At 39.2% G+C, this 59,530-nt stretch overlaps 5 protein-coding genes and 1 long non-coding RNA gene across 8 annotated transcripts; 2 read left to right on the forward strand and 4 right to left on the reverse strand.

The window, feature by feature from the left end:
- Window positions 1-1,874: 1,874 nt before the first annotated feature.
- unc119a2 (unc-119 lipid binding chaperone a2) lies at window positions 1,875-13,661 on the reverse strand. 2 transcript variants are annotated; one of them, XM_074611004.1, is made up of 5 exons: window positions 13,264-13,661; window positions 4,874-4,987; window positions 4,159-4,258; window positions 3,860-4,032; window positions 1,875-2,530 (listed from the first exon to the last, which is right to left on the reverse strand). In XM_074611004.1, the coding sequence occupies exons 1-5, from the start codon at window positions 13,511-13,513 to the stop codon at window positions 2,418-2,420; spliced, it is 750 nt and encodes a 249-aa protein (XP_074467105.1). In that variant the 5' UTR covers window positions 13,514-13,661; the 3' UTR covers window positions 1,875-2,417. The 2 variants fall into 2 exon arrangements, with proteins under 2 accessions (XP_074467105.1, XP_074467106.1); XM_074611005.1 differs by having other exon boundaries at window positions 1,966-2,530; window positions 4,159-4,249.
- A 6,598-nt stretch (window positions 13,662-20,259) lies between these two features.
- Window positions 20,260-22,614, forward strand: LOC141752620 (beta-crystallin A1-like). The gene is made up of 6 exons (XM_074610671.1): window positions 20,260-20,309; window positions 20,616-20,678; window positions 20,832-20,950; window positions 21,394-21,535; window positions 21,624-21,766; window positions 21,954-22,614. The coding sequence occupies exons 2-6, from the start codon at window positions 20,640-20,642 to the stop codon at window positions 22,099-22,101; spliced, it is 591 nt and encodes a 196-aa protein (XP_074466772.1). The 5' UTR covers window positions 20,260-20,309; window positions 20,616-20,639; the 3' UTR covers window positions 22,102-22,614.
- Window positions 22,615-25,392: 2,778 nt separating this feature from the next.
- On the forward strand, window positions 25,393-56,733 carry LOC141753402 (Golgi SNAP receptor complex member 1-like). 2 transcript variants are annotated; one of them, XM_074612036.1, is made up of 9 exons: window positions 25,393-25,487; window positions 27,638-27,758; window positions 28,319-28,394; window positions 28,848-28,955; window positions 29,135-29,226; window positions 32,169-32,243; window positions 55,116-55,145; window positions 55,953-56,035; window positions 56,272-56,733. In XM_074612036.1, the coding sequence occupies exons 1-9, from the start codon at window positions 25,400-25,402 to the stop codon at window positions 56,394-56,396; spliced, it is 798 nt and encodes a 265-aa protein (XP_074468137.1). In that variant the 5' UTR covers window positions 25,393-25,399; the 3' UTR covers window positions 56,397-56,733. The 2 variants fall into 2 exon arrangements, with proteins under 2 accessions (XP_074468137.1, XP_074468138.1); XM_074612037.1 differs by lacking the exon at window positions 25,393-25,487 and adding an exon at window positions 27,205-27,241.
- Window positions 39,238-44,831, reverse strand: LOC141753400 (uncharacterized). Its single transcript, XM_074612035.1, has 13 exons — window positions 44,741-44,831; window positions 44,564-44,666; window positions 44,250-44,348; window positions 43,567-43,662; window positions 43,391-43,483; window positions 43,131-43,229; window positions 41,609-41,707; window positions 40,933-41,028; window positions 40,757-40,849; window positions 40,498-40,596; window positions 39,732-39,830; window positions 39,493-39,594; window positions 39,238-39,378 (listed from the first exon to the last, which is right to left on the reverse strand). The coding sequence occupies exons 2-12, from the start codon at window positions 44,649-44,651 to the stop codon at window positions 39,494-39,496; spliced, it is 1,062 nt and encodes a 353-aa protein (XP_074468136.1). The 5' UTR covers window positions 44,652-44,666; window positions 44,741-44,831; the 3' UTR covers window positions 39,238-39,378; window position 39,493.
- Window positions 51,478-52,352, reverse strand: LOC141753404 (uncharacterized). The gene is made up of 4 exons (XR_012590448.1): window positions 52,213-52,352; window positions 52,036-52,137; window positions 51,797-51,898; window positions 51,478-51,606 (listed from the first exon to the last, which is right to left on the reverse strand). It is a non-coding gene; the product is annotated as an uncharacterized LOC141753404 (long non-coding RNA).
- Window positions 56,734-57,481: 748 nt separating the features above from the next.
- On the reverse strand, window positions 57,482-59,246 carry LOC141753403 (trafficking regulator of GLUT4 1-like). Its single transcript, XM_074612038.1, has 3 exons — window positions 58,771-59,246; window positions 57,699-57,825; window positions 57,482-57,602 (listed from the first exon to the last, which is right to left on the reverse strand). The coding sequence occupies exons 1-3, from the start codon at window positions 59,173-59,175 to the stop codon at window positions 57,589-57,591; spliced, it is 546 nt and encodes a 181-aa protein (XP_074468139.1). The 5' UTR covers window positions 59,176-59,246; the 3' UTR covers window positions 57,482-57,588.
- Window positions 59,247-59,530: the final 284 nt, after the last annotated feature.

Below are 59,530 nucleotides of genomic sequence, written 5' to 3' on the forward strand. Positions count from 1 at the left end.
CTCTCAGCAAGAAAGGAAGCGTATTACACAAAATGTTGAACTATTCCCTTAACAGATCCAGTGATTAGGGCGACATGTACACAAAGACATCCATTGAGGAAGTTAAAACAAAGGAAGTGCAGAAATCAACAGCAGGAAGGTGTTACTAATATTGTGTACAGCGAGTAGAGATGAAAAGGCTGGTTGAAGGATAACTTTGAGATAAGAGGCTGCCAACAGGATATGACTGTATGGCGGTCAGAATTGTGGTTATTACAGGTAAATGTAATAAACTGAAAATGTAGAGACAGAACGTCCCGGCAGAGTAATTTTTCCACATTTATGAGCCCTGTATACCGTCATCATGCAAACAAAGTGTGAACTCTCTAATTCCCTTGACAAACACAATACTAAAGGTCAAGATGCAGTGATATTTCAAAAAAGTCCCATAAATCTTTATTTTACTTTTGTTCAGTCAAACCGACGTTTGAATTGTCAAAAATCAGTTAAAAATAATTTGCACACGAGTCACAATCAGTCATGAATAAATCTGCTCTACATATCTCTGTTACATTTTTTGACATAACATTCAAGTAAATTGGATTTATCTCTGATTATTACACGGCTTTGTTGAATACTCAATTCTGATTGGTCAATCAGGGCATTCTACGGCCTGTTATTGCTTTATAACAGACCGTTGCTATGTATAACAGACCGTTGCTATGGGTGCAATTCTGATGTCAGACTCTGGCGGACCGCTTTTGTGTCAAACTATTGATTTCTTAAGTAAGTAGCCGTGTAATAAGCGGAATAATGTACAGCTAGCGGGTCATTGTTGTGGAATAAACCCCTTCAGGGCCGTGTCTTGTCCATTTTAGCACATTTGCTACTTTATTCCCTATAACTCACAATCAGCAACTTGTGCAGATGCAAAAAATCACTTTGAGCAATGGCGATCTGAATCCATTTCCACCCTTTTCTTGTGTTGAGCTGAACACACAAAGAGGTGCATCCAAGTATAAACCAGCTGCACTTGTTCACAGACCTGGCTCAACTAGTATTTGCAAATAATTTGCAGTATTTGTTTGGCTGTAACAGACAGGTGGTGTTTACCGCAGAGTCACTAAAAACATAAAAATTACTCTCAAGTGCTTCAAATCAGACAATATTTGCTGAAAAAAAAGAACTATTTGGATACTATTTGAGACAGGTTGTGCCAAATGTGCATATTACAATTTAGAGGCGTCCCAAGACAGTTCAGTTACTGATTCTCTGTGTGATAGATGCCCTCAAATAACAAGAGATCAACACACTCAGGTCCTAACTAACTGGAATGTGTCTGAAAACAATGAGACAGAAACGTATGAGAGACAGAAATCTGGACATAAGAGACATGAGAAAAACTGCCATAGAAACAGAGATTAGATTGCACACAAACAAAATAACATGAGATTTAAGGGTGATTTCTGCTACATTCCCCCAATCTTCTTCCTTTTTGCAACACAAATCAGAAAAAATAACATTTACAAATGCAAGTTTTCATTTCCTTCTCTTATGAAGAGTTTCCAAACTCTCGGACACACAACTAAAAGTTTTTAACAACTTCTTTATGGCCTAACAAAGCGACACATGGCTGGAAAAGTACAACTAGAACACAGATGACAACGTACGTTTATGGTCATATCTGATCAGCTCATCTTTACAAGCTTCTCATTTGTTGGCTCGGTAGAGATGTTGTGCTTTGAGCAAAGACAATAAACACATATGCCTTGCGGTTAAAACACGTCACACGATTCAAAGAATAAATAAGGAACAAAGGGAGAAGGAAACTGGTCTGATGAACCAACACATTTAAATGAATCTATTTCTACCAGACCAGTAATCATGCTTCAAACGGACACACTTACTCCAGAAAGCTCACTCACTGAAACAGAAATAATTTCCCCAAAAATGTCACTTCAGTCCTAAAAACACCTTTTTTAGATGCAATATTTGTTCCTAATCTCTAACATACAGGAATGAAGAAAATAATTTCTACCAGTATTTGAAGATGCAGAGTTTTTTCCTTTTTTAACTTCACACAAAATGGCAAAAAAACATCTGATATTTCCTAAAAAGTTGCTTACTTTCTGGTTTATCCTGTTAGAAAAACACCTTGTTACAGCAATGCCACACCAAGCTGTGAACTGTGTGTGTTTGTGGTTTTTTTTAGGCTTTGGCCAACTTCTACATGCTTACACACACACAGATTGCATCTGGCACATCTGTATGGGCGTCTTCTGGATGGCGTTCTCTCAGTGGCAGAAGGAGATAGAGAAAGAGAGAAATAAAGAGAGAGAGACTACTGGATTGACAGGATGTTAACCCCACCAGTGTACTCTGATCGTCCCTCAGGTCAGTCCGTACATCCACCTGTCTCTCGTGTCGGCGCGCCGTCTCTACGTCCCGCCGCTGTACGAGTAGTCTGCCTTGTTGTGCATCACCAGCTTATTGTCCACAAAGTAGAAGCTGTCGGACTGCGTCTCATACGGGTGCAGGACCATCTCTCTGACTGTGAGCAGACACAAAAACATCACTGCTGTTAGAGCACTGGTTCTGAACCTAGGGGTCGGGACCCCCCCAAGGGGTTCCAAGATAAATCTGAGGGGGTCCCAAGAGGATTAAAGGGATAATAATAGTTTTTATAGCGGCATGGCTCTAGGGATGGTAGTGTCGGTCCATCACTTTGCTCCAGACTGAAATATCTTGTCAACCATTCATTAGATTGCCATGAAATTTGGTGAAGACATTTATGATCCCCAGACAATAAATCCTACTGACTTTGGTGATCCCCTGACTTTTCCTCTAGCACCACCATGAGGTTGATATTTGAGGTTTTGACTTAAATGTCCCAACAACTTTAGGATGGATTGCCTTGTAATTGGGTAGACCTACAGACATTCATGTCATCTGTACAATGAAGAACTGTAACTGCTTTCTTGATCTTGCAACATTTCATCTATAGCACCAACATCAGGTCAAAGTTTCACTTTGTTCAGTCCTCTGGTCATGGGCACCGGAAGCAGTTGAACTAGTGTTTATTTATGCTTTAAGTCTATTCTTTTTCAACAATACGTGCGTAAACGTGAGGTTGATGCCCAATAAAAAAGCACTGAATAATATATTTATCCACATTTAGCAACCGGCGGAGCAGAGTGTGCTGTGGATTGTTATCCAATCATATCAACCATCGTGTAGCCTAATTCAAATTAAATCAAAGTGATCCGACATCCAGCGCGCTACACTTTCATAATGAACCGAAAATATTTTTACACTTCTCAACTGGTGGGCTGGCCCTCGCCGGGCACATCATCCGGTGCACCGGGACTTAGGTCTGCTTGGAAAGGCCTGACCGTGAATTTTCCCCCACACCCCTCGCTCGAACCTCGCCGCTGCCCGGGGCCATGGAGTTCTCGCTGTGCGGTGCGCCCTCTCTCCCTGTGGGGAAGGACGGGATTCCCGGCACGACTGTCAACCGGTGAGGACTGTCCTCAGTGCGAGGGGTCTGCGGCGATGTCAGCACCCCGTCTTGTTTACCATGCTTATGCTGTGTGACTTTTTGCCGTCATTCATAACCATACAACCTTTATGATTAAATTGTTTACTAGAGTACCAAGTTCTTCATAGATCTAACCTCGTAATTTTGCTCTCATAGTGTTCCAGATTGATGCATCTAACTTTAAAAAATGTCTAATTAGCAAATATGGTAAAATGGTTTATGGAATGGATAATGGTAATGGTAAATGGACTCGCATTTATATAGCGCTTTTCTAGTCTTTCGACCACTCAAAGCGATTTACACTACATGTCGGCATTCAAGTAACAACAAACAGAAACTTACTGATATCCTCAGACAGAGGTGGGAATTCGTAGATGTGTTCACAGGTGTTCTTGCTGCTGGGCATGCAAAAGCCAAACTCAAAGTCAAAACTCTTGAGCAACGTCTCTCTGAAATAATGTCTCTCGATCATCCTGAAGTTTTCTATCGGCATGTCTCCGACCGTGAACTCCACGCTGGAGGGACGAAGACAGACAGAAAAAAGGTGAGTGAGACAGAGAAGTCGTAGACAGCCAAACAAAGAGACAGACAGACAGAGGACACATCCATGTAAATAAAGATTCACACACGTTCTCACTTACGTGGCTCCAACTTGCCGCAGTCTGAGAAAAGCGGGGGTGAACTGGTAACGGACAAATCGGCCGGCGTTTGGGTCAACGTCTCTCTTCTCCCCTGCTTTGTCTAAGTTGAGGATCAGTTTGTGTGAAACGGAAACAGAATAAAATGAAGTTAAATATTTTTAGACATGGACATTTTCCCTCGGCTTGCTTGTGGTTCACTGAAAACAAACATGTTACAACAAACACAATTTTAAAGGAACAGTGTGTAACATTTCGGGGGATCTATTAGCAGAAATGGAATATAATATTCATAACTATGTTTTCATTAGTGTATAATCAACTGAAACTAACAATTGTGTTTTTGTTAGCTTAGAATGAGCCCTTCATATCTACATAGTCGTAGTCTATGTAGTCTTAGAAAGGGAAGAGTGAGTTGAGGGTTACTCAGTTGGTTGCAATCTGCAACCACACCACTAGATGTTGCCAATTCCTACACACTACACCTTTAAACAACCCAGAAATCTAGAATAAGTACAAGGTTTATATTCCAGTTCACGTCTTCTACCAAAAATATGCATGCACTTTGTTTGGTAGAGAACAAGCACCAATGTGTTGGTGGATTTGTTTAGTGGATGTGTACAGCCTACATGTATGAGGCTGCTTTATAATGTTTGTTTACTGCAAACATTTACATGGTAAATAAAGGTTAAGGGAAAGAAATCCATCAGTGACTCGCCTGTGGATGGAGGTTTGGTGATTTCAAACAGCACCGTGGCGGTCTCCATGTCTCTGATCTTGAACCTGGTGAAGTCAATGCTGAAAATGTTCTCGTCCGGGTTGCACAGATAATCTGATTGAGAGAGAAAGATAGAGAGACAGAGAGAGAGAGGATGGAGAGTTACAGATTAGACACAAATACAAAGAATGCACTTTTTTTTTAAAAACACACCAAGTACATTCACTCCCTGATCAATACATTATATAAGCGTATCAAACCTCAGCCAAATGTGATCGTAAGTATCAGAGAGTGTCAATATAAAAAGAAGAGACTTTTTGGATTATATATAATTTAGGCAAAGTTGGTTATTTTAACACTGATGTGGTGAGCAGTTTGGCATATTTCGTTAAATGAAAAAAGGTTTAAAACATGTTTATATATCTAAGGTATCAAAAAAAAGTACTCACTGGGATTAAATACTGGTTATAATGATGGTTTGACACTGAGAAAAGCAACGTAATTCGCTGCAAACAAAGGAAATTAACAAGCACTAGTTGCACCGCAGTCAGGAAGCTGTAATCTCAGGAGCTGCTTTGCATTCAAACAGACAACAACACTGAGAGAACGAGAACATAAATACTTTAAAAGTGGCTATAATGAAACATGCACTCAAACATTCACATAGCCAAAAACGTAAACAGCTCTGCAGCAATGAACAGTATATTCAAATAATAACATCAACTCAATCCTGTTAACTGCATCTTCAAATCATTTTCACCTTTTGACAGCTGGCTAATGTATTAAAAAGCTCCCTGTGAGTATCTGATGTGCATTTCTGACATGAATCTTGATGTAAAACTGTGTTAGAGGAGCCATTTCCTCACAAATAGGACAACGCACACACACATGCACCCAGTAAGAAAGAAAGAGAAGTTATTTTTATTCCTCTAATCCTTCCTGCCCTCACCAGGCAGTGTCACTGCTTATTAGCGTTCCCCAGCAGAGCAGACACTTCCTGCTTCCTGCCTGATCCGATGATACCGCAGGACGGCAGGTGTAACTGCAACATCTCTCCATCATCTCACACCGGCAGCCACAAAGCTCACACAGATGAAAAATAAATTACAAATTCATGAAATACATGAAACGTTTCAGGGATTTGAGAGTGGAGCAGTGCAGGTCTGAGTCAGTAAATGTGCGTGATTACATGTTAACAAAACTGAGGTCGTCACACAGTCACACAGTGTCTGCTGACCACATCTGTCTGCTCAAAGATAACAGTAATAACATTGGAGAGATGGACGTCTAACGGCACACGAGGGATAATTTAACCGCTAATGATGGCAGCTCTGACTGGCCAATCAACTCACCAGCTGTTGTTTATGACAGCTTCCCACTAAAAAACATGACAACATGATATTTCCAGATGTTACTATCAGCTCCCAAATATGAATCTCATGCAGGTCTGTTTTTCCTATTTCAGGTTAAATATCAAGTTTTGGCTAAATTGTTTAAGTCAGTATTTAACTTTTTGAACTAAAATGGAAGGAGTCTCTGTATGTCTGCGTGTATCATCATGTCTGTTTGTCCTTAGATTTTCTCGACAACCGTTCATCCGATTGACTTCACACTTGGCAGGTGTATTACTGAGGACCAAAGAGAGTGCCTAATATGCCAACACCCCAATCAAACAACAATCTGTACTTATCTGTAGCAGCCAAAATGAGGAAAATGATTGAATAATGTGCACCTTTAGTTGTAGATAAGTAGTTCATCAGTGTTGCTAAATGTGAAATGTAAATGAGATAATATGTCGGTCAAGAATGTGTTTTTAGTTACTTACTAACAGGGTTACCAATCTGGAGCTTTTCTGCTTCCTGAATGGGGTTTATTTCTACATTAATTCCCCCTGGAGGATTATTTACAATGCTCCCTGCAGGTTATTTCTCATGCTTATGTATTCACGACGGAGCATAGAGAACCGTAACCAGACATTTCCTTCCTACTTTTACATGCACAAAAAACTATATAACACACTAAAGGAAAGGGAAAAAGCACCAACGCATAATATGTCTTCTTTAATTAATAACAGACTACATCTACAGCTGTAAAAAGTGGGAACATTAATAACAGTTCTGCATTAGCGTGTGTACTTCTGTACATGTGTAACACGGCTGGTGGTGTCCTCATCCTAGTTACTTTGGAGCCTCCTAATGAAGTACGGATAATGAGTATGAATGAGAGAGTCTGTTTGTGTGTGCGTGCTCTCACTCCGTCTCACAAAACCTGAGGTGTTTGTAGCAAATTACATGCAGTCTGTTACCTCAGAACTGAGATTAACTTGCTGCTAGAAGCTAATGAAGCCATGCACAGACTCCAGTTTATCATTGCAGCTCTCCTTCTGGGCTGTGATAGTAAACACATCCAGACTGAACACATCCCAAGCTTTCTGTGTGTGTTTAAAGGACTAAGAAGATAACCTTTGTGGATTCACAGTGTGCAGTGAAGTGTCAAAGTTGAATGATGCAACACACTAAGGTGACTATAAACAGTCAAAAGCTGAGCTGTGAGTGTTACAGTAACTCTGCAGCGGTCAAACGCTGCTGGAAACAGGAAGCTCGTCTGCAAACCACTTCTTCAAAACTTCAACATCAGCAGGTTTTAATAACAACGACTTCAGACTTCATGTATTCATCACAGGACAAATGTATCGACCTCCAGATCCAATATTTCAAACCCTTCACTTATAATTACATCTTGTATGTGCACGTCATGTTTAATGGTGGTAAAATGTATTCTGGGGATGTTTTGGTGTCAAAAACAAACACAATGATATGGCTATTTTTGACTTTTAAGGTTTTTCTTAACGAAATGTTTAAAGTGTCAAAATAAAAAAGTAGAGAGTAAAATGTCTTTGTGCAGGATGTTTTTTTCCTTTCCAAGGGCACATCTATGAAACAACAAAGTTTATGATCAGACGCAACTGGCTAGAAGACTTTCAAGTGTGCAAGAGCTTTGTAGTGGTTTTATTGTGACACAGTCACAGGAAACGCAATGTATTTGTCACCAAGGTTACTGCTGACCACGATTGTTTGTCAAAAATGTGTCTAGAAAACAAGTCATATTTGCTTGTAATTTTGCAGCATGAAATCAGATCGCAGATGCTCATGAGTGGAAAAGACTGATTAAAGACTGGCTTCTTTATTAACATGAGTTTGTTTGGTTACACTGTACACTGATACACCAGTTGCTCTTCTATTGTATGTCTGACAAAGAAGCTGCTCAACGAGTGTTTGCTGCAGTATTAAACTGCCTTATTGCTGTTATCAGCAGTAACCAAATCAACCAGCACTGAAACCTTAAGGATTACAACTTTAACAAAATACATTAACGACAGAGCCAGTGATGCCACCACACTTTGCGACCATAAACATTCCTACAAGGTGAACTATTGGCAGCTTATTTGCCAAAGTGAACTTATAGCGCAGCATACAGAGAGAGAAAGAGACACACTGTGTACCACATTTCAGAAAAGTGAAATGAAGTTTTAAGTCATGCTTTTATCTGTCATCCCTCAGATGACATCCTTCTCGTCCGCTCTCCGCAGATGTGGCAGAAATCACCGGTTTACTGGCTAAACTGACTAGGTCAGCTCCACAGTTCAACACACGCTGTAACACATGACCCAGATTCAGCCAAAATAAACAGTCCTGAGCTCGTTTTAGCAGTTCACCCAGATAGCTCTGGGACAGGACAGATCTTAGGAACCTTCAAGTATGAGGGTTTAAGATCACTGCACATGAAACCATATTAAAGGCTTATAAACACAGCTAGCACACAGGTGAAAATTACAGCTGACTGATAAAGGCATCTAGTTCAGTCTGTCCCACTTGAGCTGCAATTTGGTGGGTCCTTAAAATGGGCTTAAAATAAGTATGTAAACTAAGTCAAACGTATGAAAACAACGTAAAGTCAGCGCTAAAAAGGTTGTCACAACTGTCACTACAAAACACATGACAAACATCATTAACGTAACTTACAAAACAAAACACCGGTCTGGAACACTGGACTCCTGGTTGAAAGTCTGATGTTTGTTTGGACCTATCCATTTACCCATCTGCCCACCATAAGTGGTCTTTCTAACTTTTTACACGTCATCACTAGCTCTGAGCTTTGTACGGAAAGAGACAGGCGCTAAAACGAAGCGTTTCAGAAGGTGAATACAGTTATATTCACACAGACAGTATGAGGAAAATAAAGTGTTTTAAAGCATGTAAACATGCTCTAGTAGAAACCCAAAATACAAGTATGAACCTGGAAATGAACACGATATGTCCCCTTTAATTAAATCTGAGTGATGCTAATTTTATTTATACGTTGGGTTTTTAAAGTGAAATATTTAATATTTTCATTTAGTTTAAAACTATTAGAACTATTACTGTTTTTGTTTCTACATTTGAAATTGTAATTTTAATTTAGTTTTATTTATTTTTAAATCTGAGTGAAAATCAATTAAAATTGAATTCAATCAATTAAAATTGGAAAAAACTGAGAATGATCAGCCCTAAAATGTTCAAGAGCATTACAAATATTTTCCAAACTGAATAAAAATACTGATAAATAATTGTGATCACTCACTGTGAGCATGTTAGCATTCAACTAAACTCAACTTGGCAACTGCCAAGGTGCAGCCTCAAGGAGCCGCTAGCATGGCTGTAGTCATGTTGTTAATGAAACTTGCCCACATATGGAGCGGGACAGTTATCAATCTACATATGCTAAAGATAAAATCTCGTGAGCAGGTGGCATTCATCAGGTTGGAGCAGTTGAGAGAGTTTGGTGAACACTCGTACAAGCAAGCCTCTCGGGAAAAAGTAAGATTTAGGTTAATGTCCTTGCATGAGGTCGATCGCGTGCTTGTGTTTCAGTACAGTGATTAACAGCCATCACTCTCAGCTTTTTTATCCCACATGAGCTTTAAGCTTCCCTTCAGCTCAGCGAGTGCTTCTCCATCATATACAACACAGCCAGCTCCTAATGTATACTGCTGGACCTCGGCCACTCCTCCGGCATGGAGCCCTCTGTCCCGTCGGCATGGAAACCAACCACACATTCGGCCTCCTGACCTCTTGTTGACCTCACAGCGGCGGTCAGATTCAAGAGCATCACATGTGGACAAACACGCAGCTAATTTTCTCTCATTGCGTCTAGATGAGGGTCCTCAAACACACAACACACGTCATTACAACTTGACAATCAGGACGCTGCAGTAAATACAGGTTCAAGACAAGAAAGCAGAAGACCAGCGTACGTGTACTGTGATACAATATATTGATGAATAATACAAACAATCTGGTGTGAGATAGGTGAATCGTCCCAGCTCAACTGAGTTGTAGACAATATCTGCATTGGGCCTTTCCTAATAATGTGACCCATCTGTGTCATCTCATAATGATTTAGACAAGCAAATAAAGTTGACCTGGTTTCATCACCTGCTGCTACCCCCTTAAACTCCACAGCACGGAGCATTTAACTGCATCAGATCTGCACCAGCACACTGCCAAAAGAGTACAAGCTGACAGGACCGCAGGTCTAAGTGGGTTATTTGAGCTCTGGGTGCTTAACAGACCTCATGGGTTGTAAAACAGAATTTATTCTCACTCAGTTGTTTGCTTTCACACCACCAACCTCGCAGGTCCACAGGCCGGTTCACACACAGTCGTGTTTGTAGGAGTATTTCTGTCACTCAGCTGACACAAAAACAATCTCGCCACTGTGAATCCTTTTAAAGATACTCATTTAAAGCTGTGAAACTATCAGTGATGCTCACGAGTATGACTGACAGTGACTTTATTGCATGCTGATTGTTCTCAGAGTACCTGATTGATACTGAAAATAATGTCAGTTGCATCCCTAAAAGAAAGAAGCGCCTGCAGGGGAGCCTTTCCTGCAGCTCTGAGGTTCACTGACTCGACAGATTAAGATTCAGTTAAGAACATAAGTTTGGATCAGAAAGCCTGTTCTGTCTGATTACCAGACAGATGGAGCAGAAAATGATTAGTGGCAACTTTATGCTATTTAAAAGTCACTTTTCTGAGACTTTATCTGACAAAAAAAGTGACGTTTCCTCTCCTGTGAGACATCAATGCTCCAAGCAGCTTCAAACAACAATGTTTATGACTCAGGACTGCTGTCAAGTCTGGCTGAGCTGTGCTGACTTTTGTCAATTGTGTATCAATTTCAGCCACTTGAGAATGTGCAGCAGCAGGGAAAAAAAAGACAGACGAGTCTCAAAACAACAGAAGGGCTGCAGACGGTAGCTGTCTTCAGGTTGTCTCCTTCTTTGTTTGACCGCCACAAACGGTGTCAAGCAAGCGTTGAGTGTGTGCGTGTACATAATGCCCATTTCTGTCTCAACCAAGTGATAACTACACTGTTAAACAGGGGAGCAGAGGAGGAAGTGTGTGGGAGAGCCGAGACGCACGCTCTGCTGGCTGTAACCACGGGGAGATGCTTCAAGTTGCCGTAGTGATTCAAGCATGCGTCCACGTTGCTGTGGTGATTCACACATGCCTCCTCTTGTCTCCAGCGATGACGCTGCGAGACAGGAAAGTGAGAGCTTCCAAGACCATAACCGGGTCCAGCGTGGGAGACAGAATCATTTTATGTTGCCGTCGCTGTGCAGCTGGACGACGATCGCCCTCAAAACTAGCAGACTTTACGGTGACTGTCAGTAAAAAGAGGGAAGGAACAATCTGAGCCAAAGGATGTTCCGAGAGCTCTTCCTCTTCTCAGTAAGCCGTGATTATGTTGGACTGGACGAGCAAGGTCTCATTCCTCATTCCTCAATAAACTTCCTGTATTATCTTGAGCTACTTGACAAAGTGATAAAAAATAAGGATCCGATGATGACAAATATGATTCAAGGAAGGTATCTTCTCTGTAGGAATAGTTTCAAGAGAGACAATCAAACTAAAAGCTACATGACCATCACTGCATGTAGAAATAAAGAAATGAATGTGTGCTGGTGAGTTTAAATGCCCTTTTAAAATAGCTGTGAGAAAATACGACAGTGATTGCATGTTATCACACTCAGTATGTATCTTAACGGCCAATGTAACCGTGTTGTGTAAGTAGTGAGGTATTATACCAGCCTTTAAATAGTCAAATGCCCTGCTGGCCACCTGTTAGCTAACTACTGGTTTAAGACCTGAGTTGGTGATAGATGTAGGTGTTCCTGTGCACATAAGAGCTCCTTGGCTGCTATCACATGTGTTTCCTCTGTAAGAAGCTTGTTTCAGATTTAGAGGTGTGACATAATTAAAAACTGCATTAAGTAAGCTTTTTCACTGTGACATGATGAATAATACGCAATAAAATGAGCCAAGCTTTTTTCAACAGTAAGTATGGGAATCAATATGTGTCAAGTGGCAGAGAAGACCCTTAAAGCCATGAAAATATATATCAAATTGGTTTGTTTATTAGTACCCCACTCTGCACCACTCTGCTCAAAGAAAAGCACCCTAAAGTGAACACATGATGTCATTTAAAGGTCCTATATTATGCTCATTTTCAGGTTCATACTTGTATTTTGTGTTTCTACTAGAACATGTTTACATGCTGTAATGTTAAAAAAAACTTTATTTTCCCATACTGTCAGCCTGAACATGCCTGTATTTACCCCTCTGTCTGAAACGCTCCATTTTAGCGCATTTTGACGGAATTGCAACAGAATTGCGTTGCTAGGCAACAGCTTGGGTCCATGTGTACTTCCTGTCAGCTGATGACATTCACATACACCGCAACCAGGAATAAACTGGGACACATTTAGAATGTTTACGTTTAAAACTGTGTAAAGGGTCTAAATATTGTATATTCGTGACCTCACAAACGGGCAGAAATCCTGACAGCTTGTTGCAGAGTTTCTGAATACGGGCTGTGTGTATTTCCCTGTGGATTGAGTGTTTCGATACTTTCACAGTATTTATATAGGACTTAAGCCTGCTTTATAATAAAAAAACATGAAAATCTCACTTTTTTATAATATGGGACCTTTAAGAGGATTTAAGTCATGAATTTCAATTATGACAATTAGCCTGTCATCTGCATTTCCTTCATAGCTCCATCACGTCTTGTTTTCCAGCCTGGTTGCACTTTACTCAAACTGCACATGGTGTTTTGAAGTGTGCTGAAACAACACTGAGGGCTCACAGGTCAACTGAGCTGCCAACCAGCAGAGGAGGTTTAAAGCTGCAGACAGGTTAACAAACATGTACCAGAGAGAGATGATGATGCATCACCATGTGTTTGAATAGGGCCTTACATAAATAAGGGTGACACGGCAATGACGTGATATACATGACTCATACAGGAGCTGTAACATTTCAACACCTTCTAGTGAAACTTACTCTCTGTGATCTTCTGCAGACCCAGAACATCCTCCGGAGTGATCGACGTGCTGCCGAGCAGGTCCTCCTCCGTGGTCACCGGGACCCCCACCACGTCGGTGGAGTTGCAGCCTTTCTTCACTCTCATCGCCGCTGTTTGCCTCGGGCTGCCGGTACTGCTGCTGTCTCTGGACGGATTATTACCGGCAGGCTGCTTAGCGGTGGATGGGTCCTGCAGGCTGCTGCCTCTGCTGGTACAAGAATAGCTCATTCTGCTCCTCCTCCTCCTCTTCAACCAAGACACTACACAGTTGCCTCCCTCCTCCACTGAAGGATGCACACTTGCTGTCCGTTATCCGGTGCTTAATTCAAATCCGCTTGGTCTTTATATGAGCCCGCAGTTTGTCTCCCCACTCTTCGTGGCTGTGCGCGCAATGTGCGTAAAAGCGTCTTTATCTGCGCAGCTGCTTTTCTGAGACGCTGTTTTATTTATTTTTTTATTTAACCTTTATTTAACCAGGAGTAAAAACTCATTGAAATTAATAGAATAGAATAGAATAGAAAGCTTTATCGTCATTGTATTAAATAAAACGAGATTCACAGTTGCCACTTCTGGTCAGTGCTTTAAAACAAATACTGGACAAGACTAAACGAGGCAGGTAAAACATATAACAGGTAAAATACACACAGTTATAAAGCAAATAAAACAGGTAAAGTAGATGTAATAAATAAATATAAACAGAAGTGTTACACTAGAAGTATAAAATATAAAAATAGATGTAATGTAAACAGAGGTAATTGCACTTGTAAAACAGGTAGGGTATAGATGTAATAAATAAATTGTAAACAAAGTTGCACTTGAGGTGTATATTGCATCAAGGATATACTGCACAGATAAATGTATTCACATTCAGTGTATTAATATTGATTTATTTTTTGTTCAGAAAAAGAAATCTCTTTTCCAAGAGTGTCCTGGCCGAGATAGGCAGCAGCACAGTTACACAGTTGCAGACATAAAACAAACATAACAATTGAAAACGAAGACAAAGAGCAAATTACAGAATAATAAGGTATTACAAAAACATTCAAAACATCTACAGCCAGATGTGCCTGTTTTTTCAAATCTTTTTAGAAGCACTTTAAATACGTTCAGTGAGACCAGCTCTCCAAGTTTCAGGTCATTTTGAAGCTGATTCCAGGAAGATAGAGCAGCATACCTGAACGCCTGTTTGACGATTGTGTCAACTGAAGCTATAAGTCTGTGGGGAAATAATCAGCTGGGTTTAAGATTTGAAAAAGAGCCGGCAGATGGCTGGTGTCAAGGATGGAGGGAGGGGGGTCTCTAGTGGCCCCTGAGCGGCTGAAGAGAGGCGGTTGGTGCGTCTGTGCGCAATCTGCTCTCCAACCGACAAATGCGCGCATCAATTATCCAGATGACACAACCGGGGATGAATTCAAAAGACCCCTAATAATAAGTGCTGTTCTTTTTTTCTCTTGAGGGCCCCTAAACACAGCGAAATCAGTTACATTTGTACCATTAGGTCTGTTTTTAAACCAATAAGGACTTGTGTTTTGTGGGAAATAATCGTCACAAAATGGGGATGGAGCAGACTTATTGAATTGCAGCCTTTGTGCAAACAGACAACAAACAGTCAAAACGGACAAAAGCATGAGGCAAACACATATAGTCAACCCACACACAGTAAATTTTGAAGTGTTAAAGTAACACTTAAAGAGTTAAATTCAACACTGTTCCCAAGTGTATATGGTCCCACTCAGAATTGGCGTTGAATTGACTCTTGCCATAGTGTTAAACATTTTTTCTCCAAATAGAGTAAAAAAATAACACTCGCCAAACCTGGATAGTGTTATTTAAACCTAACACTACAGGTTAAATATCTCTGGAGAGTGTAAATATTATTCTCAATAGTGTTGATAATTTACTCTTCTTTGATAATGAATCAACTCTGATTGAGTTAAATTCCAATGCTCATTAACACTGCATTGAGCTATTAAAGGTTAACACTGTGGATCAAACAAACATTGGAGGGTGTACAATTGTCTTTGAATAATTGGTTGAAGAGGATTTCAAATCTATTGGATAATGGATTCAAGGCTGGGCGTTGCCAATGTCAAAGTGCCACACCCCCTGAATTATAATCACATCAGAAACAAAAGAAGATACAAAGATTACAAAAAGTACTGCACTATCAAGTGTGATCAATTAGAGGAAATCTAACAAATTCAGTTCTTCATTTAGGCCAAAAGGCTCAATAAAGAGTGTGAATCCAAAATGTCTCTCTGCAGAGCAGTGAGTTGATGATGTCACCACCTATAGGAGAGGGAGGGACACTTTTTCTAGTCCCCCGATTTCAGATTTGAATGCGCGACTAGCCGCGTTTCCATTCACATATTTTTATGCACGTTTTGAATCACATTAGAAAAGCTGTATGAAGACGGCAAAATTTGATAAAACTTCACTTGTGAAAAAAGTTTGTATGCTCGCTTGAGGAGTTAAAACTGCAATCAGTAACTTTGAGCAAAATGTATTTATAAAATTGTCACTATATCCTGTGCATGAAACAGACAATTTTTCTGATAAGTTTGGTTTTAAAAAGTTATTTGATGCTATAAAAAGGGGATGAGACATCATGATTGACAGCTGTGAGTCTCTCTCGCTGACAAGCTGTGGCCGTGCTCGGCTTGCGATTGGTTCGGGCGATTGATCTCAATACCGCGGCTCCACTGCCCGATCACTACAGTGCAGACCCTGGCTCCAAATGACGTCAAAACCTCATGATGGAAGCTCCCGTATCTAGGATATGTTGGCTGCACTTCTGTACAGTGGGAGGAAGCAGAGACGCGTCGTCCATCTTTATATACAGTCTATGGACTTTACCTGTTATCTCGTGCTGGAAACAGTCACAACTGCTGTACTGTAGGAAAAAAAGGATAGGCCTATGTTGATATTTTGGCCCTACAAACAGGCAGATCACAGTTGTACAGTAGAAGCGGAGGAGAGAGCAGAATGGAAACAACTCTGTGTGAGGTCTCTCTTTCACTGATGCATGTAAAGTCTCTGCATGTCTCACTGGAGATCTCAGTCACACATGACTATCTATTGCAGCTCTGCAGTGGCACTGTGCATGTGATGATAACAGTGCCAAACCAACTGTAACTGCAGTTAAGAGCAGCCACAACACCAAAGGTCAAGGAGCCATATATAGAAAGTATTTTTCAGCTACATTAACGTTTCACACGTGGCTCTGCACTGACTGACCCCAGAAAGCTCAAGAGGTCATTAAGAGTGAGACGATTCCCTTCATTATTGTGAAAGACAAGTCAGAGTTTATGTGGAAATGTTGCACCCTAGAGGCAGTCTGTGTTTACTGCAAAACCTGTTTCTGACTTTCTTTTAATGATTTTCGACATGCCGCGGCAAAAAAAAGTCATGTCGAAAATCATAAAAAAGTCATGTCAAAAACAAATAAAAAATCATATTGTCGATAATTGACTTTGGTTTGTCCGTTTCTGGGTAGCTAAGGAAGAAATAAGATTGAAAATTTGTTATTAGGGTATGCAATTTTATTCAGTTAAAACAAGAAGTGATAGTTGTTTTAGTTCAAATGCTGACCAAAACTAGACATTCAAGTCTAAAGTTCACTAAGGCCTCGCTTGGGAAAAGCTAATTTATTGATAGCCTTTTCCAAACAGCTTGTTTAGCTTGTTTCTTTGTAATTATTAGTATTTAAGAAAAAGAGCATTGTTCACATTTGACACAGAGCATTTTCACTTTCTCTCACCCCAACCCCCACTGCCTAGACAAAATAATATATAATAACAGGGAATAATGATTCACAATTAAATACAAAAATAAAATAAATATTAAATAATAATAATATTAATAATAATGATAAATAAAAACATAAAAAATAAATAAAAAAATTAAAAAAGCCAGCAAACACAAAATTAATAAAATAAAAGATACATACAGATTAATTCATTAACATGTTGCATAGGAAAAGAGACATGTACATGCTTTGAAATATAAACAAATTTGTGGATGTTTAAGTATACAGGTTTATTTACCATACTTTGTAATTAGTTTTAAATATGCAGGCTGTTTGTGTGGCTGTTGAGTGTGTGTGATAGATAGAGAGAGAGAGAGAGAGAGAGAGAGACTGTATGTAGTACAATGTAGTCTGTTAAACATGTATAGAAGAAACTGAGGTTTTGTTATGTAGATGTGTACACTGAGAGTTACTGTGGTCTCTTCACATTGGCGTGCTGAGTTTGCTCGTCCCTTTGTCACGTCTGAGCTGCTGCTGCTATCATCAGCAGAAAACACACACACACAGACACGCACACACACACACACACACACACACACACACACACACACACACACACACACACATACACTTACATATCCTATCTCGCATCCTGATGTGAAAAAAATCCACTTTGATCAGAAATGTGCTCACAAAAATATTCTTACTGTGATATTATTACTGTGTATCTCTCTCTCTGTTGTAGACACAATCAGGGAATTACATGGACACACACACACACACACACACACACACACACAGTCAGACAGACAGAGAGTCTGGGCAATGTGCTGACCTCAGTAAGCCATTCCTAAATGTTGATTGTCCAGAGCCGCTAGAGGAGAGAGGACTGTGTACCTACCAGCTGCTCTCTCTGTTTCGTCCGCTCCATGCTTTCCTACTTTAATGATATAATGGAGAACACTATAAAATCCTGTAAAACACACCTTCTGATTCAGATGTTTGGAATAAATTAAATAAGCAGTAAAACATGCTTTAAAGTGTGTTTAAAAGATGCTTGTGTTCTTCGCTTGATGGGAGGAATGCATGGTACAGATCAGTCAGAAGTATAAACATTAATAATGAACAGCTCAACTTTGACTCCCTCTTCTTTCATACAACACAACTGCCACAATATTCCCCTCCTCCCCCCCATCCCGGTGTGATAGTAATATATTCACGCTGCCACCTGAAAGTGAAACTCCCAATTACAGCATATCGGTCGGTGCCAAAGCGCTGCCACTCCTGCCAATGAGGCCTTTCAATAGCAACAGGTACTTTCATTCACAACTCACATTTAAACCACAACGTGAAAACATGACAGCACCATGTCCTCTGCGGCTGTTCACCAGCCCGTTCTCATTCCCAGGGCGTCAAATACCGAGGCCTTGTCACGGCCGTTGCCGTTCGGTACCGCCACACAAGGCACCCTTTGACGCTGTTATGAGATGGAAAAGGATGTAGTTTAAAGGGCAAAAGAGACACACAACGGGCTGGCAGGTGTGAGGGGAGGTGGATAGGTCCAACAAACACAGGGCTTTCATCCAGGAGACCGCTGTTCGTATCCCGTGCGTCACGTTACAATCAGCTTTTCATTCATGTCACCATGTTCACAACATTCAGTGTCATTTTCACTGAACAAACATAGTCTTAAGCCCAACCATGTAGTTCTTTCCTAAACCTAGCTATAGTAGTTTTGTTGCCGTAAGTGACGCCAAGGTGAATGACAAAGCGGCGGTATGTGACGAGTTGGGATGAGAACGTGTTGGTGTTCACAGAGAGGGTGGATCAGTTTGGACTAATACAACATTATATCTCTGAACACCCATCAGACTCTCGTGATGGACTACGGCCATTTTAGTTTAAACTCTACTCAGCTGGGGCGACCTCTAGCTCACCCGGTAGAGAGTGTGACCCATGTGGGCTGAGTCCTTGGCAGCAGCCCGGGTTCAACTCCAAACCGTTTCCCTTTGCTGCATGTCATCCTCTCTCTCTCCCCCCTTTCCTGTCATTCTCCAGCTGCACTACTAAAGGTAATAAAAGCCCTAAAGAAAATAATCTTAAACTCTACTCAGCTTTGGTTCTACTGCCAACAAACTTGTCCTTCTTCCCCTCGCACCACGGACTGCTGCATTTGTTGTGATCTATAAAAGAGCCTGATTAGATTTCCAACACGACCACCATCTTCCTATTTCTAATCCGGTGTTAATGTCATTGATCCAGTTTTTCCAGCCGTCATGAAACTTGGTATTCAAGTTTCAGGAAATTAGATCACCGACTGTTGAAATGCATTTTCAAAAGAGTCAACGCAGGGTGGAGACAAACAATTGATCCGAGTCTTGACAAACAAAATGGTGATAGATTGCACATGTATTAAAGAACAGGGACACTGGAAGTCAATTAGAGTTGGGGGTGCTGCGACAAACTCACCCCACACTATGAGGTCATACAATAAAAAACAGATTAAAAACTAAATATCCCGCCGCAAACGTCTGTCTACTACACAGTAAACAATGAGAAAAACAATATATAAGTTCAAATATTTCTATTACAGACTGATGATTTTTTTAAATTACTGATCCAGCAAGTGTGAAGCATGTGATTGGTTGAATACATGTAATTATCCAATAATTTAAAGTAGATATGACTTTGACTAACTGACTAATGATTGATTAGTTTAGTGTTTATGGCTTTATTTGGAGTTTGTCATGCAAAATAAGTGGCTTTTGGAGAATTCACCTCTTTATACTAACATTAATATGATGACAAAAGGCTATAAGTAGTTTCCAAGTGTCATTTTTGCCTTTGATAAATCACGATATTAATTTCAACCATGCTGTGAATGACTATGAAAAAAAAGCTTGGGATTGAATCAAAAATAAATCAAAACAGCAACATGAATTGTTTTAACACTGAACTGCAATTTCACTATTTGATAATAGATCTACATTCTGGTGGAGCTTGTTTTTTCCCAACGTATAGATTCACGACAGAGGTAACGCAGTACAGACGTGAGCCCTCTTTGTGTTTGCATGAATCACTGTGTGTCTGTGTGTTAACCCCTCTGTGGCTCACACAACAAAACAATGGAGTCCAAAGCAAAGTGCTGACATGGGTCCAAGCGTGCCACCCCCCTACCCCCGGCCTCTGTCACCCGTGGGTGTATATATACCCCCATACACACCACCTCTGCAGACCATTCAGTGGAACCTTGCGACACACAGTTCACCAGTTTGGGTAGGTCAAACCAGTTAACAATACAGCACAGCTTCCCAACATGATGTAATGTTCTCTGATGCTACATATCAACTAACAACAGGGAGTCTTAATTGGCTGCAGTGAAGACAGAGTGGCTTGTTTATTACCTTTACTGCAAATAAGGGAGTCATTTTTAAAACAAATCAAGGAAAGGAAATAGCAGGTACAAGCCTTAGAGAAAGCTAAAATGCCACCTAGAGTAGCAGACAGGATGACGCTGGTTATTTATTATACAGGTTTGTTTTTTAGCATTTTTTTCATCAGTGTCTGTGTATTTCCCCACAGGTACTACTAGAAAACAAGACAAAAATGGCTCTGACAAATCCAATGCCCATGGGCCCTTGGAAGGTAAGCATACACACGCTTAACACTACATTACCCATGAGCACAGGGAGCAGCAAGAAGTTCCAATGCATGATGAGGCACAGTTTCAAATATTATGTGTCTTTTTTGTGTGTGGCTAACTCACCTTCATTCATCCTTTTGCGTTGTGTTTTACAGATCACCGTGTACGATCAGGAGTACTTCCAGGGTAGGCGTATGGAGTTCACCGCCTGCTGCCAGAACATCATGGAGTGTGGTATGGAGAACATCCGCTCCCTGAAGATCGAGTGTGGCGCGTACGTACCCAGAGAGCATTTCCCCACTTTTGGAAAAGATAGAGATGATTTAAAGGGGACATATCATGCTCATTTTCAGGTTTATACTTGTATTCTGGGTTTCTATTAGAATATGTTTACATGCTTTAATGTTCAAAAACCCTCTGTCTGAAATGCTCCGTTTTAGCACCTGTCTCTTTAAGACCCCCTCTCGAAAAAAGCCCAGTCTGCTCTGATCACATGTTTTCTGATCCAGGCAGCCCACAAAAAACTGAGTGGGTTGTCTTATTTCACAGTTTATGGGTTGTTAGGCACCCCAGATACTCAAATGTATGAGCACAAGCACTGACATTTTTTTATGATATGTCACCTTTAAAAACAAAAATGGAGCAACTTTTTTAGATTCTGAAATTGTTTATATTTCCTTGGTTTCTGACTTTATTATTTTCACTCTCTGCTTACAGCTGGGTGGGCTACGAGCACTCCAGCTTCGTCGGCCAGCAGTTTGTCCTGGAGAAGGGAGACTACCCTCGCTTTGAGGCCTACAGTGGCAGCAACTCCTACCGCATTGAGAGGATGATCTCCTTCAGGCCCATCTGCTGTGCTGTAGGTTTAACATACAACACAGTAACAGTTCACTTTAGGCTAAACTTCATCTCAGGTTGTGATAAACCTTTTCTCCTCCTTTGTACAGAACCACAAGGAGTCCCGCATGACCATCTTCGAGATGGAGAACATGACCGGTCGTCAGTTCGAGCTGTGTGATGACTATCCCTCTCTGCAGGCCATGGGCTGGATGAACAACGAGGTTGGATCCATGCACATTCAGAGCGGAGCGTAAGTCCATCCTCACGATGTTTGAAGCTTTACACACCTTCAGTTTGTCATGAGCAACAGCTGCAAACATGCACTGGCTGGAGATAATGCACAAGAATCTGCTTTGGGCACCTTCAGCTTCTTACATAACAATTTTTAACTACTTGATTATGTAAGTGTAAATGCATGTTCTTGTTTATTTCTGCAGCTTTGTGTGCTACCAGTACCCTGGCTACCGTGGCTACCAGTACATCATGGAGTGTGACTGTCGCGGAGGAGAGTACAAGTGTTACCGTGAGTTTGGCTCCCACTCCCAGACTCCCCAGATTCAGTCCATCAGGAGGATCCAGCACTGAGAGGGGGACGCTTCCATCACCCTTCCTTATCTCCTCCTCCTCCTCTCCCTCCTCCTGCACTTCCATCCCTCCTTCTCTTCCTCCTCTCCCCCAACCTCCATCTCCCCGGCTCCGTTGGTCCGGCTAGTCAAAGCAGGATCCCGGGCTGGACTTCAGGTGCTTACTGGTGTCAGTTGTTCAACAGCACTTTTGCATTTTTTAAAGAAACATCACAAAAGAAAGGAAAGATGTAAGAAAGACAGAGTTGAGAGAAAAAGCTGAATCAGTGTGAAAGAGAGGCCTCATCTGCTGAGGTTGGCTGCAGAACGGTGAAAACACCTCAACGTTTTTGCTCTTTTTCATCTCTACCATTGATGGCACCATCATCATCATCATCGTCATTGTCTTCTACATCAACATGATCACCAATCTTGCTGTTATACTGTGATTTCTGCCTATGTTCAAGACGATGAATAAAGAGAAAGAGCAAAGAAACAGAGAGATTCACAATACGAGTGACATGTACCTCAATTACATCTTTGTCTTGTCTTTCTATATTGACACTTTGATACCACTGGTGAGCCGCAAAGCTCAAATTATAATAATCAACCTGCAAAACATGAACTTTAGTAGTATTAATTGGACAAAAAAATCACTTTAAACCCCACTGATCTGTCATAGAGTTGTCCAACTCGACAGAACTTAATTTAGTTAAGTCTCAAAGTTTTCAAATATATCAAATATGTGGTATATGAATTTTTGGGAAATAAGTGAAATTGTGTACAAGATATCTGCAATATTTGAATATGATTAAATGGTGCAGCCATAAAAAAAACATGGCGACAGGAGATTGACTATTTCAGTAAAAATCCTAGTGCTTCAACGAAGAGCTGGGATAAATTGATACAGAATAATTAAGACGTCAAACTATTTGGAATTAGATGATTTTATCCATCTTAATGCTAGTTAAGGGGAAATTAAAGGGGAAACCTGACATTAAGAGGTTAAATACCCACAAACACACTGCATTTGAGTAGGTTTGACCTGTCTTGTCACATTGTATGTGTATTGCACACTAAACCACCTAAACTAAAAATTGAAAATCAAACGATTACAGTTTCTGAATCAGAATCAGAAATACTTTATTGATCTCCAGGGGAAATTGGGGCATTATAGTTGCTCCTGTATAAACATAAAGAAATGTAAGAAAATAGAAATAAAGGAGTATGTAATATGTAAATTATGTACATAATGCTACAATATAAAATATATATATATAAAGAAATATAAGTACTAAAATTAAACATAAGAAAATGAGAATATAAAACATGTGAAAAATGAACAAAAATGTGCATCAAGACGTGCGAAATATATAGCATATAACCACAGTGCAAAAAAGTAAATACAAAATTCTTATAAGTAAATACAAAAAGCTGAGAAGTGGGATCTATTAAGTGTGTTAAATATAAATGCCAGAATGAATAAGAAATGAATAAGAATATTTCTTGAAATGTGCAGTATAAAGGCAGTATTATTATAACTACCATAACACAGGCTGTAGATTGTTTCAGAATTATATTACTTCCTTGCGAAATTTAAGTTTTAGATATATACACAAGAAGCAATCACATTTGTTGCCCCTGCATATATAAGCTGAAATGCCTTTTAATTGTCTTGCTATTTTGAAAACTAATTTACTTTGGCGTTAGCTGAAAAATGATGATGAACGGATGCTGTGATAATCTTTAAATGTTACATGTAGGCCTACCAGTATTGGAAAGTGACCAAGTACATTCACTCTTGCACAATTTTGAGACACTTGCTCTTTACTTGAGTATTTCCATATCCTACTTAATACTTCAGTGGGAAATTATTGTCATTTTAACTCCACTAACTTTATCTAAGAGTTACTTCAGATTAAGATTTCACATCAAATAACTTATGATGACTTTATATAATGATTTGATATAGTTTCAACTACAACATAATGCAGTCGAATTAGCTCCAACTAAGCCATCGAAAGCATTAAAATATTCATTACACACTAATGCACCATAATAGCCTGTAATAATAGATATAAGACATGAGCAATTTAAGTGCTGAGTGCTTTAAGTGTTAAAGTAAGTAAGTGTTAAACTAAAGTAGTTTTTTTCTGATAATACTTATGTTCTTTCACAACTGTGAAATTGGTAAGGGTCGATTTATTTTGGTAGTATTTCTAGAGGGGAACAGTCAGGGAAAACACAACCGTTTGTCCAACAATGAGTGTAGATAGATAGATATATAGATAGATAGATAGATAGATAGATAGATAGATAGATAGATAGATAGATAGATAGATAGTAACTTTATTGATCCCGAGGGAAATTCAAGTTTCCAGCATCACAGTTCCATATTGCAAAAACATGTTCGTAAAAAGGAAGTAAAATAGTTAGTAGTGCAAAGTACAAAGTACAAAAAAATATATACCAGATATCAAAATACAAGGAGATGAAGAAAACTGTTAAAAGTGAATATAGTGCAGGGTAACAGCTGTGATACACAACTATTAAAAAAGTGAATATAGTGCAGAAGAGACTGTTAAAAATTAGTATAGTGCAGGGTATTCCAATCATTAAGCAATAAGCTCATTAGGCCTCTGCTATCACGTTTCACATTTTGTCCCTCGGGATAATGATGAGAGTTATTGATTTGGTTCATTTGGTTCAGTAAGTAGAACTACTTGCTCCTCTCACAAGAGAAAATATTGTGTTTGGTATTAACATGAAGGACATTAAGAGTGACTTGATATTGAACAATCTGATACTGCTGGCAAATTTTTTCATCCATGCATCCAAATGGAGGAAAATTAATCCCTTATTTTCCATTTTCAAAAGGGACCTTGTGCAATCATCTCAGTGCTTTAAGACTAATGAAAGGACAACATGCAAAGTCTCTCCTCAGAGCTTATGAAGAACGGAACATATATGATGATGACCCCTAGAGCTACTATGCAAGAGAGCAGTCTTATTATTTATTTATTTATGCATTTATTTATGCATTTATTTATGCATTTATTTATGCATTTATTTTTTGTTCCTTTAATTATTTTCTACCCTCTTTTATTTTTGTTATTATATCATTTTTTTAATAATTTAAGTTATCTCTCCTATACAATTGTGCCTTGTATGTTAGAAGTATTGAGTTTATATGAATTATCTTCAATAAAAAGAAAATATATATATATTTTTTAAAAGTAGTACCCTTGCTGCCGGAAACCACCAGAGGACGCTGTTCTCTTTATACTTCCGTTGGCCAATTCTCATTGGCTGAGGCGCCAATGAGAATTTGCGACAGTTGTTGCTTCTTCACGGCTGATGATGACATGTCAACAACAATCATGGCGACCAGCAGCAACTATTGGGAAGGTAAATTATGTTCCAGCTAAAACAACAAGTACATCTTGGTTTGTTCTTTACCCATACGGGTTAAAACAGTTTAACACATTAGATGTTACATTAATAATCTACATATATCCGCTGGGATATAAAGATATCTTTAACTGGTTATACAAGCAGACTCCTATCTGAAGTCCAGCTACTCTACTAGCTTGAATTGTAAAGTTTGTTTAACTTGAGTTGGTTGTTTGACCCTCTGCTGCCTGTTTGCAGGAACAAGGTTTATACAAACCAAAGTGTAGCAGCTTTAACAATACAAATCAAACACAATGTGAACTTCCTAATTCATTGTTTTGTTTTTACTTCTTAATCCATAACCCAGCAGAGATGTTTGCACCTATTGTCATTCATTGTTGATCATAAAATAGATTAGAATAGAATAGAAAGCTTTATTGTCATTGAATGTACAGTTGCCACTTCTGGTCAGTGCTTTAAAACAAAGACTAAACGAGGCAGATAAAACATATAAAGCAAATAAAACAGGTAAAGTAGTGTTACACTAGAAGTATAAAATATAAAAATAGATGTAATGTAAACAGTGTTAATTGCACTTGTAAAATAGGTAGGGTAGATGTAATAAATAAAATGTAAACAAAGGTAGTTGCACTTGAGGTGTATGTTGCTCAAGGATATATTGCACAGACAAATGTATTTCACATTCAGTGTATTAATATTGCACAGATTTATTGTTTGTTCAGTGTCCGTATGACCCAGGGAAAGAAACTATTTGTGAGTCTGGAGGTGCAGGCTTTCATTGACCTGTAGCGCCTGCCAGAGGGCAGCAGGTCAAACAGGTGATGAGCTGGGTGGGAGGAGTCCCTGAGAATAGTTGTGGACCTACTGAGGTGATTAACTCATTAACAAATGAATGTTCATCACCAGGGTCTGAAATTAACCTTTTTCCGCACCTGCCACTGTGGCAGGTCACTGAACATTTCTACCAGCCACTCGTGTTTTTTGTCTGCCACTTCTGAAATCTAGGTAGAATGCTTTAAAATTGTAAACACTGAGTCAGTGGTACCAGACTGTAGAATTATGGAATATATCATGTAACCTTAATCCATGACTATATTTGGTAACACTTAATTTTACAGCTCCGCAAATTTCATGGTAATTAGGTGATAAATAGCAAGTAACCTATTTGAAATTTCTGTGGAATTACTACCAAATTACCCCCCAATATTTACCTCAAAATGTATCGGAAAATTACTTTATTATAAACATAATTTAATAATTATATGCTAAAATAGTATATAATGATTAAAATAAAACCCGTAGGCTTGAGAAGCGGATGCTCTTCATGGGATGTGGAAAACCAAAACTAATAGAAGACACTTCTGATCAGGCACAAATCTCACCATTGTGAGACTTATTGTCTAAACAAATGTAACCTGGTAGCTAATGTCATGATTCAGGGAGTTTTTTAAAGAAATTTCAAAGAAGTTATTATGCTAATTATTATCTATTTATCAGCAGACATGGAAATAAAGCAAAAGTGTTACCATATATTTAATTTAGGCTTTAGAATTGCTTTTTAAAAATAATATTTCTTAATATGTGGAAAACCTGTCTGCTATGGTGGCAGGTGACCTGAAATTGTCACCTGCCGCAGCCAACATTTACCCTGTATTTGGCAGGTGGCAGGTGCTAATTGCATTCCCTGTTCATCACACATATCTTCTAACTGGAGGACTGTCAAACTATGGCGTTAAACCTCCCACAAGGTAAATAACTGATACGTGCTGGTTCAATCCACAACGACTTTATAGCTTCAAAAATAACATTCAAAACATTTACTCAGTGAGAGTCTCCCTTTGGCTACAGCAATGTGGCCCAAATGGTGTAATTTCATGTCTGGGTCAAATACTAAAGCCCATGTCTTGTTTGCCAGTTTGTACACCTTATGCCATTGCAAACTAAATGCCAACAGTGCCAACGTCAAGCCATATCTGAGCCAGATCAGTCTGCTATGTAGATTGATTATTTTTTTGGTGTCTATATGATGCCTTCTATTTTGTCTGCTTCTTATTGCCTGTTTTGTGTTTGTTTTTTAACAATTTAGTTGGTCTGCTTCCATGTTGAAATGTTCGTCTTGAGTGCTTCTCTGTTTCTTCTCTCAGATTTGCGTAAACAGGCCAGACAGCTGGAGAATGAACTGGACATCAAGCTTGTCTCCTTCAGTAAGCTCTGCACCAGCTACAGCAGCAGCAGCAACAGGGACCAGCGGACAAGAGACAGCAGGTCAGCTGCTCACTCTTCACTTAATACAACTACTATCATTTTTGACTACCATAAACAACAATTGTTTTGACATTTCTACTGAAAAACAGATGTTACACAATGTTTAAAGGTTTCTTTATACGATATCCAGAGCATTATTATAGCATCAAACAACTATTTGCGATGTAAAGATATAGAGGAGTAATGTCTACCTGAACAGAGATTGAAGTCACTCTCCCTCTGTGTGGGTTGTAATCAGAGCTTCTCCGTAATTTGTTGACATAGCCGGGCCGGCCACGTGTGCTTTTAGTGCATGTGAGCGTGCCACACTGGCTAGCTCACAGCCGCCGCTCCACACTGCTCTCATACCGTGGTTAGAGCTGATAACAGTTTTTTTATCCTCTTGCAATTTTAGATGTTGGTGTGAATTATATTTTGTTCCTGTTTAATTGTGCTGCTCTAGACTGTACACTTACATTTTGTTTGTCTGACATACAACTGTATTTTTCATAGTTTGAATGACAAAGAAATTGAGCGTAAACTTGACCTTTAGCATCCTTTCCTTTTCATTCTTAAATCAGGTCTGACTCAGTTGGCTCATCTCAAGACAATATGCTCGTGGCCATGACTACTGAGCTGGAGCAGCTATTGGCCAATGTAAGTCAAATATCACACATATATGGTTGCTAACAGCCATAGTTGAAGGAGTTTTACGGTTCTCTTCAGAAGCAGCTGTTTAAGCCTCGAGCCCAGGGGACAGAGTTGATGTGATGCCAAAAATATCAACAAATTTGATTTATAATCGGTGTTCTCCAATAGAAAAAAAGCGAGAAGCCAGCCATAGCTGATTGTGTCATCCTGTGTTATATATACTGTGAGAGCTACTGTTTATTTTACAGATTGTACAAACTAGATTAGAATTGAGGTTTATGCCTATTTTAATACATTCATGTTTACTTTGAAATAAATTTGACTGTCTATAGCCTGAGAGTCTAAATTATAATCTTGCCAAGTTAATAAAATTCTACTGAGTTATTTTAAGATCACTTACCCCCCAAAAGTAATTGTTTATATGGCTACTTCTTTTCAATATTATCTTGTTTTTTGCAGCTTAGCTCAGTCAATGACAAGATGGCAGAATACACAAACACTCCGGGGGTTTCGTCACATAACGCAGCGTTGATGCACACCTTACAGAGACACAGAGACATCTTACAGGTAGGTACAGTTACTTCACTTTCTTGTATTACTTTCTCACGCTGAAAAGTGGTTCAGCTCCGCATGTGAGTCTTCTTTATTTCTGTATTTTCCATATTTTTAAGTAGAAACATTTGTGAAATTGTACTACATTTTGGCTTTATTTTGGCTTTTACTTTGGCTTTTACTTTATCCCTCAGGACTACACTCATGAGTTCCACAAAACCAAAAGCAACTTCTTCAGCCTGCGGGAGCGAGAGGACCTACTCGGCTCTGTTCACAGAGACATTGAGTAAGCATCTTCATACATCTCTTGACAATAGATTAAAAAAGATACTGTATATTGTTAGCAAATGCAACATAATCCTTGTATGGTTTTCTCCATTCACCGCGACATTGCAGTTTGCCAGTCTTGTGCAGGAAACCAGTGTTATAGATAGGAACTGTTGACGAAAAATGGACTATGCAAAACACAGTTGCCAGAGTCCTCACAATATCTAACACCTGTCCTGATGTCTTTGCATTTGCCACCAATACAAACAAGGGTTTTGGCTCTGTTGAGATTTCCAAATCCAAAACACATATTATCTCTGTATGCTATCGCCTCCTAATTTCACTGGCTGGGAAAACATCAACTGATGTCTTCCTTGACAAGTAGTTACGCCAGTTGCAAATGTGCTCTTGAAATATGAACTTTATTATTAATTTCCTAACCTCAATCTTGTTAACAATATGTTTGGGTTTCTGACATTTTTGTGTGCACGTTTACATGTGAAGTCTCATGCCCTCTTATCGGAGAATGTTACTCTCCGGTAAACTGACCCTTAAAGGTTTAAATCCACCGTAATTCTCAGTGAGTGAATTGGGATGCAGCTGTACGATTGTCAAGTTAAATGCAATTAGGTCTCTCACTAGCGATTTATTTTATTGATTAATGTGTTGATTATTTTCTTGGTTTATAATTTTCACCATAATATGTCAGAAAACAGTGAAAAATGCCTGTTTACAAGTTCTCAGAGTAAAAGTGATGTATTCAAATAGCTTGATTTTATCTGACGAACAGTGCAAAATCAAAAGATATTCAATATCCTTTGGTAGAAAACCAAGAAAACCTACAAATATTCACATTTAAGAAGTTGGAGCCAGTGAATATTTTGGCGATGTTGGTTATAAAATGATTTAAACTATTAATTGATTTTCGAAATTGTTGCAGATTAATTTTCTGTCAACCAACTAATCAACTGATCATTTCAGATCTACATAAGTATGTTGTTTAAAATTATGTTTTGTAATGTAAAGCCTACTGTAGGAGAAGCTCTCAAATACGATTCAGACGTTTCTTTAACATTAATGTCAACATGAAAAAGATAGTTAGATAATAAAAAATATGTTATTTGTATCTTTATCTCTAAATCATTGCATTTTTTTTATCTGTCTCGTAAATCTCCCAACTTTATGGAAGTGCAATACTAAATCACTGGAGTACTCTTTTAAGTCTGCTTTGTGTTGGCAGAGTCAATCTTTCCTTCCTTAAGCCCTTCCAACCCTGGTTTGCCTTCCCTTCTTTTCCTTTCTCTTCCTTCTCTTCCCCTCCTCCTCAGTGTGGACGTTTGTTATGTTATCTTTAACCAGAAGGAGGCAGAAATGTCCAGTTTGTAGCTGAGTTCCCCCACCCTTTGATAATCTCTACTCTTTCTATCATGTTTCATCCTCTAATGAGAGGCACCTCTTCTTATTAGCCTACCTCCTTCCCTCTCTCTGTTTCTCTCTCTCTCTCTTTCTGTCTGTATCTCCTGCATCTCTCTATCTATGTCTGTATCTCTCTCTTTCTCTGGGGATATCTTTCCTAAGTGCCTTCTACAGTAAATCAAACCGCAAGGCTTTCATTCAGCCCAAACTGAGGTAGAGTGGTTACATCTGGCCTGGCTGTTCCAGAGAAATGCTTTATCAGAAGAGGAGAGGGGGAGAGAGACAGTCAGACAGAGGGGCAGAGAGAGAGAGACTTTGTCCTGATCTGATGTTGACTGATTGCAAAAATGATGAGAGTCAATTTTAATTATCCTCATAGAGGCGAGAGATATGGAGGAACAGTGAAGGGGAGGGGGGCAACAGAAGAGATAATGGATGATGAATTGATGATTAGTCCAAATCGGGAGGGGATGGTGTAAATAGGAGATGGAGGACAGAGTTGTGGGTTAAGCAGAGCTAATCACTTGAAAGCCTTTACGCAGGAAGTACATAATCAGCATCCAGGCATCGGTTAATAGGAGGGAGTGGAATACCCCTTTCAGGCTGAAGCAAAGGCTGGGGAAAACTTGTTTTTGGTGCTGACTCCTTCTGTTAGGCAATTGAAAAGCTGCTTAAAGATTCAGTAGGCAGAATGTTTTTGGCATCATTGGAAAAAAATTCCATAATAACCTTTCAGCATATTGTAATTCAAGTGTTCTGAGAGAAAATTAGACTTTTACACCTCCTCATGGCTGTTTTGTGGCTTTAAAAAATCTAGCCTGTGATGGGAGACTTTGGCCAATCACAGGTAATTTCAGATAGACACCATTCCTATTCAGCGTTCCTATTGGCTGTGCTCCGGCTGGTAGGCGGTGCTTGGTATTTCCTCAACTTATTTCAACATGGCTGCCGGGTCACAAACTTTCCCATTTTACAGCTGAACAGTAAACTACAAGATGATTCTGAAAACATTTGTGGAGAGAAATAGGCATTACAGTAGCAGAATATTGATTCATATTTGATCAGCGCTGCCTAGTTTGACCGTTTGGTCGGAGTTCACAAGTGATTGACAGCTGCTCAGAGACGACAGGCTCAAGATCAGCTCTGACTGCTTGTTTTCCTCCGGTCTGTGAAATCTTGTAGATGCCGTTAGGAGCACCGGAGGACACAGAGGCACATGATTTTATTCAGATTACCTGCACGCACAAATACAGCCTAACAGACCTGCCAGCATGGCTGTAGACTCTTAGTCATGTTATATAAATGTTGCTTCATGAGGGCGTCCAGTGGCCTAGTGGGAATGACGTGGACCCTGTTTAATTCTAGCTTGGGATCTTTGTTGCATGCAGTACCCCTCAGCCCACATTTCCTGTGTGGATCTCTACTGTCTCTATCAAATAAAGGCAAAAAATTACAAAACAAAATCATCATTCGCCGTATCCTATTACTAGTTGTCAATCCAATTCTCCATCATTTAATGTTTGTCTCCTCTGTTCTCTTACTCAGGTCCTACAAGAGCAGCACAGGAGTGAATAACAGAAGGACTGAGCTCTTCCTGAAGGAACATGAACATCTCAGAAAGTAAGAGATTTCTTAGAGGCACATTACACCTTTCAAACTAAAATACCACAAATAAAATACATGGCTCCTACACAACATATCATTTAGAAACACTGGAACAGAAGGCCGAGGGCTACATTCGAAATCCCCCCTTATAGACTATATAGTGCACTCTATTTACTCTCCGCCATTTTATTTGATTGTTTTAGGGCTGCATCTAATGATTATTTTCATTGTCCATGATTCTGTTGAGTATTTTCTCGATTAACCGATTAGTTGTTTGGTCTATAGAATGTCCGAAAATGGTGAAAAATCTGCGTTTCCCAAAGCCGCAGATGACATCCACAAATGTCTTGGTTGCCGTGCAGTGGTTAGCACCGTCGCCTCAGAGCAATAGGGTGGCAGGTTCGAATCCAGCTTGGGGCCCTTCTGTGTGGCGTTTGCATGTTCTCCCCGTGTTAGCGTGGGTTTTCTGCGGGTTCTCTGGTTTCCTCCCAAAGACATGCAGGTTGGGTTAATAGTTGACTAGCCCGCAGGTGTGAATGTGAGCATGAATGGTTGTCTGTCTCTATGTGTCAGCCCTGTGATAGTCTGGCGACCTGTACAGGGTGTACTCCACTTGCGCCCAATGTCAGCTGGGATCGGCTCCAGCACCTCTGCGACCCTGAATAGGATAAGCGGTTACAGATAATGGATGAATGACTGTAATGAGAAGAGCAGAGTCTATGGCATGTACACTACTTTTTCTAACAGTTCAGACACAGCCTAAGTAGCGTTGTGGCTTGTATGTAGTATTCTATTCTGTCATTTGGTATCTGAGTCCATTATGACAATCACTGGGATCAGTGCGCCTTATGGAGAGCCAGTACAGTGAAAGTGATTTATATAAAACAGTGTAACTACAACTCCTTAGAAAGCTTGTAATCTATTACTTAATAAAATGAAACCTAAACTAGCGTGTGAAAGTTGTTGGGTTATCTGTGACTGGGCAGTGTGGTGTGACTATGTGATATAGTGTTTGTGTGTAGTCGTATGTACATGCATATATGCATGTATATACGACCACATGTATGCATACAGACGTAGGCAAAGTTGTTGGTAACGTTCCGTTAAAGAGAGAAAAACCCACAATGGTCACTGAAATAACTTGAAACTGACAAAAGTAATAATAAATAAAAATTTACTGAAAATGAACTAATGAAAATCAGATATTGTTTTTGAATTGTGGTTCAACAGAATCATTTTAAAAAACAAACTAATGAAACTGACCTGGACAAAAAATGATGGTACCCCTAGAAAAGATGTAAAATAATGTGACCATAGGGACATGTTAAACTAAGGTGTGTCCTGTAATTAGCATCACAGGTATCTTCAAACTTGTAATCAGTCAGTCTGCCTATTTAAAGGGTGAAAAGTAGTCACTGTGCTGTTTGGCATCATGGTGTGTACCACACTGAACATGGACCACAGAAAGCTAAGGAGAGAGTTGTCTCAGGAGATCAGAAAGAACATTATAGACCTTCATGTTAAAGGTAAAGGCTATAAGACCATCTCCAAGCAGCTTGACGTTCCTGTGACTACAGCTGCTCATATTATTCAGAAGTTTAAGGTCCATGGGACTGTAGCCAACCTCCCTGGACGTGGCCGCAAGAGGAAAATTGATGACATATCGAAGAGACGGATAATACGAATGGTAACCAAAGAGCCCAGAACAACTTCCAAAGAGATTAGAGGTGAACTCCAAGGTCAAGGTACATCAGTGTCAGATCGCACCATCCGTCACTGTTTGAGCCAAAGTGGACTTAATGGAAGACAACCGAGGAGGACACCAAATCATAAAAAAGCGAGACTGGAATTTTCCAAAATGCATATTGACAAGCCACAAAGCTTCTGGCAGAATGTCCTTTGGACAGATGAGACAAAACTGGAGCTTTTTGGCAAGTCACATCAGCTCTATGTTCACAGACGCAAAAATGAAGCATACAAAGAAAAGAACACTGTATCTACTTTGAAACATGGAGGAGGCTCGGTTTTGTTATGGGGCTGCTTTGTTGCATCTGGCACAGGGTGTCTTGAATCTGTGCAGGGTGCAATGAAATCTCAAGACTATCAAGGCATTCTGGAGCGAAATGTGCTGCCCAGTGTCAGAAAGCTTGGTCTCAGTCGCAGGTCATGGGTCCTCAAACAGGATAATGACCCAAAACACAGCTAAAAACACCAAAGAATGGCTAAGAACAAAACATTGGACTATTCTGAAGTGGCCTTCTATGAGCCCGGATCTAAATCCTATTGAACATCTGTGGAAGGAGCTGAAACATGCTGTCTGGAGAAGGCACCCTTCAAACCTGAGACAGCTGGAGCAGTTTGCTCACGAGGAGTGGGCCAACATACCTGTCGACAGGTGCAGAAGTCTCATTGAGAGTTACAGAAATCACTTGATTGCAGTCATTGCCTCAAAAGGTTGTGCAACAAAATATTAAGTTAAGGGTACCATCATTTTTGTCCAGGCCAGTTTCATTAGTTTGTTTTTTTAAATGATTCTGCTGAACCATAATTCAAAAACAATATCTGATTTTCATTAGTTAATTTTCAGTGAATTTTTTATTTATTATTACTTTTGTCAGTTTCAAGTTATTTCAGTGACCATTGTTGGTCTTTCTTTCTTTAACGGAAGGGTACCAACGATTTTGCCTACGTCTGTATATGCATGTACATGGTTTACTGGACACGTTGTTAATCACGTTACCTTGAGGCTGCTGGTAATATACTTCTCTAACACTTTCTCATGACTGCACTAAAATAGAGGAAGATTGACAAAGAATGAAAATGAAAGAGCAGAAGAAAAACGTGATGTGGTGAGGAAAAGATATGCATGTATATACGACCACATGTATGCATATATGCATGTACATGGTTTACTGGACATGTTGTTAATCACGTTACCTTGAGGCTGGTAATATACTTCTCTAACACTTTTTCATGACTGCACTAAAATAGAGGAAGATTGACAAAGAATAAAAATGAAAGAGCAGAAGAAAAACGTGATGTGGTGAGGAAAAGATATGCATGTATATACGACCACATGTATGCATATATGCATGTACATGGTTTACTGGACACGTTGTTAATCACGTTACCTTGAGGCTGGTAATATACTTCTCTAACACTTTTTCATGACTGCACTAAAATAGAGGAAGATTGACAAAGAATAAAAATGAAAGAGCAGAAGAAAAACGTGATGTGGTGAGGAAAAGGTTTCAAAGCAGAAGAAGTCAAGCCGCTTCCAGCAATGTGTTCCCAATGTTTCTCAGAACCGTTGAACAATTTGGTCATCAAAACGAAAAAATAAAATAAAATGTTTGAGTAAGGATTTCCCGATCAAATTAGTTTTTGGCCCCGATCTGAGTCCTTTAATATTGCCAAAACAGAGTCTGACTTATATTGATCTAAATGTTGAATTAATATGTATCTGACGCACTGAAATAACAGCTGTACAACCTACCTAATCTGACCTTCCTTATTTTTCACGAGCTATTTTATTCAAATATTTAGGTCAAAAATATTATGTTTAGAAGCTTAAATTATTGATTGATTGTCTGATGATTGATTGATTTATATGAATGGAGTTTAACTGTGAGAATGCTACTCTTGAAATGCATGTGTCAGCATCAGCTAGAGACGTATCACTCTGATGGAGTTGTTGAAACTACAGAAAGAGGAAGTCTTAATGAAGTATTGGGCCCTGAAGGGATGGACACCACTCTACCAAAATACTGTATATTCCTGCATTTGGTCTTTTGATGATGGTGGTGTCTAAAACACTTGGTTCCAAAATCTCTTATAGGTGTTTAGTTGGGTTCAGATCAACTCGTCAAACCATTCAGTGATTTGTCCTGCCCTGTATGGAAGCATCGGCATTTTTTATGTTTCCCCACTTACACCCACGTGTTCTGTTTGTTTTTTTACCCTTCTTTTTAGCCACAGTAGTGAGCGTAGCGATAGCAATGACAGTCTGTTGGTCGCTTAGTCAGTCATTCAGTATACCACTTTGGTCCAGACTGAATTATCTGAATTATTGGATGGATTAAAAGAAGATTTTGTGCAGACATTAACTGTCCATAGAGGATTTATCCTAATGACTTTGGTGATCCCCTGATTTTTCATCTAGTGCAATCATCAGGTCAAATTGTTAATCGTCCAGATATATCCATTTCACTCCTGAACACCTTTATTTACGCCTCATATAAACAACGTTAAAAAAAGTGCAGCCAATTAATTCATTGACTTCATCACTTACAGTAAAACTGTCTCGGTCACCAGCAGTGAGTTCAGATTTGGTCAGTGTAATGTAATGCAATCAATGAAATTGATTTCCTCTGCATACATGCATGCACACATTCATAAATGATTGTTTCCTATTCAACTCACATGGAATAATTCAATGTGGTGCAAATACGGTGGCATTTAAAGCAATACCAGAGATGTTCTTAGTAAATACAACTACTAGGTATACAGTACCTACGTGTTTACAGATGTTTTTACTATAAAATGTCTCACCATGCTACCTACTAATTATTTAATACTATATTGTTGGTTGTCAGAGGTTAAACTGTCCAAAATAGTTCAATAAAGATAATAAAACAGTCATCTTCAACACAGTTTATTGTGAAACAAAACAGGAAAATGTATAAAGAATGCTGCAGAAACAAGTCTTTTTCTACATCTTGATTTGATTTTCATTTGGAGGTTTTTTATCCTGAGAGATGGAGAAACACAGTTAAAATGCTTGTACAAGCACACCTAAAAACAGAAAATGTATACTTTAATACTCTCTCTAATTAATACTCTAAATCTCTGACTTCTTACCTCAGCTGATGTTGACCGTATTCCCTGAACCAATGGCTCCTGAGTTATTACCTTTAACTGTAACCTTAGTAGTGTTGCCGACAGATGCATGATCTGCCAGTCCTCCTGTTGAAATATGAAGAATGAGAGAAGGAATTAAAAACCACATAACCTCAGATTTTAGTTTAAAAAAATGCTGATATCTGAACATGAGTAATCAATCGGAAATAAACTGTTAATATTGTTCTTGCAATACAATGAATAAATCACCTTTTAGTTCATATTTGTTGTCCGCGCCAATGCATCCAGTCTTTGTATTCTCTCCTCCTACTTCGATGCCAACGGTGTTGCCCAGAGATGCATCTTTTCCGAGACCTCCTGTAAGAGTAGTCATGAGACAAAGAGATTTAATGAAACTGTCAAGACAACCTGACAGAATAGTATAGTCACACTAGGATTTACCTTTAACGTCAAATTCATTTCCAGCACCAACCTGCCCGGCGTTGTCGCCAATGGAAATGTCTTCGGTGTTTGCAACGCTTGCCATTGTTCCTGCTGAAATGTAGACAGTCAGAGAATGACTTAGAGGAAAGTAAAACCGTGATTGTCTTAAAAATGGGTTCAGTCAAAATGTTGTACACTTATTTAGAGCGTATTGGGTATCTCACTTGAATTATTTAACTTTAGCACAGAGTCTGTCAGAGCCTCAATATAAAATGCAAAATATGATATATGACAGACACACACACCGTCTTTATCTTACCACTGGTTTCAGTTGTTGGTCCTGTGCTGTGAGGTGAGCTTGTTGCGTTGAGGAGAGAAGACTCTGCTTTTATAAGTGTGCTGCACATGCACGGTCATGTCTTTGGGGGTTTAGTAGGAGGAACATCCTTAATCTGGTTAACAGGTGTTTTTTGTTTGTTCAGCAAAACTCTTTTGTTCCCACAGAGTCTAAATGGAGAACTGTGACATTTTGTCTCGCAGTGCTGAGGTTCAATTTCAAAAACTTTTTTTTAATTCATACTCAGAAATGTTCACACGTGGCTGGGAAGGAGGCCCATGGATTTGAAGAAGTTATATGTAATAAGCAAGCAATTCAAAGGTTATATCAATTGTAAGTCTAGCTTTAACCATGCATGTACATGGTTTACTGGACACGTTGTAAATCACGTTATCTTGAGGCTGGTAATATACTTCTCTAACACTTTCTCATGACTGCACTCAAATAGAGGAAGATTAACAAAGAAGGAAAATGAAAGAGCAGAAGAAAAACGTGATGTGGTGAGGAAAAGATTTCAAAGCAGAAGAAGTCAAGTGAATTACAGCCGCTTGCAGCAATGTGCACCCAAAGAGAAAGTCTTAATGAAGTATTGGGCCCTGGAGCATCGTCATTTTTTATGTTTCCCCACTTACACCCAAGTGTTCTGTGTTTTTTTTTTTTACCCTTCTTTTTAGCCACAGTAGTGGCTGTAGCGATAGCAATGACAGTCTGTTGGTCGCTCAGTCAGTCATTCAGTATGCCACTTTGGTCCAGACTGAATTATCTGAATTATTGGATGGATTAAAAGAAGATTTTGTGCAGACATTAACTGTCCATAGAGGATTTATCCTAATGACTTTGGTGATCCCCTGACTTTTCATCTAGTGCAATCATCAGGTCAAATTGTTAATTTGCCCAATACTTTAGTTTATTATCAAATACTATGCATTTATCCGTCCAGATATATCCATTTCACTCCTGAACACCTTTATTTACGCCTCATATAAACAACGTTAAAAAAAGTGCAGCCAATTAATTCATTGATTTCATCACTTACAGTAAAACTGTCTCGGTCACCAGCAGTGAGTTCAGATTTGGTCAGTGTAATGTAATGCAATCAATGAAACTGATTTCCTCTGCATACATGCATGCACACATTCATAAATAATTGTTTCCTATTCAACTCACATTGAATAATTAAATGTGGCGTAAATACGGTGGCATTTAAAGCAATACCAGAGATGTTCTTAGTAAATACAACTACTAGGTATAAAGTACCTATGTGTTTACAGATGTTTTTACTGTAAAACTATTTCACACCATGTTTCCTACTAATTATTTAATACTATATTGTTGGTTGTCAGAGGTTAAACTGTCCAAAATAGTTCAATAAAGATAATAAAACAGTTATCTTCAACACAGTTTATTGTGAAACAAAACAGGAAAATGTATAAAGAATGCTGCAGAAACAAGTCTTTTTCTACATCTTGATTTTCATTTGGAGTTTTTTTTTGTTTGTTGGTGTGCCATGGTCTTTTGGACTGGGATTTCCTGAGAGATGGAGAAACACAGTTAAATTGCTTTTACAAGCACACTTACAAACACAAAACGTGTACTTTAATGCATCCAAACTGTGTCCTTGTGACAACTAAAACTCCTCCTTACATTAGTTGATGTTAACATTGTTCCCGGCACCAATGTCTCCTGCGTTGAACCCAATCCCTGTGTTTGCTGAGTTGCCAATATTAATTTCAACTCCTCTTCCGCCTGTCGATTTACAGAGAAAAATAAAAGGAATAAAATCACGAAGACTGTTAATCTCAGATCTGTAGTGTACAGGTTCTAGTCTCATACATCAGTCAGAAATCATGAAAGTGCCCGCTACAAGCATCTGCAGGACTCACCGCTCACATTGCAGTTGTTCCCTACACCAATGCCTCCTGCATTCCCTCCAACTGTCATGTTACTGATGTTGCCCATACCTATTTTGATTCCGTCTCCTCCTGTTGAAATACAAATGGAATATATTGGCCAGCCCAGGCCAATATTAAGTATCTGCAGAAATATTTATTTGTGTTTATGTTGGACAGAGAAAGCAAGACATTGCAGTACAGAAAAGCCAAAGATACATTTTAGGTAATGAGTGATGCCAATACTTTCATTTTCCAACTAAGCTGGCTCAGTACATCTGTGCGTTCCACTACCCATACTACCATATTATTTAGTATGCCAGAAAAAGATTTAGTATGTCAAATGCAGTATGGCAAAAATACCAGGATGTCCTACTACATCCGGTCAAATTTTGCAGTATGCAACCCAGCATGCTTTTCTGACCATTCTGATCCACAATACTCATAACACATATTTATAGCCCAGTTTGTCATTTATTTGGGATGGTAGTCCTCGGAAATTCTTTAACAATCAAAAGTGGGTCTCAAGTTACAAAAGGTTGAGAACCCCTGGTCTACATGATCAGAAACCCCTGTACAGTGTTTTAGCGTATGATAAGCCTTCAGAGTCATTACTCAAACTGGCCTTCCAGTGTCGTCGGTCATCGTTGCACTAGAACTTGAAGCGACATGCCTTCACCAACTCTGCCCCCTTGTATATTTACAACAAAACATAAATCATGACTCCGCCCATTTCTGCCAAACCCCCCAGAGAACTCACCCATCACATTGCAGTTGTTCCCTGAACCAATGTTTCCTGTGTAGGATCCGGCACCCATGTTACTTATGATGCCCATATACACTTTAGTACCTTTTCCTCCTGTTGAAATACAATGAATGATGAATAGACAAAAACACATAAACTGTTAATCTTACTCACAGCTTTAGTGTACAGATTCTAATCTTATTACATGAATAACGAATCAGAAATCATGAAAGATCCCATTTTTATTAACTTCCCAACAATGTGAGACACTCACCGCTCATAATGCAGGTGTTCTTCGCACCGATGTCTCCTGCATTGTCTCCAATTGTCATGTTAGTTAAGTTGCCAACATTGACTGCATTTCCTCCTGTTTCACACAAAAATAATAAATAGATACACTCATCATTAACTGCCCACTCCTACTAAATTGATATGAGACTCAGAACTCACCCCTCGCATTGCCGGTGTTGCCTGAAGCAGAGTTGCCTCCAGTTTCACCTCCTGTGTTACCCGAGTTGCCAGTATTTGACTGGGATCCTGTTCCTCCTTTTAAATTACAGAGAATGACCAAGAAATTAGAAATTAGCTCACTTAGTAGCTATTTAAAGGGGAACTCCACCAATTTTACACACCAAAGTGTGTTTACAGGTCTTGGGAAATACTACTGTATTTAAGAAAAACATTGTATTAAGCCTTTTGTGGCTCCAGAATGAGGGTTATGGCTAGAAAGGATCCGTCTTGTGTAAAACTCTCGCAAGAGTTTGTGTTCATGTGTTTACGCTCTGCAGGCAGCCTTTTTTCCTGAGTCGCTCCGATTACAACAAGAAAGTGACGTCATATTTACACAAGACGGATCCCTTCTAGCCATAACCCAGAGGGAGCTGCGCAAAGTTCGATAAATTGCCTCAAGTGAGGTCCCTTGCCTCTTGCATTGTGGGTAATGTAGGCACCAGGTTTTTGTCAAGGAAGAAGAATTTTGTGGAATTTGTGCTGCATAGATTTTTATACTTCAAAAAAAAAAAAAAAAAAGAAGCTGTCCATCGTGAGTCTGACAATGTTGTAGAAATACAATATTAAATCGATGAAGTCTTTTGGACAATAGGACAATAGGAGAAGTACAACTCACCGCTCGCATTGCCGGTGTTCCCTACACCAATGCCTCCTGCATTCCCTCCAACTGTCATGTTACTGATGTTGCCCATACCTATTTTGACTCCGTCTCCTCCTGTTGAAATACAAATGGAATATATTGGCCAGCCCAGGCCAATATTAAGTATCTGCAGAAATATTTATTTGTGTTTATGTTGGACAGAGAAAGCAAGACATTGCAGTACAGAAAAGCCAAAGATACATTTTAGGTAATGATTGATGCCAATACTTTCATTTTCCAACTAAGCTGGCTCAGTACATCTGTGCGTTCCACTACCCATACTACCATATTATTTAGTATGCCAGAAAAAGGTTTAGTATGTCAAATGCAGTATGGCAAAAATACCAGGATGTCCTACTACATCCGGTCAAATTTTGCAGTATGCAACCCAGCATGCTTTTCTGACTATTCGGATCCACAATCCTCTGCACTGCGGATATATGAGCAAGAGGATCAAAGTGCTAAGGCACGATGTTATGACTACATAGTATGTCCCAATGGTATGCATACTGCATGCAACAGTACATACTTTGTAAGGGCAGCTGCATTACGCACTAAAAGTAAAAAAAAAGTATGCAATTTGGAGCGTAGCCAGTATTTCTTGGTCAGAGTTAAAACAAAAAAAAAAGACTAATTTAAGGGGTATTTATCAATCAATCTTTATCTCAATATCAGTATCAGCCTCAAATCCAGTATCGGTGCGTCTACATCAGCTATTCTCAACCACTGGGCTGGGGCCCACTGGTGGGATGCGGAGATACTGCCAAATGTTTTTTTTCTTCAAAGTCTGACGGCTGCTATTCTGTCTTTCAAAGCTAGAATATACTATCATATGAAGCTAGAAAACCTAAGGAATCCATTGGTCCCAACCATGTCGTGCTAGCTTATCGGGAAGGAAGCTAAATACGCTTCCAATTTACGCTAAATTTTGTTGAGAAAAAACTGGCATGGCAATTTTCAAACGGGTCCTTTGACCTCTGACCTCAAGATATGTGAATGAAATTGGTTCTATGGGTACCCACGAGTCTCCCCTTTACAGACTTATATGTCTCGGATGCAGTGAAACAAAATAGTGTGGTTTTTTAAACGAAAAAGTGATATTGAAGACAACCCTGCACCAATAACAGCTCCAAAGCATGTGGTGAGGAAATTTGACCCTGAATACTATGGATTCATAATGTCAGGCAGTAATGGGTGAAGGTAAGCTGAATATTTATGTGGGTCATTACACCTGACAGTGGCATAACACATATCTATAGCCCAGTTTGTCATTTATTTTGGAAGGTAGTCCTAGGACATTTTTTAACAATCAAAAATGGCGTTTTGACGTCTGATAAGCCTTCAGAGTCATTACTCAAACTGGCCTTACTGTGGCGTCGGTCATCGTTGCACTAGAACTTGAAGCGACATGCCTTCACCAACTCTGCCCCTTGTATTTTTACAACAAAACAGAAATCATGACTCCGCCCATTTCTGCCAAACCCCCCAGAGAACTCACCCATCACATTGCAGTTGTTCCCTGAACCAATGTTTCCTGTGTTGGATCCGGCACCCATGTTACTTATGATGCCCATATCCACTTTAACTCCTTTTCCTCCTGTTGAAATACAATGATTCATGAATAGAACAAAATCACATAAACTGTTAATCTTACTCACAGCTTTAGTGTACAGATTCTAATCTTATTACATGAATAACGAATCACAAATCATGAACGTTCACATTTTTATTAACTGCCCAACAATGTGAGACACTCACCGCTCATATTGCAGGTGTTCTTTGCACCGATGTCTCCTGCATTGTCTCCAATTGTCATGTTAGTTACGTTGCCAACATTGACTGCATTTCCTCCTGTTTCACACAAAAATAATAAATAGATACACTCATCATTAACTGCCCACTCCTACTAAATTGATATGAGACTCAGAACTCACCCCTCGCATTGCCGGTGTTGCCTGAAGCAGAGTTGCCTCCAGTTTCACCTCCTGTGTTACCCGAGTTGCCAGTATTTGACTGGGATCCTGTTCCTCCTTTTAAATTACAGAGAATGACCAAGAAATTAGAAATTAGCTCACTTAGTAGCTTTTTAAAGGGGAACTCCACCAATTTTACACACCAAAGTGTGTTTACAGGTCTTGGGAAATACTACTGTACTTAAGAAAAACGTTGTACTAAGCCTTTTGTGGATCCAGAATGAGGGTTATGGCTAGAAAGGATCCGTCTTGTGTAAAACTCTCGCAAGAGTTTGTGTTCATGTGTTTACGCTCTGCAGGCAGCCTTTTTTTCCTGAGACGCTCCGAATACAACAAGAACGTGACGTTATATTTACACAAGACGGATCCCTTCTAGCCATAACCCAGAGGGAGCTGCGCAAAGTTCGATAAATTGCCTCAAGTAAGGTCCCTTGCCACTTGCATTGTGGGTAATGTAGGCACCAGGTTTTGTCAAGGAAGAAGAATTTTGTGGAATTTGTGCTGCATCGATTTTTATACTTAAAAAAAAAAAAAAAAGAATCTGTCCATCGTGAGTCTGACAATGTTGTAGAAATACAATATTATACAATATTAAATCGATGAAGTCTTTTGGACAATAGGACAATAGGAGAAACACAACTCACCGCTCCCATTGCCGGTGTTCCCAGAATCAGTAGATCCAGAGCTGCTTCCACCTCCTTTGTTACACGAGTTGCCAGTATTTGACTGGGATCCTATTCCTCCTTTTAAATTACAAAAAAATAACACTATATTAAAATATATATATTTACACATTTCCTCTAGCATAGAGCTGTGAAGTGACAGACATGAAATAGCTAAACAGCAGGCTTTTACTTTTTGCAACTATTTGACAAACAGATTATTATTGATACTTACGCCAACTGTAAAAACTGAAAGACTTCATCAACAACAACCAGTGTGCAGAGGTTGAACTCACCGCTAATATTGATGACATTATTAGCACCAATCTTCCCTTTGTTGGTCCCAACAATGATGTCCTTGCTGTTACCGATGCTGTGTTCCATTGTTCCTGCTGAAATCTAGACAGAAAGTAAAACAGTATCTGTCATAAAATGGATTCAGCCCCCCAAAGAACGTGCAATTATTATCTTACCTCTGGTTTCACACTTTTGTCCTGAGCTTGTTGATACGAGGAGAAAAGACTGCTGTTGTGAGTGTCCTGTGCAAGTGTGTCGATGACTTTGGGAAATGAGAACTTCCTTATTGTAGTTTTGTTCACACAGTCTAAAGAGAGGAGGAGTGGTTGAGATACACTACTTGACATTTGAAATATACACAGACACACATACATCAATTTACTGAACAAAAGAAATGGACAGGAGATGTTAAATGACATTTAAGATATAGATTTGAAAGGTTTGTAGGAGTTATTGGAGAATGGTTGACTTTGGGGCTCTGATATAATTCAGTATTATTATCGACCTTCAGTGGAGTCATTTTGTGAAGATCTTAATACATTATATTGTGTTAATATGTTACAAAAATGTGTCCATTTTATCCATTGTCTGAAGTAAAACATAATAGTTATTTACATCAACATCAATTTAAATTTCATGCAAGTTTGCAAATATTTGCCATATTGTGATACATACAGTAATCTGCACTATATTCTTATTGATATGGTGATATTGATTTTGACCATATCACCCAACCCTAGTTGACATTAACATTTTAACTGAACACCGAAATAATGAAATATATTGCAGTTATATATATATTTATATTATATTATATTATATTATATTGGTCCTGTAACTGGCCTCAGTAGTTTGACTGTGTCACTATCTACAATGTTGTCCATTCAAGTAATTTTAACTGCACAGTTCAAAGTTTGAATCCATTTGATATCTTGACTTAATCTCTTATTTCATATCCAAGTTCAAGACTAGAGTACACCTCGCGAAATCTCAACTATTAGAAAAAGGCATATTTGCCAGAGATCATTTCCTTCAATCTTGTATAATCTTTTCTGTATCTTTTTTAAACGTAGAGCACCTCATAGATCCAGAATTTAACCAAGACACATAGAGTATATTAATTTTGACATTCACTCACACTTAGCCCCAAAGTGACTGTTGCTCAGTGACGTCTGCTGACTTTACAGCAAACACAAAGCATTTGCTCATCTCTTCTGCCAAACTGGCAGCCTGGTATAGACAAGTATAGAGCTGAGTGATGGATTCATTATTGATTATTTTTTTCTCTAGATAAACGTAAAATGAAAACCAAACCATTGAAATACATCTAGGTGTTTATTGATTCAAAATAGTATGCTCTGTATTCTCTATCAACTCAGCATCCCTCTGTAGTAATAGGATTTGCTCCCTTTATTATGACACAACTAAATTTGAAGGGAGATTAGTTACAAACCCAACTGCTGGTATTCAGTTACCTGATAAAAACTACATCACAAGGACAAAGCAACATCTGAAACAAATTCATGACCATGTTTGGATGAAGGACGACATAGAAGAACATTTTCAAGGCACTGAATATATATATACAGTAAGTACAGTAAGGTCAGAGATAGTAAAAAAAAAGAGTATCACACAGCAGATGGATTTTAATTTCTCTTTTATTTCTTTTCCATTCATCTGATAAATGACATGTCATTTTTGACGATTTGAAATCAAGAATCTAACGTTTGTTAATACTTTGTTTAGACATTTGAAAGACATTTCAATTATGTGTCTATCATTTTTAGAAGAGTTGTCCTTTATCTGTTGGAGGGTGATTTCCTAAAAGGGAGAAAGACAAAGAGAGTGAGAAAGATGAGAAAATTCACATTATGTAGTTTTACAATGATGCATTCACAGGAAAAAATTACATTAATAATGTACATTGCTGCTCCCTCTTAGTCAATTAGTCGACTTATTGGTCGTTTTGCTGTTAGTCCACTAAGATTTCTTTAGTCGGTTTTTATGCTTTTTTCATGCTGAATGAATTATTTCCAAGAAACTAATGAGCACATCTCTGGTAAATACAAGATTTAAAGTGGTGCTTTGTGTGATTCTTTGTGGAGAAACTCAGTTTTACAGATCTGTCGATTAAATGAACTCATCGAGTAGTCGACAAAATCGTATGAGTGTTAGTCGACTAAGAATTTCTTTGGTCACTTACAGTCCTATTAATATATATGAATTATATAATTAACATAAGCATATTATATGCACACATCTGATGCTATGTCCAATGTGGCAAGTAAATCTCTGACTTCTTACCTCAGCTGATGTTGACCTTATTCCCTGAACCAATGGCTCCTGAGTTATCACCTTTAACTGTAACCACAGCAGTGTTGCCGACAGATCCATGACCTCCTCCTGTTGAAATATGAAGAATGAGAGAAGGAATTAAAAAACACATAAATGCAGATTTTAGCCTAAAAAATGCTGATATCTGAACATGAGTAATGAATCGGAAATAAACTGTTAATATTGTTCTTGCAATACAATGAATAAATCACCTTTTAGTTCATATTTGTTGTCCGCTCCAATGCATCCAGTCTTTGTATTCTCTCCTCCTACTTCGATGCCAACGGTGTTGCCCAGAGATGCATCTTTTCCGAGACCTCCTGTAAGAGTAGTCATGAGACAAAGAGATTTAATGAAACTGTCAAGACAACCTGACAGAATAGTATAGTCACCCTAGGATTTACCTTTAACGTCAAATTCATTTCCAGCACCAACCTGCCCGGCGTTGTCGCCAATGGAAATGTCTTCGGTGTTTGCAACGCTTGCCATTGTTCCTGCTGAAATGTAGACAGTCGGAGAATGACTTAGAGGAAAGTAAAACAGTGATTGTCATAAAACTTGGATTATTTAACTTTAGCACAGAGTCTGTCATAGCCTCAATATAAAATGCAAAATATGATATATGACAGACGCACACAACGTCTTTATCTTACCACTGGTTTCAGTTGTTGGTCCTGTGCTGTGAGGTGAGCTTGTTGCGTTGAGGAGAGAAGACTCTGCTTTTATAAGTGTGCTGCACATGCGCAGTCATGTCTTTGGGGGTTTAGTAGGAGGAACTTCCTTAATCTGGTTAACAGGTGTTTTTTGTTTGTTCAGCAAAACTCGTTTGTTCCCGCAGAGTCTAAATGGAGAACTGTGACATTTTGTCTCGCAGTGCTGAGGTTCAATTTCAAAAACTTTTTTTTTAAATCATACTTGGAAATGTTCTCACGTGGCTGGGAAGGAGGCCCATGGATTTGAAGAAGTTATATGTAATAAGCAAGCAATTCAAAGGTTATATCAAATGTAAGTCTAGCTTTAACACATACAATCTAAACAAAGTTGTTATATCTCATCACTTATCCACATGCTAATTGAGGCACATTACTACTTTTTTTTTTTTTACAGATAATGGATAGATATGAATAATTAAAAGTACAGTGTGTAGGATTTGGTGGCATCTAGTGGTGTGGTTGCAGATTGCAACCAACTGAGTACCCCTCCGCTCACTCCTCCCTTTCCAAGACTGCGGTAACATGAGCCGCCGAGTGCAAAACCGTGGTAACACCGTTCGCCTCGCTCAGAGGCCATCCTTACCATAATAACACTACTTAAGGACCAACGGAAGTCAGACGGCGGCTGGAGGTACCACGGTTTTGCACTCAACGTTACCGGAGAACAACCCTGTCTCCCTACAAAATTACGTTCCCATACAACTTAACTACATTCTTCAAACATACGTTTCAAGGGAAACGTATTTTCTCCCGGATTACAGTCGCAGTTTTAAACATGTGGTTAACGTTGTAAATTGAAACAAAAGAAAACGAAAAACGTTTAGTTAGGTTTCGGCAACGAAACTACTGGTTTAGGTTTAGTAAAGCCACATCATGGTTTGGCTTAAAATTATGTTTCACACTGGACACGAATAGTGGTCTCCTGGGGGAAAGTCCGTTGTTTGTTGGACCCATCTAACCTTTCCCGCTTGTTATACTCGTTATTATTCCATGTACCTTTCAATAAAATATGTTCCCTTACAAACATAATTGAGAATGTAGTTTAGTTGAATGGAAACAACGTTTTTAGGAGACGGCTGCGGGGATTTACGTTGGCCTTCTGGTAACATAAAAACGTGGAAGGCTCTCTTTAGAGCCAGTGTTAGGTTTGTTCGTTCTGGACTACTGTAGAAACATGGCAGACTCTGTGAACAGGACCCTCTCCCTATGTAGATATGAAGGCCTCATTCTAAGCTAATGAAAACACAACGACTCTTAGTTTCAGGTGATTATACACTAATGAAAACATAGTTATGAATATTCTATTCCATTTCTGCTAATAGATCCCCCGAAATGGTACACACTGGCCCTTTAAATTGATTGATGACAGATTTGAACACAAATAGCGGTCTACACCTCCAATATTTAGTATCATCTTTCAGCCAGTGCTGTGACATATGATTTGTTGGACTGTTTTCTAAATCTGCTTATTTATTCAAGTGATATTTCACAGCAGACCCTGATGTTCATTTAGCATTTGACATATCAAAAGCAGTAGTCTTATTATGACAGTAAGTCAAATGTTTAATATGAATTACTTCCAATTTCAGACACACTCATCTTTTTTAAATGTTCCTTTCTGAAACCACAAAATCACCACAAGTCACGAGTTTCAGTTCTGACTTTAACCGGAACTTTTGGTTCCGGTTAAGCGACTGTATGACCCGAAGCTTCACTTTCAGTTCGAGTTTGTCTCAACTAAAACTTGTGAATCAGCAATGTGGTGGCTGGAAACAGCACGGACATCTAATCATAAATCAGAGAAAAAAAAGAAAAAAAAGGATGATAATTATGTTTTCTTTGGTTTTAAATAATAATGTTTTAATCTTAAGAAGAATTTGACATGCTGGCTGACTTGGGATCAGCCAGCTATTTTGCTATTGTCAAAACTTCCTTGAGAGTAAATATGTTGTTTGTGTGTGTTTACGTGAGGAAACATTATGTAACGGAGAAAACACCGGAGGCTTATTTTAAGTTGTTTGAGTCGGCTATCCGAAAGTTCAAGTTTCTTTAATTTAAAAGATTTTTCACATGAAGGGTGGATTTAGTGCTTGGGCCCAGCTTTGCTAAAGCAGCTTATTTTAATAATCTTATTGAAGCCATGCATTTGTTTTTATTTATTTCTTTTATATGATCCACTTCTCAATCTTCTTTTTGAAAATGTTACCTTGTCCATTAGATCAATAGCATCAGAGGATCAATCATGTCTCTGTCCATAGGTTTGGATACAGCCCCACCTTGCTGCCAATCTGTCATAATACACCAATTCACTTGCCTGATTATCAGACTGAATTGCCATTTTTGTTATTATTAATTTCATTCTATTTAAATCACTGTAATACTCGAATATGTGGCCTGTGATTCAGAGCTTCCAATCCAAACCTACCTTGCCAAATTCCTTAATGGAGACAGTGTTGTAATTTGCGATCTTCTTCCAGTCCAAATGATTACAATCATGTGTAGTGTTCAGCTGCTGCTTAAATAAATATGATTTGCATCCAACTCTACAATCATTTTAGAACGAATACAACATTTTATTTTTTTCCTTTTATTTCAAAAACAAAACTAAGAGCCTTGTTGTTTAGTAGATATAATCTTTACAATGTTCACTCATGCTAACATTTGCTAATTAGCACTAAACAAACTACAGCTGAGGCTGATGGGAATGTCATCCTAAACCAAAGTATCGGACATATTCAAATTTTGACATGATGGTGGTGCTTGATAAAAAGTCAGGGGGGACCACCAAAGTTATTAATATTCATTCTGAGGGTGACAGTGAATGTCTGAACCAAATTTCATGGTAGTCCATCCAAAACTTTTTTGAGACGTTTCACTCAAGCTGGGGACACACCAACCCAACATCAAAGAACTAGCGGCGAAGGCCTTCCGTTGAGTCGCCTCACGTCGCCTGTGTCTTGGCCAAAATGCTGCACTTGAACCCACCGCAAAGACGACAGCCGACGGCCAACTACCACGTACGTTCTGCGCCTGCGTGAGATGAAATATCTCTCCACACAAGCAGGTGTTGGTAGTCTGTATTCGTCATTCAAAAAGGGAAAAAGGGTGGCGTCGTTGTTATGGTACTTACATGAAATAAAGCAGCATTTGCCAACCATTTTCCTCATCACTTAGCTTCATTCCAGATGACCATGTCGTGAACTTATGTATATTTGAATGATGAGATGAGATGAAGATGAAACATGAGAAGAGCCTTCTGTGTTTTTCCTCTTGACTTCACTCGTTGGCTTGCTTTCCTCACTTCCATTTCTCTTCTCGCGCACTGATTCGTTTGAGTTGATCACAAAAGTCAGTGGACTTCATCCTCTGGGGACCGTGAATGTCTGTACAAATTGTCATGCCAATCCATCTCATATGTGTCGTGATATTTCAGTTTGGACCGACCAACATTGCCATCCCTAGAACCACACAGCTAGTGTTGGCTAATTATCATTTAGCTGCCGCTCAGTTTATTAAAAATCTAGAAGTCAACTTTCAGTCTGGCTGTTCTCACAGACAGAGTGTAGATTCACATCCTTGTTCATGCTGTCTCTGTGGAAATCTCATTTTGAGGTTTGTTGGATTGTATTTCAGCCTTTGAAACAGTCGATCACAGGATTCTCATTGATACACTTAGATGGTGGGTTGGTCTGTCTGAGGCCGGTCGTACTGTTGTTGTTTTATTTTGGTGTTTAGTTTGTGATCAGATGTCTGTTTTTATTAATCAGACTTCTAATCTATCTTTCCCGTGTTCCTAGCGCTCAGCTTTAAATTAAAAGAAAATGTGTTTCCTTTGACAAAAAAACAATGAAATAAACAATAGACAGTTTAATGCAGCTATTTCTTTAATATTAAAGTTGAAGAATCTCTAATCTGATTTCAATGCATGAATAAGATTTCCATCATGAGACATAATTTTTGGCCGAGTGGGTCATGATCTGTTGGAGAGCAATTTCCTAAGAGAGAAAATAGAAAGAAAGGGACAGAGAAGAAAGAAGGGAGAGCAAGATGGAATAAAAATATTGATTATAAACAACTGATGCATTAACAGAATATATTAACACACCTAAACATGCCATATGCACATGTACACATTCAATACTGTGTGTCCTATGTGACCAATAAATATGTGCTCTTCACTCTTACCTCAGCTGATGTTGATGCGGTTCCCTGAACCAATCGATCCTGAGTTGTTACCAACAGTAACATTACTGACATTGCCAATATTGGACTTGGCTGCAATTCGTCCTATTGAAATACCAGGAATATGAGAGTGGAAACAGTTAATCATGCTCAGATTGATATGTGCTGTAATGATGTCTGAGTAATGAATCAAAAATAGATCACCCACATTGCCTAGCAGCCGTATGAGAAAGATAACCCACCGGTCACATTGTAGACGTTCCCTCCTCCGATGCATCCTCGGTTTGTTCCAGAAACATGAATGTTGCTGACGTCACCCAGAGAGACATTTTCTTCAATATCACCTGTAGAGGACGATATTATAAAACTGTCTACCACAGAAAATAGACTCTCAGATAAAGATGCTCAGTTAAACTTACCTTTAACATTGTACTCGGTCCTCGTTTCATTGCAACCGTTGGAAATGTTTCTGTTGTTGTAAGATACTGGTCGGGCTGAAATGTGGACAGATGATCCTAAAAAGATGAATAAAAATGATGAAATATAAAGTGTTGTGCTGTTAAATCCCATGGCGACACTTGTTGCTACTGTCTGGCTGTAATGTTTTTGATGTAGGACTGTTCTGCATTACCACATCTGGGACACAGCATCAGCTTAATGGGTAACATTTATGTAAACAAACAAAGTAAATGAAGAGAGAGCAGTTGACTCAGGCCCTGTTCAGACCTGGTATTAACATGCGTCCTCAGTGATTGGATCACAAATCCACAGACTTTGTGCTCTTAATAATCTAAATTTTAATTCATTAAAATATATCTTATCTATAGGCTACATATCTACAGACTATCAGACTAGGCACGCAAAGTGCATTAATATCATACTGTTGGAGATGTTCGCTCTCTCTCATCCCTGGCTCTCTGAAGCTCTGTACCCCGCTGTTGCCTGGTAAAGGCAGCGGTGCTGGCGGCACGGAGGTCGCCGGGGACCGCCGGTACAATAACCTTATATCTTGGTGTTAATAGAATGTACCCGAATTCACAAACATATAGGATGTTACTACTGACATTCATGTAATATTACGTCACAACGGCTGCTGTATTAACCGTGTGTTTACTACGTGTTTATTTGCATAATAGAGCGGTGGTCACTGGAGATGGATGTGGAGACGTATCCTAATGCCAGGTGTGAGCAGACGTACTTAAAGCTGTCCACTTGTGATCCGATCACTCAGGATGCATGTTAATGTCAGATCTGAACAGGGCCTCTGACATGAAGCCAAGTTAGAGACTGACTCATGTAGAGTCTGAGATGGTAGATATGAGGAGATATGAAGAAACTATGGCTGCCCCCTCTTAGTCGATGAGTCGATTAGTCAACTAATTGGTCTTTTTCATCTTAGTCGACTAAGATTTCTTTAATCGATTACTCTGTTTTTATACTTTTTTTTCATGCTGTTGCATTTTTCCAAGAAACTTATGAGCACATCTCTGGTAAACACAAGATTGAAAGTGGTGCTTTTGGAGAAACTCTGTTTTACAGATCCGTCGTTTAAATCAAATAATCGATTTGTCGACAAAATCATATGTGTTAGTCAACTAATAATTTCTTTGGTCGAGGCCAGCCCTAGAAGAAACAATGCTGTGCTTTGCCAGGTATCAAATACAGATGTGATTCTGATCTGTATGTCATTATTGATCCAGCTTATGCCCTCATTTCCACAGGATCTAAAAGGGGAGGAGAGAGTTTGTTTATCAGTTTTACGTCAACATATTTTCAATAGAAACACCACTTATTCATAGCTCTGCAAGAAGATGCATATTTAGCAATTTCTTGGAAAAGTGATGCTTGTATGCAACATGCTGAGATACAGTTCTGTGGTGTGAACGTTGTGGATATTTGATGTCCGTAGCGTTGTGGTAGGAACAGCCATTTATTGTAATCATGTTCTCTTAGTACTATTTTCTGTTGTTGGTGGCCAGACTCACCATTTCTGTATAAAATTCAGGAATTTATGAGTACAATCATTTGTGTGTACTTAGTTTTGTAATTATTTGTGTAGTGCCAGACAGTCCTGATGTGTACACAGTGAACTATTAGCTCTATGATATAACTAAGAGTTGTTCAGCCTCTCAGCCACAACAACCAGAAGTGTTTCCCTTAAATGGATCCTTCTGTGGCGCACGTTGTCTTAAAACTCACTCTCGCCGCCTGCCACCAAATGTTAATTGTTGTCAGAGCAGCAAACACATTTAAAACTTTCCGTACCACTCTGCTGCTTTTAACCTTCATCTCATTGTCTTTTCAAAGCCAGCTGCACGTATCTGCCTCACTTACTGTATTTTAAAGCGTTTAATGTTGTTACACCAAGCTGACAGTTGGCCATTTGACTTTTCAACCTTTAAACTTTGAACTGTTGTGAAAGTGTCCCCATCAAGCCAAGTAGGCTCACACAAATCAGAACACTTTGTGAAGGTTTATAAGTAGGAAAGTACTGTAGTTTAAGGTAGAAAACTAAAGAAAGAAAAAAAAAAAGGAACACAAACAAAAGCAAAGAAGCTGCCTCGCCTGTAAAGAATAGAGAGCAAAAGCAGAGGAGAGCAGTAGATAGATAGTGGGAGAGGTGGACGAATAGATGAGGAGGAAGTATAAAGCGCAGTATTGATTTTTGCTCTCCAGTGGAGTCGGCCAGGATGCACGCCGCTGACCTTATATGGTCTGCTCGGCTCTGGACTGAACACTTCATTTTTCTGTCCGTCACTTATCTCAGCAGCTAATAGCAGCTGATGTAAACCTCCTGTGTGTGTTCAGTGTCGTCCATCTATGTGCCTATATGCACATAAAACAAATAACACAGGGATCAGGTTGCAATGCTGAAATCTATACAACTACTGTACGTGTTCGAAGCAGTTGTATTATAGAGATTAATTGGCTACGATGGGAGGTTGATTTGACCAATCAGATTCTGACTTTCCCAAAACTCCTCCATTAACCAGCACTCTTCTCCCGTCTCGCAGGAATCACAGGAAGTGCTCCTTTTATGATAATAGACACAAAGAGCTGTGTGGTTTCACGGCACGGGCTTTCCCTGTGTCCTCTTGTATACTCCTTTACTCTTAGACCAACAGATGATTTACAGATATAATATGTATGTATGTTTGAAATTATATCAAAAGGTTTTTGTTAAAAGTGTTGAATGTTAAATTATAGTGGTTTTAAATGATTTTATGTAGTGTGCATTTTATAAATTTTTCTATAAATGCAGGTTTTTCAGTTGAGCTGGTCTGACTTTTTTCTCTCCTTTTTTTCTGTTTTATGTCCACAGCTCAGATAGTCTTATTGACAATGCAATAAGGTAAGCTTTATTGACCCGCTCACTCTCCTCCTCTCTTTTTACTCTCACTCACTCAACTCAGTCACACACACACACACACACACATCATAAGCAAACGCAGCACATTCACATCTATTTAAACAGACCATCATACCTCCCTTTTTGGCTTCTCAGCTGAAACATTAAACTTAAACCTGCAGTAGGCAGAATATTTTTGCCATTATTGGGCAAAAAATCCATAATAACCTTTCAGCATATTGTAATTCAAGTGTTCTGAGAGAAAACTAGACTTCTGCACCTCCTCATGGCTCTGTTTTAAGGCTTTAAAAAATCTAGCACGTGACGGGAGACTTTGGCCAATCACAGGTCATTTCAGAGAACGAGCGTTCCTATTGGCTGTTCATTCAACAGGCAGCTGTCAATCACACACAAGCTCCGATCAAACGGTCAAACTAGGCAGCGCTGATCAAATATGAAATGTTTCTGAAAACATTTGAGGCAAGAAATAGGCATTACAGTAACAGAATATTGATTCATATTTGATCAGCGCTGCCTAGTTTGACCATTTTATTCGAGTTTGCGAGTGATTGACAGCTGCTCAGAGACGGCAGACTCCAGCTCGGCTCTGATTGGTTGATTCCTGAATCGGCAACCTGATCGGTCTGTGAAATCTTGCAGATGCCATTAGGAGCACCGGAGGACATCGGAGGACACAGAGGCACATCCTTTTTTCAGCTTACCTGTCTCATGCACTACTGTCAGGATATAGCGACTGTTTTATGATAACTTTTTTTAATCATCCTTGCTCTTGTTTCTTCTTCCCTCCAGTATCGCCATGGCTACCAAAGAGAACATCACATTTCAGCGTGGGGTGTTGAAGTCCATTCAAACCAGGGTCACAACTTTGGCCAGTATCCTTTAATCATTTTGTCTTGAACTTCTTTACATTGTTTTTGTCTCTGAAGCTGATCTGACAGTCAGACAGTAGACTTACACCATTAGGCTCCATTTATTCCTCTTCCTGGTTGTGTTAAGAGCCCCGCTGATGTACTTTCCCTGCTGCTTTCTGTCTCTTGTTCCCTGCAAAGAAGGGAAGGCAGGCTTCGATCTTAATTATTTTCCTTCACCACACTTCCCCGCCCCTCAGATCGCTTCCCCACCATCAACAGTCTCGTCCAGAAAATCAATTTGCGCAAGAGGCGGGACTCTTTAATTCTAGGCGGGGTGATTGGCGTCTGCACCATTCTCCTGTTGCTCTACACTTTCCACTGATGGGCAACTGACGGACCGTTACTTTCTCTAAGAACAAAAAATATATCATTGTATCTCAAGGCATTTTCTTTCATGTTTTCATATAGTAATTTGCTCCCCTTAAAACATCACTTTAAAGAATTATGGAAGGATTTTATTTTGAAAAGAAAAATATATTACGTGAAAAAAAAAGTCTAAATTGAAATTATTTCTACTGCTAGATTGGAGAGTTTATTTATTTTCTGAATTATGATAACATTTCTATATCCTGTTGTAATTTTAGCCCTATAAATGTATGAAGTCATATTTTACTTTGTTGTACCTCTTTATATGATATGATAAAATAAAGGTGATGAGCTCACTTTCAAGCTTGTCATGCTCATTCAAGTTTATTTCAGACATGCAGAACTATGGCACAGTAAACCAGTCATACAGTATAAATGTATAAACATCAACATCAGAGTGCCAAGAACAGTGCATACAGGGAGAACAGCCCCATTCATATCTTGCAGTATATTGTAAACGTAATGAGGTGTGTAACAATTTATCATAGTAGCACGCAAAGCAAGATATCACACTATGACTGCAGTAGGGCGTTGTTGTGATAAACGTACATGAGTTTGTAAACAGTGTATGAAATCAATATATACATCTTCCCACAGTCGGTCCGTGCTTTGTTGCAAATGTTGAGAGAAACAGGGCAGGCAGTGGCAGCATTACAGACTAGAGGTGCACCGATGCCTTTTTGTTTTTGTCTGACGACAAGACGGTGTATTTATTTTATTATATGTGTTTGTTTTTTGACGATGATGGTATCTTTGGTCTTTAGGACATCCTCTTATCTAATGATGCCATTTTTTTTTTAATAAGCAAAATGCCATCCAATTGTCTGTGTGTCAGGCAGGTGTGTACCTCAGTGCACCACTAGTTTGGACTATGAGTAGTTACACTCGTGCAGCCTTCATTTTCCTTACTTTGTTCCTGAGTTTGTGGGGTTATTGGACATGGTTGTTGCAAGAGAAACGACTTCTTTCCTTTTTCTTTTGTCCAAAAAGCAATACATTGTACATTAGAGTCCCTTCAGCTTGTTTTCAACTCAGATTTTTGTGCTTTTTCATCTTCAAAACAACATTCCTCCTCCTCTTCCTCCTCCTCTCTTCTGTGCAAATTTGAGATCAGATGAAGTTAAAGGACACTTCTTCCATCCCACAGTTCACTTCTGGGTCTCTGAGAGGCAAAGGAAAAAAGAGAAAATTAAGATACACAGCTTTACACTTAGATCCTGTTGGGTTGTGTTTTTTATTTCGTGTCTTTCTTCCATACCTATTGTAAACACTATGAAGATGATGACAGCCACACCCAGCAGCATAGCCAGACAGCTGAGCAGCATCGACAGACGCCCATACTTCCTAGCTCCATCAATATCTCCTGTATGGAGAACAGACCTCGACTAATGGGAAAAGGAAAAGGGAGGAGGTGATCAACACTGAATTATTTTAACGCACCAGAAGAAAAAAAAACACCTGTAGTGTTTAAAAAAAGCTTATTTAGAATAATACAATACAACTTTATTGTCAGTTTGCACTGAAATTAATTTTGCATCCAGCTCAGTTTGAGAAAAAGTACACATACAATAGACATACTGTTACCATAGACAGACAGACAAGTAACACCCATCAGGAAAAAAAACAACATCACAATTATTAATACATAACCCATTACAAAATTACCATCTGTCTTCTGGATTTACATCTCCTTAGCAGCACATTAATATAGTATTTAACAACAAGATGGACTGATGGACAAAAGCCTTCTTTAGCCTGATGCAGGTTAAATATAGGGACTCTAAATCGCCTCTTGGAGGGCAGAAGTTGATATTCCCCATTTAAAACATGTAAGGGATCAGAAGACATGCTGTTGGCAAGTCTGAGCATACTCTTGTTGTGAGCTGCTTGAAAGGACGGTGTCACAGGTTGGCCAATGATTTTGATTTGGCAGTAATCAAGCATATGAAGCACATGCAGATAATAATAATAATTACTTTATGTTATTATGAAAACAATTCAAACTACGCACCGAAAAACAAACAAACACCTGTATAGTGTTTGGAAAAGCTTATTTAGAATAATCAAGCATATGAAGAAACATGCAGATAATAATAATAATTACTTTATAATAATAATATTAATAATAATACATTTATTTATATAGCACTTCTCAAAACAGATGTTACAAAGTGCTTCACAAGATAATAAAAGCAGATAAATAAAGTAAAATATATGGTAAGTGCTAAAACAGAACATCACAGAACATATCAATAATAATAGAAGTGGTATATATATAATATACCACTTCTATTATGTTATTATGAAAATAAATACATGTAAACACTCACCACGTTTGCATACCACAAGGCACATATGTTGAGTGGCAAGGCTGGGCAGAAACAGGAGAGCACGGCGAGCCAGAGGTAACTCGGTGGTACGGAACCGGGTGGAATCGGGCTGGGCAGCGGACCCAGGCTGAGACGGGACAGGGATCTGGGTGGGGCCGCCAGCTGCCCGATGGATCCGGACTTCAGCGGTGATCTGTGTCCGTTCTGGTCCGCATCCAGCGACCGGACGCTGCCTCTGATGTTGAGGCAGAAGGAGTCAGACGCCTTGATGTTGCTCTGCCCGGTGCTGGGCTCGGTGGTCCCGGTGCTCAGCAGCTTCTCCGTGTCCTGGAAGTCGGTGGGATTGGACACTTCCCTCTCGCCCAGGGCGCTTTTCCCAAAGGCAGCATCAGTGTTGATAGCCATGGCTGCAAGAAAGAAAAAGAAATCTCCAAAGTCTTTTTAGTATCTTAGATGCTGGATAGTCGTCCTTCAGATGTTCTCCATTGGGGGGTCATTAGATTAAATATTATAATGTCAGAGAAACCTTCAAGGCAACCTATTTAATTAACTCCATCAAAATGCCTTATTGATGAGGAGCGAGATGTTATTGATGTCTGAGTCGCTCTCGACGCACGCCTTGTCTTTTACCCCCCCTCTATCCTCTATTATGTAGTGAGGTATTACCGCATCCCTTACATCTCCACAGCACATCCCCAGTGTCTGAGGCCTACTTATGCACCAGGCGAGGCGTGTGACAATGCAAAAAAACAACAATTAA

The sequence above is a fragment of the Sebastes fasciatus genome, chromosome 16 (genome assembly GCF_043250625.1).
Source record: "Sebastes fasciatus isolate fSebFas1 chromosome 16, fSebFas1.pri, whole genome shotgun sequence".
NCBI classification, from domain to species: Eukaryota; Metazoa; Chordata; class Actinopteri; order Perciformes; family Sebastidae; genus Sebastes; species Sebastes fasciatus.

Coding starts and splice junctions, on each gene's coding strand:
- unc119a2 (XM_074611004.1), bottom strand. CDS start 13,513: ATGAGCTATTCTTGTACCAGCAGAGGCAGCAGCCTGCAGGACCCATCC. Junction 4,988..13,263: donor TCTGCAGAAGATCACAGAGA/GTAAGTTTCACT, acceptor TCTCTCAATCAG/ATTATCTGTGCAACCCGGAC. Junction 4,033..4,158: donor CTGCGGCAAGTTGGAGCCAC/GTAAGTGAGAAC, acceptor TCGTCCCTCCAG/CGTGGAGTTCACGGTCGGAG.
- LOC141752620 (XM_074610671.1), top strand. CDS start 20,640: ATGGCTCTGACAAATCCAATGCCCATGGGCCCTTGGAAG. Junction 20,679..20,831: donor TGCCCATGGGCCCTTGGAAG/GTAAGCATACAC, acceptor TGTGTTTTACAG/ATCACCGTGTACGATCAGGA. Junction 21,767..21,953: donor ATGCACATTCAGAGCGGAGC/GTAAGTCCATCC, acceptor TTATTTCTGCAG/CTTTGTGTGCTACCAGTACC.
- LOC141753402 (XM_074612036.1), top strand. CDS start 25,400: ATGAGAATTTGCGACAGTTGTTGCTTCTTCACGGCTGATGATGACATG. Junction 25,488..27,637: donor CAGCAGCAACTATTGGGAAG/GTAAATTATGTT, acceptor TTCTTCTCTCAG/ATTTGCGTAAACAGGCCAGA. Junction 29,227..32,168: donor TCTGTTCACAGAGACATTGA/GTAAGCATCTTC, acceptor TCTCTTACTCAG/GTCCTACAAGAGCAGCACAG.
- LOC141753400 (XM_074612035.1), bottom strand. CDS start 44,651: ATGGAACACAGCATCGGTAACAGCAAGGACATCATTGTTGGGACCAAC. Junction 44,349..44,563: donor TAATGTCATCAATATTAGCG/GTGAGTTCAACC, acceptor GTAATTTAAAAG/GAGGAATAGGATCCCAGTCA. Junction 40,850..40,932: donor CAACACCGGCAATGCGAGGG/GTGAGTTCTGAG, acceptor TGTGTGAAACAG/GAGGAAATGCAGTCAATGTT.
- LOC141753403 (XM_074612038.1), bottom strand. CDS start 59,175: ATGGCTATCAACACTGATGCTGCCTTTGGGAAAAGCGCCCTGGGCGAG. Junction 57,826..58,770: donor CCTTGTGGTATGCAAACGTG/GTGAGTGTTTAC, acceptor TTTTCCCATTAG/TCGAGGTCTGTTCTCCATAC.